At 46.0% G+C, this 71,091-nt stretch overlaps 3 protein-coding genes across 3 annotated transcripts; 1 reads left to right on the top strand and 2 right to left on the bottom strand.

Annotated features, from left to right (window-relative positions):
* Positions 1–976: 976 nt before the first annotated feature.
* On the bottom strand, positions 977–5,776 carry ttc22 (tetratricopeptide repeat domain 22). The gene is made up of 8 exons (XM_076015959.1): positions 5,452–5,776; positions 4,372–4,672; positions 3,996–4,051; positions 3,504–3,619; positions 3,297–3,415; positions 2,607–2,768; positions 2,088–2,240; positions 977–2,012 (listed from the first exon to the last, which is right to left on the bottom strand). The coding sequence occupies exons 1-8, from the start codon at positions 5,712–5,714 to the stop codon at positions 1,476–1,478; spliced, it is 1,707 nt and encodes a 568-aa protein (XP_075872074.1). The 5' UTR covers positions 5,715–5,776; the 3' UTR covers positions 977–1,475.
* Positions 5,777–10,947: 5,171 nt separating this feature from the next.
* Positions 10,948–22,268, top strand: lurap1 (leucine rich adaptor protein 1). The gene is made up of 2 exons (XM_076015960.1): positions 10,948–11,315; positions 21,389–22,268. Exons 1-2 carry the CDS (start codon positions 11,100–11,102, stop codon positions 22,178–22,180), a joined length of 1,008 nt encoding a protein of 335 aa, XP_075872075.1. The 5' UTR covers positions 10,948–11,099; the 3' UTR covers positions 22,181–22,268.
* Positions 22,269–37,892: 15,624 nt separating this feature from the next.
* lepr (leptin receptor) lies at positions 37,893–55,005 on the bottom strand. Its single transcript, XM_076015955.1, has 19 exons — positions 54,974–55,005; positions 53,882–54,076; positions 51,783–51,912; positions 51,229–51,425; positions 49,741–49,889; positions 48,614–48,755; positions 47,080–47,240; positions 46,902–47,001; positions 46,352–46,451; positions 45,018–45,250; positions 44,512–44,666; positions 43,885–44,038; positions 43,385–43,467; positions 43,066–43,279; positions 41,381–41,590; positions 41,217–41,300; positions 41,037–41,130; positions 40,641–40,716; positions 37,893–39,904 (listed from the first exon to the last, which is right to left on the bottom strand). Exons 1-19 carry the CDS (start codon positions 55,002–55,004, stop codon positions 39,116–39,118), a joined length of 3,297 nt encoding a protein of 1,098 aa, XP_075872070.1. The 5' UTR covers position 55,005; the 3' UTR covers positions 37,893–39,115.
* Positions 55,006–71,091: the final 16,086 nt, after the last annotated feature.

Below are 71,091 nucleotides of genomic sequence, written 5' to 3' on the forward strand. Positions count from 1 at the left end.
TTCATTCCTCCGGGGAAACGCTTCATTGTTCCTCATAGTCGCTGCAGCATGTGGAATGCACAAACTAAACAGTCTCTGCAGGTGTGTCCCTGACTGCTTGTACAGCAGAAACAACAGCATGAGGGACAGCGGCACAGTGTTCACCTCATGTCTACCGTCCAAGTCCTCATTTGAGCTGGTAATGGTAGACTTTATTTTCTTCATTTTCTTTTTACTTATTCCTCTTCTGAGAGACTGCACAGGCTGTCCCCCCCTTTGCTGTCCACTTTACCACTATCATGCTGTTGCTAATGCTAATGCTAATGCCGACACGTCCACACTGTGGGACGAATAAAGAAATATCTTATCTTATCTGGTCTTAAATTGGCCTCCAACCTGGACTTTTAAATAAAGAAATAAACACTTAAGCTAATACCCAACAGGAGACATGTTTTTACCTTTAGCTAACTATTAGTTAGCATTCAAACGAGCATATCAACTCTTTATTAGTCACTACTAAATACTCATTAATCCTAACCCTAACAGGAAACCCAGTCATATTCCACAGTCCTCACCCAACCCCAGCTTAATAGTTGGTTAATGGGTGAAGTATTGCGTTATCTAAAGTGTCACCATAAAAAATGCAAAAACATGCAAACCTCACAACACATTATCGGACATTAAAACAACGCAAGTATAACCAGTTGCTTGTGACTTTGCACAAATATGTCTGGTCTGATTCAACTGAAGGACTGGACACCAGAACAAGACATGAAATTAACTGCTTGAAGTGAATGTCCTGCCAACACTGCCAAAAGCCAGTTACTTTGAAAGGAAAATGTTTTTGTTTTTTTGCAAATATTTGACAACACAAATCTGGATTTATTTTTTTCATACAGTTGACTGCATAAGCAAGTGATTATTCAGACATATTAAATGCTTCATAATGTTTTGTAGGTCTTGAGGAACAGACTTCAATTAATAGGCAACGCTGCAATTTAAAGGACCACGTAGGGAGTTTTATTAGCATGCAGCGGTAATAATGCAGACTGAAAACAAATGAAGATGGTGCAATGTAACCTGTTATCTATTTTAAATATAAATATAGTTATTTATTGAAGAAGGAAACCACCCCTGTCCTTCACACATTCAGACGTACATTCGGTTAAATATTAGCAAACACTGCTCAAGTCTTTGACTTGTATTTTCCTCACAGCAAACCCAGACATGTGATTCATCCCAAGGTGTGATGTGAGGTGTGAGGAGGACGTTCATCTTGAAGTACTATTTAATTAAATACAACCGACCCAAAAGTGTTGCTTTGCTATTCACAGCTGCTCCAGGCAGCCACCACTCATACAGACACTGTCGTGGAGCGAAGTGAACTTCCTAACAACCGTCTTCATCTTGGACCAGGACGAGCCCTTCCTGTTCTTTCAGCTCAGTGCTCCTCCTCCGCCTGGAGCCGTGAAACACTGTCCACACCTCTGCCGGCCTCAGGTGTAGGAGAAGGATCTGGCCAGGGTTGGTTTCTTCTTGAGCAGCTGCTGCGGCACCACCGTGTCCAGCAGCCTCCTCACCAGCTCCAGTCTCCCCATCTGGATCAGAGCCCTGGACAACTCGGTCACTTCCGGGGTGTGAGTCCGGTACAGGCACCTCAGCTCCGCCTTCACCGCGTCCGCCGGGTACCTGTCCTCCGCCCGCTGCACCCAGCGCTCCATCTGGGAGACGGCCGAGCCGGGGTCGGGGCCTCGCACGAACAGAGCCAGGAGCGCCTGCAGGAGGCAGCGCAGGGCCGCGGCGTGCGTGGCGCCCGGCCTCTCCAGCTCCACGGCCCGCTTGAAGCAGTCGGCGGCGTTCTGCTCCTCCCCTTTCATCAGGAGGCAGCGCCCGCGCAGCAGGTGCAGGTCCGGCAGGCTGTCGGCCAGCTGGAACTGCAGCGCGTGGGACAGGCTGACCAGCGCGCTGTTCACCGACGCCTCGTCCACCAGCAGACTCTCCTGCAGCGCGTCCACGCCCGTGTAGTAGTGCAGCTTTGGGGAAAAGACGGCCCTGAGGATCTCTGTCCTTCATGGTTGATAGCATTGACAGTGTTTTCTCTTCTTTACCTGGGCCATCTCCAGGTGAGTCCGCAGGCACGGCCGCACTGCCAGGACCTTGTCCAAGTCTTTCCTGGCCTCAGTCAGTTGCTGCCTGTCCGGCACGCCTCCCTGGTCCAGTTTAGCCTTTTCCAGGTCCCTGACGTAGAGCATGGTGTTGATCTGTGGAGGAGATCTCGCGTCAGAGCATTGCAGTGTTACTCCCAGTGGGGGGGGTCTGCCATCCTACTTATTACTACTCAATACCAATGTAGATTTGCTGCACACGTAGGAGGCCTATGATAACCTTAGAGTGATCTGAAAGACATGTTCGTGACCACTAGTGACTCAAATGTATAATATCATTTTGAGATTAGAGACCCCCCCTAAATGTTGCTTCCAGGCTTTTAGGGGGTCTCATAGGCTCATCAGTATTTCGCACACTGGTTACTACCGTGTACATTTTTGCACAGATAAACTGGAAGATCCCACATTATAGCAATTTTCAGATTAAAAAAAAAAAAAAGGAATTGCGAGTGTCCTCAGCACCTTGGCCCGAGTGCAGTAGGCCTGCCAGTTGAGCTCCGGGTCTGGAAGGACATTTAGGGCCATGTTGCAGATCCCGGTGGCCATGTCGTGTTTGCCCAACAGAAAGAAGAGCTTGGCCAGGAGGTTCAGGGTGAACGCATCGTCACTGGCCAGGTTAATAGCCTGAGAAACACAGACATTTATGGTAAAAAAAAAAACTGAGGTGATTTTTTTTTCAGGCTAAAGTACAGAAACAGATCAGAGGAGACCTGTCAACATGTTGAATTCAGAGGAGACGCTGCAAGACCAAGCAAACCCGGCTCTCAAAGGCTGGAAGGACGCCTTTTATTTTGTGTAGGGGGGTGAAGGATTGCCTGTTTTCATGAGATAAGCCGACTTCCTGGAATAAAGTGGGGAGGAAGAGCTGGAAACCTGGCTTGTAATGTGAAAAGTTGCTTAAATAAACAGGACAGATCTGGTTTGAAAACTGGTGTGTGTTTGTGTTTTGGAAGCGGTGGAAACATTTTTGTGGCAGATCTGATGGTGTTTGTCCGGATGTTGGTAAGTAATAAAGATCAGCTGAAGGTTTGACTGAGAGTCTTTATCTACCCTCATACGGTGCCTTATGTAAGTGACATGCTTCCAAAGGCAGCGAGTTGAAAAGTCTCTGCTTGTCTTCAGTCCAAGAGTTAAATGTGTTCATTGACTCACAGTTCCGTAGCAGGACAGCGGGTCGGAGGCCGAGAAGCCACAGTCGTGTATGGACATGGGCACCGTGTCGAACTCATCCTTCCTCTCCAGCAAGATGCCGATGTAGCACCAGGCCAGAGCTGCAGGTAAACAACAATCCCAAACTGAACTCAAAGCGCTGAATCAGAAACCTGTGAATTACCGACGTCCTGTGAATCACGCGTTCACCTTTGTTCCGCTCTTTCTCCGACTCCAGTGATTCTTTCAGAAGCTTCAGACCCTTGTTGTAGTGAGACAGCCTGGAGTATTCAGAGTCCTCTTTGGTCTTCACTATTTCATCCAGCCTGGAAGGAAAGAAAATCAACTGTTGAGCACGAATCAATGCCGGCACATCGTTAATACTTTAAAGTGTAACATTTAAAAGGTCTACTGGCAGAAGTGAATATGAATGAAATCTGATGCATGCTTTTACTTAAAAATAAGCAACCTATGTAGGTGAGTTCCTCCTTCATTATTCATATCTATAATCACATAAAGAGCCAAGATCACTTCTCAGGAGCTGGTCGGGTCGTGCCGGGTTCTATCGATGGATTGCAACCCAGAACGTGGAACTGCTCGGGGTTCGGTGAAGACGTGGCATCCACGTTGTTTGCGCTCAGCTTTCCTTCCAATAGAGGTCGCTAAAGCGTACACACTGGGCCGTTAACATCGGTCGCATACCTGATATAGATTGTTGCCATTTTGAAATACCAGCTTCGTTTCTCCTCCGTGGGTATCTGGGTTGGAAAGAAGAAGAAGAACATCTGCTCTTATTCTGAGTCTGAGTAACGCTGTTGTTTGTTTGTGTTTATTCTGTTTGATAAGGAAATTGGAACAACACACAGACAATTGCTCTGGCAGACCAGCTGTGTATCGTGAGTGTGTGTTGCTGGAACGTTGACGTGAGCCAGGTCCTTCTGGCTCACCTTTGGCTCACCAAGTGAGCTACAAAAGAGGTGCACACCTTGAATAAACTGTCCAGTTATGAGTCACACTCTACACTCTCTCTCTCTCTCTCTCTCTCACACACAGCCTGTTTTGTGTCTCTCTGTCTCACCAGCTGACCGCCGTAGTCCAGGGCTCTGTTGTAGAGGCTCAGCGCCGCCGTCAGCCTCTCCCTCAGGTCGTCCTGGCTGTCCAGCTCCACGTCGTACGGATAAACGTAGGCCTGCTCGGCCAGGCAGCGAGCGGCCAGCAGCCTGGCCTCCTCCTGGGAGGCTTCCCCACCGTCTAAGCCCATCAGCTGGGACACTTTCTCCACACACTCAGCCGTGTCCAGCTCCCTCCCCAGCTTGTCGTACACGTAGCCCAGGTTGGCCCAGGCGTTCAGGTTACCAGGGTCTTCCTTACAGATGCTCCTGAGAGGCCAGGGGTCACACAGGGGTCACATAAACAGTGGGCAGTTTACAGTGTTCCAGAAACATTCCGTGATTTGCGTTACGTTGTGAATGAAATGTGTAACACGAAGAAGCCTGTTAACGGATTCCCCAAAAAACTGTCGACATGTTTTTGGTCACACGGGAACAACCTGGCTGCTTTGGCTGCTTTGGGCCACATAGTTTGGGCAGAAAAATTAAACCTGACAAATTTTCAATTTGGAAAAAATATACATTTGCAAAATATAGAGATGCTGAGGCAGGCTGACCTTGTTGTTATGTACAAAAAAAGCCTGCTGTTCTTTGGGTTCTGACCAAAATCCCTCTGTTCATTCAAATTGAGACTGAGATTAAACTGATATCACAAAGTGTAGACTTCCTTTCCTTTGTTTAAAATGTGTGCAGTTAAAACACACACAGGTAGGCCATGCAATCAGAAAGTCAGATTGCGAAACGCAGTGCAACGTGAAAGTGTAACTACGTTGTAATGAAGACGAGGCCGCGTGTGCGACAGGATACCAGGACCATCCTGCTGGAGCAGACATCATGGCGGCATGAGACCGCATCGTCCACAGTGTGAGTGAATGGAGAGTCTTGATCTGGCCAATGATTTACCGCAATCCGCCTTTCCCTTCTCTGTCTGCATCGTGTACTTCTAACATCGGCACATCCATATTGCCGTATCTGGTCTAGCGAAAGCCCGTACCCGCCCACTTTTCTTGAAAAAAAGAGAAACATCGGTCCAAGCGGACGTGATTAACCTGAACGCTTCCTCCGCTGCGTCCAGCTGGTCCAGGTGGAAAGCCAGCAGGCCCAGCAGATTCCGCACGGCGTACTGCAGGTAGCCGTCCTCGGCCTCCAGCTCCCCTCGCAGGCTCTCCTGCTTCAGGTGAGTGTCCCGCACCCTCAGCTTCACCGGCCCGGCCGGGTCACAGTTCAGGTTCAGCTCCAGGTGGAAGTGGCCGGGAATGTAGTCCATGTCCTCCAAGAGAAACTCTATGTCCTCCTCCATGTCTCCCTCCATGTGTCCCTCTTCCACCCGCCCACCTAGAACTGGACGCTGCGACCAAAAGGAATGTGGCTACTGAGCTTTTTTCCCACTGGAGTAACCCCCCCCCCCCTGCTAACCAACCTCCTGAGCCTGTGGTTCAGTCTGAGGCGGCAGAATTCCTCCACCCACTCTTGTCACCCTGATGCAGACAGGTTGGACAGGTTTGGGAGTGACAAGGGAGTGGAGTAGGTGTAGAGGGGTAAAAGGATTTTTGCACTGGATGTTACTCATCGCTCACTCTCAGTGTCCTCAGTGTCCAGAAATGAATCAAAATGTCCAACTTCATTTACTACATGCTGGCATTATCTTCTGAAAAAGGAGATTATTTATTTTCTAAGTTATTTCTTCTCATTCGAGCGTCAGCTTTTCACCCTCGAGGCTCTTTTTGACAGGTTGCTGTTATTTATGTCCTGTGGTTTTGGAAAAAAAAACTAAACTTCCTTCTGAAGCATTGTTTTGAACGAGGCTACCCCCCCCCCTCCCCCCTCACCCCCCACCCCTTACCCCCATGTGTTGTCAGCTGTGGAGAGCAGAAGAATGTGGACCAACTGGATCAATTTAAACCGAGAAAAATGAGAGAAATGCTGTTTGTGTTTTGCGGTGCTGCGTGAAAAGACCCTTTTAACCGAGGCGAACATCGTTCGGCAGAGATTTGCATGACGTGGCAACAGATAAATGATGCGCTGTGGGTAAATATTTGGCTAAAGAGCACACTGGGACGGTGACTCAGCTCTTATCCCGCACAACCATCGCTATCTCAAGATCAAATATGCAAATGATAAGCATGTTTCATGCTTCTGATGCCTCTGCACGCTCATCCAAACACTTCTGTTGCAGGGTAAATGTGCCTTGTCTCAGATCCCTCTGACCAGGGACCGGACTTTAGGGACGCCTGAGGCCCAGAGCCCATCATCAGGTCTGCGTAAATGCCATTTGAATGGAGGTCATTGGGGCCATTATCCGTCACCAGGGGGCAGTAGCAGCTGCAAGTCAAAAGCAAGATCAATAGAAAATGTAACCTTCGCAACAAGACCAATAGAGGGTTAAACTCTGAGACTGCAAGTGAAACCCATAGAAAGAACAAATATTGATTTAATGTCAGAAAAATAAGCATCTGAAGACTCACTGCGGAATACATTGGTGGATGCTTCTTACACACTGTTGTGGTGTCCTAATGATCACACAGTTTAAAAAGAAACAAACTTTTTCTAGTTTCTAGGATTGTGAAGTGACATCTTTAAAATAGCACGAGTCCAGTTTGGAAGTTTGCCACGATGTAAACAATCTCTGTAACAATTGATGAACCCTCAATGGTGCAAGCTCACGATCAGGGTGTGATATTCATTGGAAGAAGTGATTAAAGATGTGTGTTTGAAACCATGCAAATATGGCATTTATTGTGAGGGCCAATCAGCGAAATGAAAAAAGGTTCGCTCAGAATGTTTTAAATGTCTGATAGATTTGAATCGTGGGCCGTAAGGTTCTTGGTTAGATCACTTGACCCCTTCATCCAGGAGTCAGGATGATGTCCAAATGGATCCATGATGGAAACAGAGGAGCCTCAGGTTGTGTGACAGGAAGGAGGAAGGGGGGGGTGCCCCGTGCAGGAAGACGAGGCAGCTGTCTGCAGTGGACCATCAGATGTGTTCAGTCGTTTGAGGAGTAAATCTGCTCAACGCTCATCAGCTGGAGCAAACCAGCATCAGCATGAAGACAACACGCAGCTTCAAGGCTGAACTGACTGAGACTTCCTTGTTATTCCCTCTGTCAGAGCTGTGATGTCCATCTGGAGTGCACTGTAGCAGCCTCGTATGTCTCATTAGGGAAACCAGCTCATTTAGCCCTGTGTTTACAGCCTCCGGCAGAACACTTGATTTGAGCTTCCTGCTAAAACAGTTTTCCTTTGTGAATTCCATCTGTGTGGAAGGCGACGGACAAAGGTTTTACCACTGTCGGGCTTTAATGCGTCAGAATCAACACGGCTGATGATGTCATTACCCTAGGAGAGGTATTCGAGCCCTCTGTGACATCACAAGCAGCGTACTTCCTGTTTGTTTTAGCACGTACTTTCTGAACTGACTTGTAGCATTTCTGTGGAGTTTCGCCGACAATCTGGACACATGCAGAGTTTTTAAAGAACATTGGCGACGTGAACTTTGGACGATACAGGAGCTTTCAGCCGTTTGCTTGGAACCTCCATGGCTTCCCAGAAACACGTGGGCCGCCCACACTCGTCACGCCGTCGCTGACCCACCTTCCTCGTAGGCAGCGTTTCTCATCTGAACCACGTCGGCGGACAGAAATGTGAAAACCTACCGTTGCCATGGTGACCATTGTGGTTACCACGACGCTGATTGCTAGGTAACAATACAGATGCCTGTCGTTAAGGCTGCGCAACCCTGCAGCCCCCAGCGAGACAGGATAAACTGGATTTTGCTCGCAGATGCTCCGATTTAGGTGAAACAGTCCACAGCCCAGATGCTCAGAGAGAAAACAGAGGTTTTATCGGAAGGATGATGACCCCTGAAATTCCCTCTTAACAAGGATTAGGATGTGTGTCCTGCACAATGGGAGAGGTGTTTTTCCTCTCACCATAACTCCTTTGATGACCCACTTCATTGTTTTGTTGCCACAGAACCAAAAATGTCTCATTAATGAGGACGTTAAACCAACAAAAGTCAACGATGAGGATGGGATGAGTGAGACCACTGGTGGCTCGGGGCTTGTTTGTAACTCGTCGATTGGATGATGGTTGGACAATCGGGGGGGTACGTGTAAACACACAGGAAGCCTTTCTAATCCAGACCTTTCAATCCTCCACCTTACATGAGCTGCTTTCAGTTATTAATTCCTCTGTGAGACCTTCTTGCACTTGGAAGCATTAGATTAAACAAATCACTTTCTGTTCTACGGCATGTTCTCCATTTTGATCCAAAGAAGGGGCTTCACTCCGCTGTCAGCAGCTCTCCGACAGTGACACGGCCATAATCCGTGCACATTTCTAATCCATCTTTTTAATTCGTCGCTGTTCAATACAGACACCCATCCCTGCGTCTCCTATTCCTCCGAGACGCACTTGTTCATTTAATTAGTGCTCACGCTGTTGCCTAAAGTCTTCTTCCTCTCCAAGCTGCCTCATCACATTTTAACTGCACTGCCTCTCCGTGGCTCTCACAGCAGAAAGAAAATCTTTTCATCTCCAGAGGCCTTTTCTGTCTGCAGAGGATTGCAGTTATCTCCTTGTACTGATGTACTGGAGACTGCACTGCAATTTTATGAAGTCGTAGCATGACATGTTATTGGTTGGTCATGAAGGATTCGCTTTTTTTCCTTTTTTTTTTAATATTTCAATCGTGAGTATTGGATATCAGTAAACTCAATTATGCACCCTATGAAAATGTAGATTTTTTTTGTGTTGTGAGAAATTGGCCTGGTTTTCACGCTATATCCCACCGGTTTCACAGCTCTGAGTCTTCACTTTATGCACTCTGGCAGCTGAAGGACTCAGTTCCACATGTGGAGGTCCAATCCTGCCAGAGAGAAAAAGAAATGACCGGACCAGAGTGTGAGCAGGGTTTGTCATGTTGGGCCGCTGGGTGTTAGTATGTGTAACTGCACTGCGAGTAATGTGATCGTCCTAAGTAACACAGACATCTGTCACACTTCATTACACTGATTAGACTTCAGCCCCATCATGGGGGCTCGGCTGCATCCAAGCAGCTTCTCAGTGAAATCATCTGACATCAGATCAACACTTAGCGCAGCCCTTGTCCAACTTTGCCATTAGTTTGATTTATTACATTAAAAAAAAATATATATATAAAAAAAGACAAAAACTGTTGACAAGGCTTGCGTCAGCGAAGGGTCAAAGTGTAAAAATCAGAATTAATTTAAGTTTAAAGATGTGATGCTTAGATGACAAAATTCCACATGAATAAAGCAATACGCATTCTATACACGTTCTGTGCAGTTAAGTAATGATCTGTTTAAAAATACAAAAAGCAAGACATTATCGTTAGATTTTATGATGACATGTATTCTACATGAAGTTTAAAGGAGCAGACGTTGCATTTACAGTCTATTCAATAAAGGCAACTAAAGTGCAACAAATAGTCAGTGGAAAGCAATTGAAATGCTTACAAGACAAAGTTAAAGGTCCCACGATATACTTGTTTTCAGGTCATTTTTTATAAATTCTGATGAGTTCACTGACCAACTAGAGACAGATGATCATGGGAAAGCATGGGTAAAGGGAATTGTACATGACATTCAGGATCTTTTTCGATATTTTAACAAGCTTCTCGTGTCGAGGTTTAGAATTCCCCTGCATGAATCAGCATAGTTTACAGTGTTTTACAGCATAGTGGTAGAGCGTCAGCCCTCAGAGTGGGTGGCTGTTGGTTCAGTCCTTAAACCAAACAGTATAAAAAATGAATGAACCACTGGCTCTCCAAATTTCCCAGGTTGGCCTCGCTGTTGGCAGTTTTACTTTGATGCCTGAGGAACAATTTAAGCCTTTTTTTCAACAGCAGCAGCAGCAGCAGCAGCAGCAGCAGCAGCAGCAGTAGTAATGAAATGTATTTATTTTTATAGTGACTTATTTGTCGTCATCATCATCATCATCATCATCATCATCATCATCATCATCATCACCACCACCACCACGTCATTATTTAGGAGACAGTTTTATTTTGGTAGTCCGCCATACTCAATTGTGTTCCTCTCACCATGTTTTATTTTGGCAGGGCTACCGGAAGTGCTTCAGAGTCAGTGTGCTGTCTTGACGTCTGGGTTCTCCGCTCGCTCTGCGGCTGCTGCTGCTCGCTGTCATCATGCAGGTGGAATCTGCGCAATGTGTCTCAGCTGAAGGACCCCCAGAGAGCCGCAGCAGCCTCCAGCAGCCTCCGGCGGACACACACATGACCGCGGGCGACACGCCGCGGACCGCCCGGCTGGCAAACCGCAGGAAATAAAACCACAAAAGTCAGAAGATTTTGTCTTTATTCTCTTTCGGCAGCTTTTGAAAGGACCGACTCCATCACTGCTGACACCTGATGTCCTAACTGAGACACTGAAAGCAGCATGGATCCAGAGTGACGTCACGTTGTTTGTGTGTCTCATTTTTGTTGTTGTTGTTGTTTGTTTGTTGTCCTCGTCTGGCGCAGTCCAACTCAGCCGGGGGTGAGGGAGGGGGGGGGGGGGGGGGGCAGAGGATGCCTCACCGTCCTATGGGACGCAGCAGCTCTCGCCACGTTTTCCACGGAACGCAGAGGACGTAAAGGCTGACGTCAAGAAGTCCGAGTCGCCTCTCGGCTTTTTTTTTTTTTTTTTTTCTTCTTAATTTTTTTTGTCAGCGCGATGGACGAGGGCAACGGCGGCGACGGAATCCCGGATCTGAAAGACATAGAGGTGAAAATCGGCCGCAAGACTCCCGAGGGTCTGCTCAGGTGGATGCGGGAGGAGGCGGCCAGTGGCCGGGCCGACGCCAAGCAGAGCCCCGCACACGAACCCCCTCTCAGGGAGACGGGAAGGAAGAGTTTGGACGACAAGATCCGGAAACTGAAGGCGGAGATGGTGAGGGTGCTTTACATTACTCTGTCTGTGTGTGTGTGTGTGTGTGTGTGTGTGTGTGTGTGTGTGTGTGTGTGTGTGTGTGTGTGTGCGCCACACACACATCACAGCAGTTGTATTTTAACAAGAGGCTCAGTCATTGGACAGACAGACAGACAGACAGACAGACAGCATCATTGACTCGTCCTCCATTCACTTTTCTCCAAGGCTGATGTGCCATTGGAGAGTGAGTGTCTTCTCAACAGCTGAGTTCCCTTCAGTGTTTCCTCCTGCTGCTCCTGCACGTGGCCTTAAAGGGATATTACCTCACCAAAATTTGGAATTTTGCCCATTCGCTTTGTGAATTGGTTGTGGGTTCCGATCCCGGACGAGACGAGTCGGGCCAAAGACTGCATCCTTCTCTGCTTGGAAACCAGCGTCGATGCTCAGATGGGCCGAATGTGGAGGACAAATCTCTGCACCCTTTGTGATGTCAGTCAGTGGGACCTTCAGCCCGGTGGTCGCCTGCTGTAGCTGCAAAAGGAAACGCAACAGAAGAAAAACACAGCTGATTCTAAACCAGGCATGGGCAAACTAAGGTCCGGGGGCCATATGCGGCCCGTTAAGCTTTTTAATCCGGCACACCGAACTTGTGGAAATTATATTAATAGTAAGAAAGTCGTAAAATAGCCGTATTTCATCATTTTTGGGTGTTTTAAGATTCATTTCATTCGAGAGATGAATACTGTGGAGCTTCAGACATATTTTGTTTTCACGTGAAACATGTCAAGGTAGGACAAGCAGAACCCTTGTCTGAACAAAAGAAAGGCAAAAACCTAATAAACACAATCAAGCCACTCGTGATCCAGTTTGACAGGATAGTTCAAAGTCATCGACGTGTTTTATTTGGCCAAAAATCCAACTGTAACCTTCTCGCCTGGAGTGGCATTGGTGCGAGTGCGCACAAGACCAACAGGGACGTGACACAGCTGGCTGAGCAGATACGTTGTGTTGTGTTGTGTTGTGTTGTGTTGTGTTGTGTTGTGTTGTGCCCTTTTTACTCCAACTTCCAGAGGCTTGGGTGGCACGACATTCGTTTTGTGCATGGCTACATTAGATGTCATTAGCTGGGAAATCTGCAAACAGTTAATAGAGTTAAGAGTGTTCTTCAACGTTGGGCAGAGTAGAGTAGAAAATGATGCAATTAGTTTTGGGCGAACGCACCCTTATTGAGTTCACACTATCGCAACCTCTGACTGAGCCGTTTTGCCTGTTTGAAATTGATACTTACTTTATAAGCTACATGTGTACATGAATAGTAGTTGTTAGGTCTGTATTTCATGGATAAATATACTGAGCATAAAGTCTCTCGCTCATGTCTTTTCAGGACGAGTGCTAAAAATAGCCCACATGCTGAGCGTGACTCAATCTGCCAGGCTCTCGCCAACGTAAAAGTCTTTTTTTCGTGAATAACCACAAACCAAAGGGGTTCAGTTTTGTGCTCCAGTTTCTAAACACCTATTTTCCTACGCTCTAAAGCCGCAGTGCACTCAACTTCCCGCTTAAACAGCCCGCTTTGTAAATGCGACTTTTCTGGAGCAGTGGTACAAATATTCATGGAATTCTAAATCCCGCATTTCGGCTTTGTTCCCGAGACTTTGTTGTTTCCTGAAGAATGACTCAATGCCCTGACCCTGAAAAACTTCTTCCACAAGTCATTTCTCTGCATTGGTGCTAGTATGTAAATATGCGATGAGTCGTCAATCAATCGTTTGATTTGTGTAGGCCTGCAAAGACAAAGATATTCTGTACAGATGCAACACTCTTCACTGTTAGACAATCAATCCGGGCGAGGAAAAACACCATAAACAGGGAAAATCAAAACTGCAGGGAGAACCACGGAGCAGGGATCCTCTCCAGGATGGGTTGGGTGGGTGTCACATGAAAAGATCGGAACATCAGGACCGCCATCTGCAGTTCATAGAATGGGAAATATTGCTTCAAATAAGATCAGAATCTCCAGTTAAGAAGGAAATGACACAATTCCCTTTGCGTTATTTCTTTTCTTTATCTTCAGACGAGCCCACCTGAGGAAAGGCGATCTCTCGATATTTTAGCCGACAGTGTCAGTGGTGCAAAAACACAGTGAAGTTTTATTTGGCTAGCTGCTCTGTGTGCCGGACCAAACTCTGCGGCTGGGCAGAGACCTCAGAGGCCTGTCATCCCTGCAGCGTTACCAGGCAACCACAGACCGAGTGGCACAGGGTGGGAGCAATCTTCTTACACAACTATTGGCAAGAATGTGATAAATGATACTTTTCTTCTAACATTCACGTCCCAGTCCCAGTCCCAGTCCAACAAGGCAATATTAGACGGAACTGCGAGTATTTGATTACACCTTTTTTCTTGTGTACTTGCAGGCGAACGCTCACTTATATTTCAAAATGTCTTCATTTTGATGAGGTAATTCTGAAGGGAAATCAGCAGCAAATTAAGAAGTTTATTCGTTGCTAGTGCGTTCTCAAGTGAGCAACAATGAACATTACTAATACGTCTTGAGGTTTTTTCATTTAGTCCCTTCACGTGTTGACTTTTCAAAACGTAGGCGCTGGCGCATGCATTTAATTCAGTTCAAAACCCTCCAAAATTCAGATTTTATTACTGGTATACTATAAATGTATGCTTCTGTGATTACACGCTCAGCTTTTCTGGATTAGCAACCTTTTCTTTTTTTTTACAACCTTCATAGTTGTCTTGTGACTCTAAATACTGTATAAAAGTTAAGTTGTTTTTCACTTTGGACCGATGCTTGCCGATGAAAAAAACCCTTTTAAAGTCGGGCAAGATGGAGGTTCAGAACCTTTCCATCCATCCATTCATTTTCAATACCAGCTTGGTCCTGTAGAGTCACGGTGGTCCGCTGGAGCCGAGTCGGGTTCAGAACCTTCATCTGGTTTAGGGTGTGTTGTGCGCAGGGATCCTGTGGATCAGGAGCCACTGTGCACACCTGTGATGGAGCCCCAGCTGTTGGTGAGGTACCAGGCTGACGGCTGCTTTCATGGTCCTGATTCTGATTCTTCCCTGGACCCAGTAGTTTGCGTTGCAAGCATGGCTTTTTTTCTTGAGTCTTTAGTTTGTCGTAGAAGTAGAAATATCAAATGACCCTTCCGTGACCTTTGTCCATCTGCGTCCAGAATGACGGTGGCTGTCCGTCGCCGTAGTAACGCCTCGGCTTCTCTGTTGTTTTGACCCTTCCTCTGCGAACGTGCACGTGATCGTGCGTTCCTGTGGTTTTCGCAAATAAAAAAAGAAAAAGACGCCGGCTGGCCACCGGCAGCCAGACTGCTAAGGCGAGCGGCCTTCTGACCAACTTCCTCTGAAGCACATCAGCTATGTTCGAGGATCGAGAACACATTATCGGTTCGACCGCACGTTGGAAATAGAAGCGGCGTTTGGTCGTGACGCTGGCAGCCTGGGTGGACGGAGAGAGAGCCAGAGAGGAAGCAGGTCTGCGGCCGCTGGAACGGGAAACTTCCTGAAAACTTCCTGGTTCCGTGACGCTCTGTAGGTACACATTGCTGGGTGTCTTAAGTCTGGCATGTTGGTGGAGGTCACAGTTCATTTATTTGATCTGCATCGGTAAACAGAGTTCACGTCTTATTTTGAACATGAATATTAGTATTATTATCGTGACTGTGTTGACCTGTTAGATATCAAGCCTTTAGGCCAGAGGACATGTGACTATATGTCAGGCTGCACTACGATTGACCATTACATGACTGTCTCCAAATAGCAGCAAAGTGTGGTCCTCATTAGCCAAACAGCCCATTTAGCGGAGCGACTATGCAACACCGTAGCCGCCCAAAGCACCGAGCTCATATTCCCTGCACCTCCCCTGACATTCGGCAGGGATCTGTTGAGAGCAGATTCGAGCTGATTTATTGCCAGTTTTGTCCATTAATGACGTGTGCTGTGGGAGTGAGGTGATAAAGAGCCACTTCCTGGGCCGCAGCAGGCTGAAACTCCATCACACACCTCTGCGTGAGTCTGCGTGGGCGAGTCCTTCATGAGAGAGCCGTGCTTGCAATGGCGGAGGGAAAACTTGGCAGTGCGTCCGGTTAGGAACGATGGACAGTAACACCCACAGCTGACTGCTTTAGTTTTGGTCAAATGTTGAATTAACACAAATAACTAATCAGCCAATCACATGGCAGCTGCTCAGTGCATGTAAGAGATGTAGATGTGGTGAAGATGACTGGGCAGGCTGGTCCGAGTTGAGATGGCAGAATCTTCTCCAGGGATGACAGGAAATGGTCCCGACAAGGAGATAAAATCCTCTGAGCGTTATTTGTGAGGAGGAAAAAGCCTGGTTGGTGTCAGGGCTGGGTGGTCAAAAAGACGAGCAGCGGTGACTCCAATAACCTCAAACAAAAATGTTCCAACTTTGTCAGCTGTGAACTCAGTGGCTACTTTACAAGGTGCATCTTGCCAGTACCAGCAACCTAATAAAGTGGCCAGTGTGTTTGTGAGTCTGAACTTATAAATAGAAACTTCACCAGGCTTTTTCTGTCTCCCTGACCACCAGTCTGACTGCTTTGCACATAAACATGCAGCCCATTCTGCCGTCACTCTGTCTCGTGTTTTCTCCATATCACAGAATCAGAATGTTGTCAGAATGTCAAAGTTCAACGAAATTAAAAAAGCGCAATCCTTGCTGGTACGTTCAAGTTCTGTTGTGTTTGATGTTTTATCCTCCGGTACAAACATGTTAGATTGCACTCTTTGCTCAAGAGGCACCTGCCCACTGTAAGATCAAGAATGAAGTGTGCTGAAATGCTCACATAGTTCATGCGACCTGTCAGGGGAAATTGGGACCGACACCTCAAATGTTGGAACTCACTGTTAAAGTTCCTCCCCCGTCAACGAAACCCAGACTAACTCTACAACGATTGTTCATCAGTGAGAAAATGTAGAAAGCACTCATTGTCAAAGGCAGTTAAGACTTCTGATGGGTTCATCTATCGTAGCGTCTTGCTTTGCAGACAGATGATGAGCAATTCAAGAGTTTGCTAAACACAAAAAGTCAATCCTCAATTTAGAAGAAGTGGAAGCAGCAGTTTAGCAGCTTGGCCTTTCAACTGCCCATCAACAGGATTATGACACCAATGTCTCAGACAGCGAGGGCAAGACAGCTCTGAGCGTCAGAGGAAGTGTTGCGTAGTGACGCCGTCTTTGTGTCTCAGCACGATAAACGTTGTTCTTTGCGATGGGGGCAGGTGCTCTTATAAAACGTCTGCCTTTCGTCTCCTGCCGCTGCGTGGAAGGAACCCCGTGCACTGATCCAACGCTCGCCGGTCCGCAGACATTCCTCTCAAACCGCACGAGTCTGGCAACAGCCAAAACACACGTGCACCGAAGCCACGCTGGCTTTATTGGCTGCTTGGTGGGGGTTTTTCACTCACGGATCAGCACCGGGACTTTTGTTGCTTTTTTTTTTTCCTTTTAGTGTGAATTTTTGTTTTCTTCTGGCATCTTCCTGTTGCGGTCTGAAGCGACGGCTTTCTATTCGCTGTGAAGGACAGCGCAAAGTCGGCTGGAGGGAATCACCGTCTAGCATCAGTCTGCCGGCCGCGCTGGCTGTCTGAGGCAGCAGAGGCTCCTTGTCAGATTAAATCACCCTGTAGCGCCAGTGACCTGAGCCCTCGCTGCCTCTGCCGTAATGCTGTTTGTGTAACTTAATGTCGAGGGAAACACATTTGACGGCGGCACGTCTTCCGCTTTATCTCGATCGGTGCTCGTCAGGGAAGAAAAACGATGGAAAGTGCCGTAGAATTAACGCTTCAACGCTTACCTCAAAGTTCAGGGCGAGGAGAGAGCACATAAGGCACGGACGTTAGATTTGGAAGACTCGTTAGACTTTGAATTCAGAGATGAAGGTGTAGAAAGGGCGAATGGAGGGAAGCGAGACGAGAAGATTGAGCGTTGAAGGGGATTACGTGAGGACGACACCCAAGTGTGCCGAGAGAAAGCTGAGTTCTACAAAGTTGTCATAGATGGTTGCTTGCCATCTTGATTCCACCCCAACACACACACATGCACTCAAACACATGCACCTGTTAGAATAACTGCCGTAGCAGTTAAAGTAGCAGTGTAGCGGTTCATCGTTGCAGTTTGTTTCTTAGTTTTAATATGATTTAACTAACTTTATTTTTGTTGTGATCCTTAATGGAAGTAGATGAGCAAAAAGGAAAGTTAGACACACATGATTAAACCCTCAGTGGAGTCTTTCATTGAAGCTTTAGTGCAGAAAGTGTTCTATTTCTTTGTGATTCCAAGCTATTGTAGCACCATGAAGAAGGTAACACATTTAAAACTATTTAAATGCGTGTTAGGTATCGAGAGACAACACGTTCTTAACTCGTCTACTTGTTGTTCTAAATATAACAAAGCAAAAATGACGGTGAGTAAAATTTTAAAGGGGCGAAGATCAATGAACCAATGAATAAACAATCGGCACAAAAAGGAGCAAATTTAAGAATGGACGCCTGACAGGGACTCGGGAGGGGACCGTGGACAGCTGGAGCGGGCGCTGGTTCCGCAGTGAGACCGATCTGCTGCGCACCGAGGTGGGAGGGGCTCCCCGGCAAGGTCGCCGTGTGTCCGAGCGAGGGAGCAGTGAGGTGTAACGACAGAGAGTGACACCAGAGGACGTGAGACAGAGACGGAGGGACACCGAGCCGAGAGAGAGGCCTGTGTGTGTGTGTGTGTGTGCGTGTGTGTGTGTGTGTGTGTGTGTGTGTGTGTGTGTGTGTGTGTGTGTGTGTGTGTGAAGAGAGCGTGTGATTTGAAGCGTCCCCGCTGGCTGTGATTCAGCAGTCTGCTCTCGCCCACCATGTGACACTGAAAAGCTGCTGCCTCACAGGAGGGTTTGCAGACTGGGCTTCCGATGTTGCTGTGTTCTGATTCGCTGGCCGACTCATCTCAGACGTCGGGCTTCTATGTATAGTACCGAGGGTCGTGATTGCAGAGAAGGTGACAAGTCTGAAATGCTACAGGTCTGGCTTTAGAAAAAACAACAGTTTTAGTTGTGATTGAATTGACAGAAGAGAAAACAGGGCTGCTGTCAAACTCCCAACGTATCCCCTTGGTGTACATCCAGTGCCTCCTCCAGCACCAGTGAGCAAATGTGCCGTGCTAGCGCTATTTTTTTTATCGAAAGAAAATCTGAAAACTTGTTGGATTTCTGGGATGTCGTAGCAGCAGGCCAGGGCCGCCTGGGTGGAAGCTCCCGGGGCGACCGTTTCAAGAAAAGCCACAAAATGTCAAACAAAGTGTCCAAGTCCAACCCGACACCCAACCAAATGTTCTTAACGGCAAACTTTCCAACAATTATCCCCCACTGCGGAGGGAGGCTGTTAACAACTCTGATTCACTCTGGAGAAATGAGTCGGTCAAAATTTGAGAAGAGGGACGACTGCTCACAGAACGCTTCAGTCGAGGTTTGTTTTAGCCATGCGTCGCTTATTAGAGTTTCAGTTGAAGGGTTTTCTTTTCTTATCTTCAGACAGCGTGAGAGGGCTGATGGTGTACGCTGACTGAAAATAATGATTAAAAAAAAATTGTTTCAGTTGAATTTTGCATCAACTCAAATTTCAACTGGTTCTTTCATTGTTAAAATAACATTTTCTTGGTTTCTGGGTCTGCTTGAAACCACGATTGATGTTTTGAAGAACACTGTACACACAAACACACGGTTATAGAGCAGATATAAAAGGCAGGGCAAGCTCTCCAAGATCCTGCGGCTCAGCCAGGAGGTGTTTGGCTCAGAAAACTGAGCTCTGCTTGGCTGTGTGTTAATGGCACATATAGACAAAAGATGATTAATGGCGCTTCAGTCCCTGACAGGCTGCCTGGGCTCTGTCACCGTTAAGCCTCTGACTTCATGTGACCCCGTCCTTCAACATGGTTACATATTTATAAATCAAGGGGCTGTCCTTCTGCGTTGACATTTTTTATGTAGTTATTTTTAATTAGTGACAGTCACAGAAAAATGAGGTTTGCACTCAATATCTTTTCCCCCACATTTATGCCCCAAAAAACTCCTGGGAATTTTAGTTGATAAGCAGTATTTTGGCACATCTTCCTGTAGGCGTTGGCTCAACAGTGCTCTTGTATGCAAACTGTCAAAGTTGTAGTGAGAGGCTCGTCGTACAAATAGATGTGGTTTAGTCCGGACACGTATTCATCATGTGTTTCTCTTTTTAGACTATGAAATGTGACAACATCCCTGAATAGTGTTGGGGCCGTGGTGCGCTAAGCCCAGTTAGCATGTTGCTACCTCAGCGCTCGCTGCTTTTTTACTGCCGTCCTTATTAAGCATCCAGCGTCTGCCAGCAGAAAACCTCAAACCTCAAAGCTGAACCCCGCCCCAAATGGCTGCCTGTGCCCCCGAATGTCGGTGGTTTACACACACACACACACACACACACACACACACACACACACACACACGAGCATGCCGCGGTTGTTAATCTTCAGTCCTCGGTCTGGCTGCTCCTCCTTGCGAACCATGTGATCTCTGCTTTAATGTGTGTTTTGGCCTCTTGATATCTATTTATGTACCTCTTATTTCATGTTCGCCTTTCAATCTTGTTTTTTTTCCCCTCTTCATCTCATGCCTGTTTGAAATGTGCGCGCTAGCTAAGGCCGGGTGTCTTCTATCTGACCCGCACAGAAGCTTTTAGCCGACCTCAGCAGCGCACGCTGCTAAACATGTTGCTAAACGTTTCCAGTCGCAATGTGCAGCGGTGAGCTTTCATTGCAGACCACTTGCACCAATGTGCAGACTGTGAATTTGGAAAGCAGCTCACTGAGTTAGTGGGATTAAACAGCGAACAATTGATTGTCACTGTTGGAAATCCACTGCATGGATTTTCAAATTGTTTCCTCTGACTTTGGTCGTCTATATTTGGACTGAGACATGGCTTCTGGTAGAGATGTAAAGTCTTGCTTTGGTTAGGCGTTGGTCAAGGGCTGGGATAGTCATTGGATGGATTGACCATAACTCTCTTGGGGGGTCTTGAAGACCTTCAATGGATTTTAATCCAGGAGTCCATGCTACCAAATGAACCAGTGTTTTTACCCTACTACCCTCACTGCCAGAATTATTATTATTATTATCATAAAGGTACAGGTAAGCTAAACGCTTTAAAACGCATGAAAGCCTCCCATTGATTCCCTTCTGGCTTTACCTGTCTCCAGTGTAAAAAGATACTTACCTTCTACTTATTATACCTATTACCATTATGCAGATTAGTCAGTGAAAAACGGTAGCAACTGACATTTTCTTTTCGGCATTAGAAGACAATGGAGGAAGGGTGTTTAGATATTTACCCTTTCCAAAGTTGCTCCTCCTCTTTTCTAACACTTTCATTTTTCATCAGTAAAAGGATTCTATGAGCCCACTTTTACCATTTTTCACAGCCAAGATGGAAAACAGAACATTGTGTTTGGAGCGCACTGCAACAATATTGCTCAATGTTCAGAGAGCTATCGTAGAATCACTGTTGCCGTCTTCTTTGCCTCCTACGACTACGATGAAGAGTTTGAGTAATTTGCAACATTTAGAAATCTGTTTTGAATTTATTTTCCCTTTCAATTCAATAGTTTGCGTTCACTGACTCATCTCTGTTTTGGACTCTTATCACAATCGGCTTCATTAAAAATAATCCACTGGAATGCTCGAAGAACATTACTAGTGCAGGTAAAGCAGTCAGGATTTGCTGAACACGTTATGGGATGGCTTTGACAGTTGTTGCCTTGAATATCTAATTGAATGTGATTTCAGAGAATGAATTTCAAGTTTACAATATATGGCCATCATTCTAGAAGTTGAATTCTTTTAAATTGTTACAAAAAATACAAAAAGTAATGACAAAAGATTGTTGCATAAACCTGGTTAGAATGGACTTCAATACAAAAGCGAGTCAGTGACCCCAAACCTTTGAATGGTAGTGTAGTTGAAAAGAACAAATCAATGCACCTAAAACTGATGAAGTGACTCCATAACTTCAGTAACATTTCTTCACTTGTTACAGGCACACTTGCGTTCAGTGGACGTGAAGCTCTTGCAGCAGCTGCTGGCCGTCAACGAGGGCATTGAGGCGGTCAAGTGGCTGATGGAGGAGCGCAGCACCCTGACGAGTCGCTGCAGCAGCCTGACCAGCAGCCAGTACAGCCTGGGCGACACGTCCTGGCGGGGCTCCTGGAGCAGCCTGCAGGACCCCAACGACAAGCTGGACAACATCTCCATCGGCAGCTACCTGGACACGCTGGCCGACGACATGGACGAGTACTGCCCCTCCAGCTCCGAGTCGGTCATCTGCTCCTCCGTCACACCGCTGGCTTCCGAGGGCGCCGCCAAGAACCGGACTGGAGGGGGCGCCGGAACGGGGGTGAGGTCTTGTGTCAGGGTCGGAAGTCAAGAGAACGGGATTAGCGATGGAACTGAGGCCAAAGCGGCGAGAGAAGCAGGAAGTGGGGTCAACGGGACCGCGGGTGGGGAACCAGCGCCTCCTGTTGGCCGCCCCCAAACCAAGCAGGATGCCCCCGTCTGGTCCAAGGCTTCGGACACGGGTAAGGAGGGCCTCACTCCCGAGGGGAACTCCCAGACGCGAGCCGCTAAAGCTAACGGCGTTGCAGAGAAAGCGAGCGAGCAGACTGGCAGCCCGACTCGACTCGGCCTCGGCCAGAAGCAGAGTCCCAAACTCACGGCGTACAGGAACGGGAAGATCGAGCTGGACACCTGTAAGATGAAGGGCAAAATGCACCTGGAGTACGATGCCCACTGGCGGTGGGTGCAGTCCCAAGAAGACGTGACGTTTCTGTGAGTGGGATTGGACGGCAACAGAGGAGAGGTTCGAAAGAGACTTCTCAGCCCTCCCTCTGTCTCGTAACAGAGGGAGGGCTGAGTGAAGGACGGAGACGGAGGGGAAAGCAAACTGCTGCTGTCACATTCACACAACAGGAGGAGGATTTGTTTTTTTTGGTTACCAATCACTGGGATGAGGAGACACAGCGTCGATGTTTTTGTTCTTTTGGTCCCTCCGCTGACTGCACTAACTTTCTATCAAACACTGATGTCAAGTTTCAAGGTGGTTGCACATTGCAGGCCAGTCAGGGCTGCCTCAAACACTCAGTCTTATTATCCCGTGGCATAGACTTTTCTCAGGGTCTTTCGTGGCGTTCCCTGATTTACAAAACAATCTTTGCTTTCCCTTTTCGAAGCACAGCGAGACGATCAGACGGCGTGCGTTTCTGAATATGGGTTCTGTCGTGAAACAAACGTGTTCCTTTACTCACTTCCTTTACTAAACGTCGCCCATTGAAAAAGAGTCACACTCAGTCACTGACCTTCCTTAAATCTTCTCTTGGATAGCTCTCTTCAATTCCACTCCTGATCCTATTCCATACCTATTCAAAAAGTCATTCTTCTACTAACAGGAATTTAGAAAACTACTAGACTTCTCGAGTTCGCCAAAATCTGAAGATTATAGTATAATGTAATCTGATTAAAGTCTTAACCATAGTTGACAATAATCAAACATTCTGTGGTTGAGCTTCTAGGAGACAAAGTTAGAGTGTCTGAAAATAGGAGATGGAATATTAAGAGTGACACACTGTGCCTGCTGCTGTCACTCGTGTCTTTGTGGAACTAAATACTTTGAACGCTTAACCAGCCACCCCGCAATATTGTATATTGATTGAAACGCAACACAGCTACTCTGTGCATCAGGTACTAGTTGTGACTGGTTTTGTCGTGGTAAATGCTGACTGTTGCTCTTGCGTCTGTTTTGCAGCGAGCGGTTTTCCAAGCAAGTGTTGTGCCTGATCAGTGTAAACCTGTATGCCTGCCTTTTTTCTTCCTTTCTCTCTGTCTATTTATTTTTGTTTGCTCCGGGACGATTGCACTGTTGTTGTGATAATCTGAGTTTTCCTACTAAGTACTCGCTAATTTTGCGTCCTATTGGTCCCTGCTTGCAAATGGCTTGATAAACTGTCCGGGGGGGTGGGGGGGGTGGGGGGTCTCTCTGTGTTTGATGTTGACTGGTAAATGTGTCATATGGCTCGGACGGATACTGCATGCCTTTAGCTGGGAGCTTTCATCAGAAATGTGTGGAGGACCTTAACTTAACAAAGACTCCATCATTTTCACGATGCCTTTCCTCCGCAAGTGTAATCTATTATTGTCGGTTCTGTCAGGGTTTCCTTGACTACTGACAGGGTGATGATCTGTGTGTGTGTGTTTGCATGCATGCTTGTGTGACAAAGAGAGATATCAATTGGCTGCCCAAGCACAGTTGGCCTGGACGAGAACATGACGATGATTCACAATGGCTTTCAAGCCTTTCCACTTCATTCATCAGCAGTGCACAACAGCATACGTCTTTAGAGTGGTTTGTAATTTCGCTGCAGCTGGCACATTCCGGTGAAGTTGTTAAAAGGCTCAACGTGTTACTTAATCATTCCATAGAGTAGCAGTGAGCTTATTCTCCGACAGTAAAATACACAAAACAAAATAAACAGAACACATTTGGAGACCCTGTACATAATTGTCTGAAATCAGTGGTATTTTAATGGTGTCTTGTCCATTTTAGAACGGAAACAAATTCCCTTAAAAATTTAGCCAGCGTGGAAATGAGTTAATGTTAGCTTGACTCTGTTAGCAAGCATGGAATGCTACGCTGTAGCATGCTAGTCGTGCTCTACCCAGTCTGAGGGACAGCATGAAGTGTCATCTTCGGCTGGCTGAGTGTTCAGGAGCTCTTCCTGAAGAGTTCCTGAAGAGTTCCAATCCCCTAAGAGCAGGAAGCAAGTGCGCTCATGTTTGACCCTGTCCGAGCAAGAAGGTGGCTCTCAGAGCAACACTTAGAGACGTTACGTTATGGATTGATGGAATCTTAAAAGCTTTCCACTCAGTCTGTCTGCAAACTATGCACTATTCTGCCAAATAATTTCCTTAATCTCCCATACCGCAAGCTAGACAGACCAGGAAGTGACGATCCCGCTTAGCAAGGCGCTAACTCTCGCCCTTGCAAGCGGATCGGTAAGAGGAAAAATGTTCCAGATTGGCTTTAATTGTTTTATTAAGGAGAATTCTTAATAGTAACCAAATGCTGTGTGTGTACATCCAATCAAAGCAAAGTCTTAAGGCTTAGATCTTTATTTCATTTTTCTGGATGCCCCGCTGCTAAAAAGAACTGTGGAAAAATGATTACTGGAATTATCTTTTTTATATATCTACAGCCCTGACAGCACTGACTTGTAGACAGTCAGTCATTCTCAGTCTTCTCCCTTTCAGCTTAGTAGAAATTCAGGCATAGCTGGCAGTGAGGTGCTAAACTCAAATTCAGCCTCTCCATTAGTTTGAACCGCCCGAGTGTTCCCCCCCCCCCGCTGCTTTTCTTTCTTTCTTTTCAAATCTTCATTCTACTTTCCACAACCGCATTTGTTTGATGGAAACGTTCAGTTCATGCCAACACACACACACACACACACACACACACACACACACACACACACACACATGCACGCATAGACACATTTCAGTGCCCTCTGGCTGAAGACAGCACTGCGGGGGCAGTCCTGGAGACACAAAAGGAAAAGTGTTCAAATTTGACCCTGAAATCTCGGATGAGTTGGAACGAAATGGCTCCTCATTTTTTCCCCCCATCCATCTACATGCTTTTGAAACTGAAAAATAATATCCACCCCATCACTTCCACCACATTGTATCCTCAAACCACAGAGCAGACATTAAGTCATATTTAACCTACTTGAAACGTACCTGCTCAACGTAGAGTATGCCTTGGCTATGAAGCAGTGTTGCATGCCAAAGACCATGTCTGCCATGCTATTTTTTTATTTTTTTAAAATCCAAATGGGCTGAGGCATATGGTGAAAAGCTACATTTCAGTGCAAGGAAAGAACCTGTAAAAGACATTACAGCTGGCTATGTCGTGGCTCTCTGGGACTATAGTCTAGCCCAGCGTGCTGTAATGTGCTTTCCCTGGAAAACATCAGTTTAAAAACAGATCATGATTATAGTTTTTTAAAAGATTTAGTTAGTGGGTGGGTGGGGGGATGGGGGGGGGACAGACAGTCAGGCATTGTAAAGTAAACACCTTTTAGTGGTTCCCACCATCTAATTGGGGTAAACTCAACCTGACAGACTGCACATTTCATCTCCCACCCTTTCATCGTGCGTCTCGGATTTATCGGGTGCCCGCTCCGCTATGTGTGCGCTTTGGCTCCAGGTGCCAGGCCCCCTCGGGCTCTCCTGGCCGCTAGTCAAACAGCATGATTACTTATAGAGTGGACGTCCGCTTGGCTGCCATGGCGATGAGGCGAGCTGGCTGCGGCTTCCTCGCCATGTTTCAATCGCTGGGCACACGGCGCCACGGCACAATTGTGATGAACGTGATTTTGCATGATGGACGCCAAATTCTGGTTGTGTTTTAGGGTAACTCTTTGCAATGAGGATTTTAACACATTTTTTTGTGTGTATTTCTTGTTATAATTATTGGAAAAGCAAAAGTGAAATACCCTAAAGTGACAAATATAATGGAAAGGAGTATATACATATAATCTGGATATCAATTCATTATTTATTACCATTAAAGTACCCACTTCAGTAAACAGTATGTTTAGCTCTCTGTTTAAGGCCTCCCTTAAAAAAAAAAAACTACACACAGTTTAGAATACAAACTGAAACTGAATATTTTTGTTGTACCTTCCACAACAAAAGGAACTAAAAAAAAAAAAGAAAAGTGACCTGAGATGACATAGCAGAAACCTGGCTAGTGGATTTCTATCCTTTCTGGGAAGTTCAGACACTCAGATTGTATTGTTATTAGTAAATGGTATCATGAGACCCTAAGGACTGAAGAGAGTGCAAACATAAATTATGAGCAAAGGAAGTTCCATTCGGCTGCATCTCCAAGTGAGTCCAGGTCCCTCTTCAGCAGTCGTGCACCATCCAGACGTTGTCCTTGCAAGCACGAGGCCCAATCTCCTGCGGTCTGAGCGGAGCTAGAAGACAGACTGCTTGTGTCTCCCAGCAGGCAGTGCAGAGGGGTAAACAGCGAGCCGCGCAGCACTGCATGCTGCTGGGAGGAAGCTTCTATCCCCGGTGTCCTGCTGCTTCTCTTCCTTCCTTCTGGAGACACACACACACACACACACACACACACACACACACACACACACACACACACCGCACAAGCACAATTTAAGCAGGCACTGGCGGGGTCTCCGCTGGACAGACCCCCAGAGAGAGCCATGATGCATTTCGTATTTTTTTTGTGTTTTTATTTATTGTGCACGTGTGTGTTCCTGCTCGACCCTCGTAAAGACATGGACACACTGAGGTCAAGCAACACAAATAGTTCCAGAGCAGAAAGTTGAAGGCCACACAGAACGATGATCACTATCAAACGTGATTCAACGAAGTGGATTTGATGTTGATTTTTTTTTTTTTTTTTTTGTCTTAATTTGCCATCCAGTGTGTCCAGAGACGGTTTTGTTTGTTTTTTTCATTTGTAAGCTGGAAACATTGAAGAAATAACAAATGATGTTCAATGGGGAAAATATATATTACGCAGTACGTGAAATATGAGCTTATCCAACAATTAAAGATATTTTAAATGTTTGCCGCTTGTCTTTTCATTTCCTTACAGCTCACAGCGCAGTCAGCATTGAGCTAAGTGCTTCCTGTGCACCTCCCTTTACTAATCAATACCTGGAGCCGCCGTTGACGCAGACGTTAATGAGCACCGACCCATTAGTCCTCAAAGCACTCAATGGCCACTCCCAAAAAGACGAGATGTAAACATATACTGTATGAAAGCAATATTGACTGGAGGTTTGGGTACCCATGATATGTGCCAATGTTAGGGGAAGTGTTTGATTAGTCATGAAGTTCGGCTGAACCTGAGCCCGTTCTCTTGACAACATCAAGTAAGTAAACTACTTTGTATTTACTGTGAGATGATGTCTATCCTGGAATTTCTTCTGTCTTGATTTGTTTTATTTTGAATGACAATTTAGCCAGTCATCTCCGGTTCTACTCCGACTATTTGATGAGGAAAATCCTCCAGTCCTCCCATCAGATTGCAACAGAGCTCTCGTGACTGAACCGCAAAACTTTCCATTTCAAGAAGGTAAGAATAATCAATTTCTCTCTTTTGCTGGGTTGTTTTCTTGAAAAAGCCTTAGGCATTGTACATTTTAATATCCTGGAATGGCCTTGCATGGGGGTGGGAGGTGCGCTTACGGTCTGGACTCAGTAAGCGGTGAGCGAGATCAGTTTTCCTTTGTCTCAAAACTGCTTCCTTTTTTTGTGACTCGTCACTTCTCACATGATGTCAGTGTGAACAATTTATTATGTGTTGCTATCACTATTTTAGATGATTTTCCAGAATCCCAATAGTAATGCACTTGGTACAGTCAGTCATGGTGAAAAGGCTTCAGTCCAACAACACACAAAAAGAGCCCTAATATTCCCCTTAGTGGGTGATGTGTTGATGTACAAATCCCTTTATTTGTGTACCCTTCTGCCTATAGAACAGCATGCTACACTTTATCTGCTCAAATGGGGGCAGATTGTGACAGCTTTGCGTAATCTAACAAAGTCTTTGTTCTTCCCCTCAGCCTTTGGAAAACAGGGTGACGGGATCAAGGAGGAGAGGATTCCAACGTGATGCAGTTGTGTTTTTTTAAGCTCCACGCTTAAGCTGCTCCGCCAACCAGACTGAGGGGATGATGTTGGGATATTTAGATAAGAAGGTGTCTGTGGTTGGCGGGGAGGGTGCAACGATGACCTCTGGGTGGGTCGGAGCCAGAGGAACCAGCTGTTGAGGCTACAACGTAAATTAGTGAGGAAGCCAAAGAGTGGTGGAGGCCTCTGGAGCTCGTTCAGCAGGAAACAATAATGTTCTGTAAAATAAAATGGACATTTGTTCACTTTTTAACTACCCACTTTTCCAAAATCCCTTGAAATACACAGCCTAGCCTAAACAATACAATACTCCATGCTAAATGCTTCTTCCTACTCCTTTTCAAACATTGTATATTATTTTCTGTAGTTATTGACCGTTTTAAATGTGTTCATTTATTCCTTTGTTTTTGTTATTTATATTTATTACTCACACATGTTTGAAATAAGGCCTTCGTTCATTCCAATAAAAAGCCTGGGATGGATTTGTTAAGACGATGGACTCGGTGTCGCCCATTGATTCTTCTCCACCGAGGAGACAGCCCGTCTGTTTTGTCACACGTGGCTCTGCTAATTGAAGCAGTCCCAGTGTTTGCTGTATGCTGCTGCTGTCAGCACGGCGTTTTATTTTACAGCTGTCAGAGCTGCTGATGTTAAACACGCCTGCACATTTAAACGCGCCGCTCATCAGACGTCTACACAAATGCCACGAGCTCAACCTGTGTTTTATTTAGCTGCCTAGCCACATATTGTTTTTGTTACCCCCTCTGTTTTTTCACTGCCATGTGTTCTTTTTCCACAGTGAGTGGCAAGTGCGCGGAACGCATGCAAACAACATAAGTGGACCGTGAAAGCACAGTTGGGGGAGATGGTTTCCTGCTTACACGTCAGTTTAACGCTCCCTGGAGAGACACAAAACACAGAGGCATGATGGAGAAATGGGGGGGGGGGGACAGCGAGCAAATAAAGTCTTGGCGTCCTTTGGGAAATGGTAACAGATTATCCGGCCAGTTAAAACAGCTGCGATGGACGTCACCAAACACAGTGACCTCTTTCTTCTTCCTGAGGGTTCAAGTATTCCAAACAGACATTGACATCTCCTGGCTAATTGTCTCCTTATTCCTGCTTTTCATTTAGAAGACAAACAGAGTCTTTCTTCTTTTCATCAGGTGATAAAGGGGAGAGTTACATGAAAATGACCGTTTATTTAACTTCACTAAATATAAACTGTAAGCTGAAGCTGTTTAGCCTTATTGGACCGCCACTAAATGTTCTTGGATGTGACACTGAGGCAGTCCAACATGCCAATATGTGCAGTTACCAACATGCAATTTGATGACTATTTAAGCAACTCAACCTCACATGGCAAGTGGCATTTAAATGATTATGGAATTGGCTATGATTATTACTAATAACTGGTTTACTGCATGTACTATGTGGACAATGTAAACTCAAGAGGTAAACGTTACTATTTGAATGAATTTACTGAATCGAAATTCCACCTTCCCCCCAAAAAAACCACTGGCTCGATCATAAATTATCATGGTCATCTATCCAATCATGCTGATGCTAATGTTCCCAACACGCCACATAATTTGACTGAACTGAGTCAATGAGTGTTTCTTGATGCCAATCCAGCAGCCATTTCAAATCGGATGTGTCTCCAAAACTGGCGACACGGACTACAGTCCTCCTCAGAGTAGGGCAAGCATGAAACTGCAGGTCAGGACCTGTTTATTATTATGTGCTGTCACTTGACCGACTGAAAGAGGGATTAGCAAATATTTCAAGGAGCTAATCTGTCATGAACATTGGTGTTAGTTCTCATCTAGAAAAGGGCATGAGGTGAAAAAACGAAACATTTATAAAGAATAGACCAAATAAAAACCGATTCCATTATTCTGACCAATCCATCATTTTAAAACCATGACTAAAACAGTATCACTGCACACTCTCATACTGTGTTCTTGTGAAAATAACCCCCAGCGCTATGCCCATTTCTTCCTCGTCCTCGTGATCCAACCCGGATCATCAGGAACGTTCCCAAACACTTGGAATGTTAAAACGAGCGTCGCTACTGTTGGGTGTTTTTACTCCAGAGGTCCCAGCGCTGCGACGAGAGGCAAACAAACAAAGGGGCAGAACGAGGCCACGGCGTTCCCATCGAATGGCGTAACCCAACGTGGGTCGAGGTCAGCAGAGGCCAAACTTTTTCAGGGAGATGTTGATGGAGTTTCCAGTGGCTACCCAAAGATTATATGGTGAAGTGAGTTATAAGACGGTTGGGGTTGAAGCCATCTGTTCTGTGTTTCCATGGCCCAGCGTGCATGTGCTCGTCCGAGTGTTTTTGTTCTCGGCAACAGGGTTCCTCAGCCACAAGGTTTTTTTTTGTGTGCAGTATCATTCAGCCCTGTTGGTTGGTTGTCCCCAGTTTGCAGACATTTTTACTTCACGGTATAAGAGAGGGCACAACCTAACCCAAGGTTATACCATTTCTAATCCGTTCGAAGACTGAATGGACTATTGATCTGATAATCCCAGACCAATAAAACTCAGTCCTGATAGCTTCAGTCTTATTCACCGGGAACAATCCAAAGTCTGTGCAATGTCAGATCAAGCAGAAATTGAAGTATACACTGAGTTCTGCCAAAATCTGCCCTGGGAACAATGTCTATGAGACAACTTGTTGGCAATTTCTTATTTTAACGTCCACATATGACTGAAAATGTACCTTTTTAAATTAATAATTAGAAAATGTATGCTGGACCTTGCTGTAGTTAGCGCTTGAGTTCCTTTGTATGTTCTCCTCGATTAAAATCTGCAGCGCCTCAGCATTTTGTCCTGAATGCTCAAAGCCACCAATGTGTCATATGACACTGGGGGATTTAAAATGCAAGTCATGCATGCGTTTCCCTGTAATGGCAGGAGAGAGAATAGATTGGTTTTGGTGGGTTAAAAGAAATATTTTTCCATGCATGAATGCACCAAATTTGAACGGTCAATGAATCCTATCGTGACTGCAGTGACTTGTTGCGTAACAGTGCAGGGGTACTGCACTAAAAGAGCGTCGTAATGTGGTCCGCAATACTGCTGATACAGCTGATGGAAAGGCCGCAGACAACACAGTCATGTGCAACCTTGTGCGGCAGCTGGATCACTCACATTCCAATTTAGAAATCTTGCTCGTCCATTTTAGCAAGCTGTAATTTAAAATGATTTCATTCTGCTTAAGGATTCCTGTCAATATGAAAAGGGGTAAGAAAACAAAGGAAGAAATATGGGAAGAAAGTACTAGAAAGTGATGCCCAAGGCTTTCCTCAGTCAAAAATATGTTTTTGGCATGACTCCCGTGAATGATTCTCATACGGAAGACAGTTTTTCGGTCTCCACTTGTCATGAAGAGCTATTGGGTGCACCTTTGATTGTAATCCAAGGCCCTCAATGCTCTGTATGGTGTGATTTTATATGGCCAAGTCACCCCATCCCACCTTACCAGTGTCTTATTTTTATTCTGCAACTGAATTTATTACTAATGTGCTGTGAAGCTCAGGACAAATACAATTTTAGCAATTGTAAATGCAGTTGCCGACCCAAGAAAAGGTGCAGGGTGACTTAAAGAGCACTGCATTAAGCCAATTAACAAATAGCTTTATTTAGGTTGGAACAGTCCACTTATTCTACTTTTTTTTTTTTATCATGAAAATGAGATGGATGAGAGTTTTACACTCAAGAGTGGCCCACCTTGTGAAGTGGCCAGTGAAGTTCAGGCTATTGTTGTGTCAAAGCACATTGATGGGAAAGACACACAGTGTGGATCTTTGAGTGTTTGCCTAGCAGTGAATGAGGCCATTCTCTTACGAGTCGGTGCCATAAGCACTTAAGTAGCAGCACTGACAATAAAGAAGCATACGATTCAAACGGGTGGAGTTTTCAAGAGAGCCACAGGGCTCGTTATAGCCTTAATGTAAATAGCAGAGGTGGCTTAACATTTTGGTGACCTGCTCTCTTCCCCTTGAAGTAGTTCAAGCTCTGTGTTGATCAGAGTTGATTTATGTTTGTTCTGCTGGACAGCTTGCACGACTCGTTTCTATTTTGACACGTGCACACGTACCCCAGTCTCCTGCTTTTTTTACCAGCTGCGTTGGCTTTGTGACTATTGCTTTAAATCATGCTGTGGTTAAGCCCAATCTTCTTCTTCTTTTTTTTTTTTTAATGTTTTGATTCTTCAGTTTAACCTATTTTTTCTGACTTTGCCTTCTAAGGTTTCAAAAAAAATGTAATTACAGCCACAGATGCTTCTGGAAAATATTGTTGAAATTCCTCTCCTCCATCTCCTGATGCCAACTGCCATATTGTCAGTGTTGGTAGACATCACAGTGGCTGCTAATAAAGTGGACCCTACAGTCCTTCTACTGCCTGAAACATATTTACATCTGCGATACAGTGCTAACCTTGTATTTTAATCACTAGAAGCTTTCCTGGTGAACTTCTCCTCTTCAGGTGAGTTCTTTGTGAGGTGCCCCAAGGCTCAATTCTAGGTCCTAGAATGTTTTCTTACACATATCATTCAGAAAGCCAAGGGGTTTGTGGAAAGACTTCAAATCTTTTTGAAAGCCAAGCTTAGCGTAGTTCCAGGTTTGAGAGAGACTTCAGTTGTGTTTAAAACCAGGGAAGTTGTACAGGAGTCTTTCAGTTTCTATTTTTGGAAGTAAGGTTTTAAGGAGTCATGTTAAGTCAGGTTAAGTTTGTTAAAAGTGAAACTCAGGAACATGATTTAAGCTCCTTTTCAAAAGTTTCAATGGGCTTGTGAAATTGCTTAAGAGAACGATAGACGGAAATAAAGGTCTGGTTTGACCAAAAAAAATTGTTTTCCCACACACAAGGAAGGTCAAGTAGTTGCTTCACCACGGCCTCTTCGGACTGTTTAAAAAAAATAAAAAATCATTTCAATGCTTGTAACTTTTTTCTTTTTTTTAAGTGTTCGTACAGATAATTTGTTTCATATTTAGCCAACCATTGCTTTATTTCCTGTGGCTGAAACTGAGGTTCCTTACTTTTCCACCAGTCATTAGGAGTAATTGGATGCGCCTGTGACGATGACGCAGCTGCAACTGATGATGATGATGATGCTCAACCTGGCTGTGAAGGTTATATAAGGACCTTCGCTGCGCAGCCCACTGTGTGTGTGTGGGGGGGAGCCAGCACCTTCAGCTGTCTCACTATGGTGGACTGAGTGGTGTTGGTTGGAGTGTTTTTTTTTCTTCTTTTTTTTTGTAAGATTGGTTTAAGAAAGTTGTAGGAACTTGTGCTCTTATTTGACTGAGGCCAGTTCAGTTCCAGTCAATATGAGTTCTGTATTCCAGAATCGTTTTTACATTTGACATTAAATGGTGTTGCCACCAGTTACCAACCACATTGGCAAAATACATTCTTTTTTTTCCCCGAGAACTTTTGCCATTGTTTGTTGTAGTGATGTACCTGTTTAAGTTGTTTTTTTACAGAAACATGACACTCCTAACTACTTGGGCAAAGGTTCAATTCAACAGTGGCGTGTGTATTCTGGCTGTGTTTGACACATAATGCTGTCACTGCGCTACACTGAGATAGAAATTGAGGACAGGAAGTCTCAAGCAGTTGCCAACTGAAAAACGGTGATCCAGAGTTTGTCTAATCACCCTCTGAGTTTCCTGCACAAACCCTTTATTTATTGATTCTTCACCTCATTGGTTCATTATCACACAGATCTGACATGAATGCATCACGTTTTAGAAACGTTCCCTGTGGTTAGTGATGTTATGACCGTCTGCTCTCATGACTCCGTGTCTGCACTTAACCCTGCAACCGTGGCCTTCGTCCCTGCGTTACCCTGCAGCCAGATGAATCGTAAAAACACCTCAGTAATTGTCAAAGTGCCGCACTTGCTCAAAGAGGGGACGGACCTGAGAACTGCTATTTGGTTGTTCCACAGATCAAAGGAATATTTTTGCAGGTGGCGGGGGGCCTGGTTTGTAAAGAAAACTAGGGGGACGAGGGCACCGTGGAGCCTGGGGTGTCGCCCGGCCACATGCCTGTTGGGGACCTCAAAGCAATTAGGTCGTAATGGAGTGTTGCAGTGGAAGGGGGAGCCACTGGGCTGAGCCTCTTTCACCCTGTTAGCCAGAGACAAGCACGCTTTGTGACACACGCACAGACTGATCTGGAGGCATTTGGTCCGTCCGACCCACTTACCAAGAAGTCCGCCCCCAGGTTCCCATTTCAAAAGGCTCATGTGCATGTCACGTTTTTATTTAATTTTTTTGCCCCCCCCCCCATCCTCTCCTATATAAACAAGTCTCTAAATGGGCTTTCCATGCAAATGTTTGGGTCAATGGCTTGTGTAGCGTATCAGCTTGTGCCCCATAAATATGTAGGCTAATGGCCCCTGATGAAGACCAGCGTTCCATCAGCACCTCTCGTGAGCCACTGCTTAGATGTTGGTCGCCGTGTGGCTCACATGACCCACTTGCTCCATCTCAAACAATGGCAGCAAGGGAGGAATGTTGCTAGCTGATGTGATGGTCTGTGACTAACGGTGTGAACTGCATCTCTGTTGGGTGAATGTGCAGTCAGTCTGCGTAAATATAAGCATGAGGTTTTGAAAGAATTGCTTTTTATATGGAGCGAATGGGGACATAACATTTCTTCAACTTGACGCCACAAGTATGTGAGGTTTTACAAATTCTTGATGTCCAAGACATCACTGTTTACCAGCGGCAGGCCGGCTGCTTGAACCGTGTCGACAGAAAGTTGTTTGATCCCATTATTATTTTTTTTTAAATCATGTGGCGAAGCCACGCTAACGCTGCATTTATTTTGTTTTTGGGGGTGGTGCAGTAGGGGCCTGCTGTGTATTAATTTCTACTGTAGAATGCCAACGTTATGTCTTCCACAGTGGAGGAATTTCAATCCGTTGGCAGGTGCAAAGCAAAGACATTTTAGTCTGCATTTTTTTCCACTTTTTGTGGTTTTGAGCATTAAAAAGCAATTGAAGCATTTAATTGGCAAATTCTTTTTCTAGAATGAAATGTGGATGCGTGTCGGATGTAAATCACATGAGGGAGTATTTGCAACTGATAAATCTACCACCCTGTCTGAGGCCCTGATGTGTGTGGCTTTTCAAATTCTTGGAGTCCCACAGAACAGAGAGGGCCCCAGTAAAGGTCACTGGGGTCAACACCGCTTCCTTATTCATATTTCACCCCCTCGTCAATCCTCACCCTTGAACTTCCTGTCCCTTTTTCTTCTGGCTGTACAGCTGCACCTGCTCCAACAGGAGCCCAGTTACCTCATTCCTTCTTCTCCGTCTCTGTTGGCAAGCAAAGTTTCTTTAACTGTATTTTACAGCATTTCATTATTTATTTATTTATTTATTTATTTACCTCTTTATCCTCCTGCCTCCCCCTCATGAATGCTGATGACATTGATTTCCCCTGCAACTGAGCTGCACTCGAGCCAAGATTACAGATTACAGGGAGCACCAGAAGGCTTTACATTCCCAGAGAACCCAAATCTGTCCAACTTGAAACGCTGCTGAGATGCCTGGCAACACAACCTGGTTTTCAGCCACTTTTTCTTACTAAAAGGGGGAGCACAGCCAATGATGGCTGCTCACTTGTTTCTTTAAAGAAAAGAAAAGCGTCTCCATTTCCTTTCTGTATTCTGGTTGTGCGTTGAGCACCATCTGAAGCTTGCTACTGATAAGGCCTTCAAAGCCAGCGTGGATAAACATCAGTAGCTAAAGCCCTTCATTACTGCATGAGTTACTGCCAGGTGATCAGTCGCTAGTGGATTTCTAATGGCAGTGGCCTAATCTATCTGCTGACTCCTGTTCAAAGGCTTGACGGCAACAGCCTGAGCAAGAAAACTGATGGCAGGTCATAGAAACGACTCCAGTATTTCCAGTTCATTGCATCAGTTGTCAAACTTGTCCATTTGTGTGATTAAAATAACATCTGCAATGTCCCAATAGTATTTGATTTTTTTTTTTTTTTAAATAAGGCACAAGAAACATGAATCACTGATGTGAAATGTCTCCATCTTGGTAAACTCCAATCGTGTTTTCAGTCATCCTCACTCCAAGCAAAGACCAGGATGAAGAGACCGACCTTCGCTTGTCTTCGCTTGTCTACAGTCGCTGCAAACAAAGAGGCCATGGATGGTGCGGTGCTAGCTCTCCAGTCAGAACTGGACAACATGTCACTGAAGGATTTTATTAATGGAACAAAACTGCTTTGTATTGCTCCCAACTGGCTTTGGCAAGAATTTAAACACTATGGCACTTAGCTGCCAACCAGTGCCAATAAATGCGCTGCTAATGCCTGATGCACGATAACGAATCAGATGGGCATTTCACCCCATCACTTTGAAAGTTGCCTTCCAAATGCTTTGGGCGAGCTCTTTCCTAGACGGACGGAGATGATCTGAAACGCTCCGGAGTCAGAAAAATGTCTGAGTAGGTTTTGGCTTTTGGAAAATGATTCCAGTTGTGACAGATTAATTTGTTTCTTACACAGTTAAGTGGAAATAAGTGAGTCACATTGACTGCAACTTAATAACATCCCATTAAAAAAAAAAAACCAAGGATTTGTTTTGACATTTAACTGTTTATATTTACAAATGTAATTCCCTATGGCCTGGATAACAATCTCCTCGAAGTTTGTGAGGAGATCCACCGTCCACCCTCCTCCTCCCTCCCCCATAAATACTCAGAGGTGGTTTCAATTAGTAAAGAAGGGCAACACATGCACAGTATTGTCACCAGGTCCGCCTCTGATGCACTAAAGCTCAGTCTTAAGAATACGACAGGCACATTTCACAGCTACTTTACTTGTTGACAAGCTCATTGAAGTGTTGGATTGTGACTTCATTTGGAGGCCTGCAAACGTCGCATTTCTCTCTTTCCTTACTTTCTTTTTTTTTTTTTTTTTTTATTCAAAACAAAACAAACACTGGCATAAATAATAATAATAATAAAAACTCTACTACGTACGAGTTCGGCAGACGTCCAATGAACGTCGACGTGTCTGGCTTCCTGTCCTCGCACCACCTCGTGTTGCGCTGCTGGTTTCCAGACCAGAAGGCAGGAGAACTGGTGTGCAGTTGACATTTCTGTGGAAACTGGGTCGCTAGTCCAGACGTAACATCATGCCTGGATTTTTAATTGTTTGATTGAGCGGGACATAATTTTGTCTGCCTCTCGATCCAAAACAATCGTCTTCCAATCCTGCATGAGACGGTCCAGGTTGGAGACGACGTCTCTGTGCAGTTCGGCAAATGTCACTCTAAGCTCATAAATATCAACACGAGCGCTGCTATTTTCCGCACCGTTTCGCTGTCCGTGGAACCGTAACCAAGCCAAGCATGGCGTCGAGTCTCCGCCTGCAGCTCCTCGCGCCATCATGTCCTCACGGAGGGCCTGGAGGGATCCAGCTTCCTGCAGCGTTCTGCTCTCACTGAGTGGAGCCATTCTGCCCTCGTGTGGCCAGAACATGTAAACGCACTTGGATGATGACGAGAAATTATCTTACTCAATCAAACGCTTACGTGTAAAAAAAAAAATGTTTTCGTTTTTACTGTGCACTATAAACGGTATGGATTTATTGTGTATATATTTATGTTTGAATAAGAATATAATACATTGTGTGACATTACTTCCTATCCTTAGTTGTCCACATTAGCCGTCATATGCTACAACTCTTTAAACTTTTTCTTATTTTACCATTGCTGGTTAATGAAATATCAACGTTTTTGCTTGTTGCGGTCACACAGAGCGTACACAAACCAGACACTCTTGCAAGAAACACTTTATTTCAACATGAAAAATAGACAAAGAATCTGAATAATGGACAGTTTTCCTCAACTTTTTTTTTTTCAAGAGTTACTTTTTCTGTCCTTCACAGGAATAAAATATACATTCTTTTCTCTCTCTTTTTTCATTTAAACGCCTTACATGGCATTCATTGACTAAAACATATCACATTTGTCACAAACTGGTTGGTACGCCGGCGCAAATTCAACAAAGCTGTTTCTTACCGAACAAACACCACCTCAAGCGAAGCCGGTGCACAAATGCAAGTCGGAGCGCGTTTTCTTTTCCCACATTGCCGCTGGTTTCATAAACTTTGCTCAGCAGGTCTTCAGAATACGAAACAAAAATGTTTTCGGAAACGCACCCATTGCGGCTCTCGGTAACAAAGCACAAAACACAGCACGAGGGACAAAAGACGTTCTTCAGGCTGGTGGGCGAGGTCATCTGTGCAGATGTTGTACAAGCGAGCAATTAAAACACATCACCTGCAGTTACTCGCACGTTTTCTTCACAAACAACCGTTGCACAATCGGCTCCTGTGTGATATACAATGTTGGCATTTCTCTTCGAAGTCACGTGCTTGGAGGAAAACCTGAACGGTGCGGCTCTTGTGCTTTTTTTTCTTTCCTGTTGTCTTCTGTGCACCTTATTTGACGTTTCAAGCTTCTTTATTTTCAAGCCTCTGTGCAGAAACGCACAGTTTTTCACATGAACATAGCCACCGCTACATTTCGATGAAGGTAAAATGCTGCACATCTGGGATGTTTTGAAGTCACAGTTGAGTTTCCTCTGCTGCTGTCCCACTGCCCCTCTGATCATCCCTGGAATATTTTCTGAGGCCGAATGCAGAAGGAGTTGATCAGTCAATAGTTGCTGATTGCAGAGTAGGAAAGGCTGCACAGTACAATCTGGGGTGTGAAAGCCCCCAAAGAAAGCAAGAAAGAAAGAAAGAGGCCTGCCGATGAGGCTTGTTCCCACATGTGGGCTCTCTCCCCCCCCCCCAGAACAACAATAGCAGCACTGATGAGCATCATTTTGCAACGTACGCTGAGGTATTTTTTTTTTTTCCCCGTTTATTTTTTTTTACTTCACAATCTTCGAACTGGACCAACACCTGAGGGAACATTTCGCAAGTCTGCTTTGGTACACGACTAACGACTCGTCAAACGGTGCACATTGTCGTGACCCGTGAGGAGTCGAAGGTCACGGCTGGGGTTCGCCATCTTGCGTCCGAGTTGTGAACTGAGGCAGGTAAAACTGAGAGAAGCCGTACGCGGATGCCTGCGCCTGCGGTGCCGGCGGTGACTCGCTGGAGTTCTCCACCTGCAGCAAAGGGTGCGACTCGGCAGGACGTCCCTCCCTGCCCGGGACCTTTTTCAGCAGCTCGGCGTCCGTCTGATCCTCCTCCTCCTCCTCTTCCTCGCTCTCCACCCCCAGGTAGAACAAGCCCTTCTCCCCCCTGACTCCGCCCTCGTCCTCCTGCTCCGACAGCTGCTCCACGGAGTTGAAGGAGCATGAGCGCCGCGGGTCGTCCAGCTCCCACAGGCCGCCGGGGAACGACCCCGAGATGTCCGAGTTGTTGGCCGAGAAGTTTCCCTCGTCGCTGGAGCTGCTGCTGCCGCTGCCGTCCTTGTAGCGCTGCAGCAGCTGCAGCTGCTGCTGCTGCTGCGGATTGCGCGGCAGCACAGTGGCATAGGTGACCAAAGACTGGGCCGAGTTCTCCTCCGAGACTCCTGGATTGAAACTGGTCAAAGCGTCCAGGTCGAGCACAAACGGAGGCTCCGCACCAGGAAGTGGCTGAGGGCGGTCGGCCTCGGAGTCGGCCGGGTCTGCAGGGACGGGGTCTTGGACCACGTCTACGTTCGGCACTGACGGGTCCACCTTGACCACGATGACCAATTTGGAGATGTTTTCAGGCGGCGGCGGCGGCAGCAGCAGCGGCCAGGCTGGGAGGCCGTGGGCAGGACGGAACATGTGGTCAAGAGGGTCCACCTGGAAAAACGTATGGAAACATGTAATTGAATTTTTGGAACGAAAAAAAACAAGGGCGCATTCCGAGTGCGCATTTTGAGCGTCCTAAGGACCCTTGGGAAGTGGGAGGAGCCTTCGTGCAGTGCAATGACGCCACTTCCTTTCAAAATGCGCACTTCAAGGATGCAGAGCCTGAATTGAGACACAGCAATAGTGCTGTCTTTCCACAATGCATCCTGCTAACATTAGCATCTAGACCAGTCTACTGGGTCTGGATGCTAATGTTTTGAAAGGAATAATATAAAAAAATCAGGAAGGAAATCCCTGCTTTGTGTTCATTTGGTTCCCAATTAAGACACGCAAGAATTGCTTTACATGAGAGCTCCTCTTCAATGGACTGAATGGACATAAGAAGGAAAAATAACAGAATTCTGAACAGGTCAAAACGCGATTTATCGCAGTTAACTATGAAAATTCAGAGCGTAATAAAAAAGTAATGACTTTACAGCCCCAATAATGATGTGACATTATCACACATGAGACAAATACTCTAAACTGCTTTCTTGACGCTGATGAAAGAGGTTCCTGTATCTGCGTTTGGTCTTTAAAACTAAGAACTGCACCGGCCGGTGAAGATGTGAAGGGAAACCAGCACATCTCGCTTTTACCACAAAGAAAATAACTCATTTTCCTATTGCTGCTTTTACACCTTCTCTCACATATTGCGTTTTTCTTTTTTTTTTTTTTTTTTTTTTACCCTTCTGAAGTCCAGTTCTCTGGCCCAGGAGCACTTGTTGGGGTCGGGCACCTCCTTCCACACAAACTTCTTCATCCTGAGGAGAAATGCAGGATTTCTCAGGTTCCATCCCTCCAACTGACAGGTGTATTTCCTCCCTCCTGTCCTGCTCCCCTGCCATTGGCTGGTGTGATTACGCCCCGTCACCCTTTAAATGCCAAGCCTTTAATTGTTCACGCCCGGTGATTAGGAAGCGTCCTTGTGAATCTTTACTTGTCATTTCATGCGTGTGCTCGTGTGGGTGGAATCCAAAACCTGAGTATTGTGCAGTTATGATCTAAAGTAAATTTGTGTTTTTATAGACAAACATTGTTTGATTTTAAGTGCCGTGTTGCAGGATCATTTTTCTTCTCTTACTGGTGCTGCGAGATGATGAGGGTGACCAACAGGACGACGGAGAGGAAAAAGATGATCATCAGCATCTGGTAGACGGCAGCGTCTCCTCCTTTGGCTGCAATGATAGAAAACCACCTTTAAAAAAAAAAAAAATAAAAAAAAATAAATAAAAAACCTAGCCAAATGGCCTCCTGTGCCTACCTGTGGCGAACACGGGCTCGCCCTCTCCGTCTGCAAACACGGGGTACAGGTAGTAGTTGTAGTCGTCGGAAGCAAAGAAACCCCCTGCGGTGGCGAGACGCCGTCCTTCAGTCTCAGTTCGGGTACAAACGACAACAGGAAGTGCAGGGCGGAGGCGGCGTTACCTGTCAGGTAGGCGGGGCTGTCGGTGTAGGGCAGCCGGGCCCACGTGTCTCCGCCCTGGAGCCTGTGGTGGTGGCCGGAGCCCTGGTGCCTCCGCGGGGACCACTGGACCACCATGAACTGCGGCACGGAGCTGTTTTCCAACAGGGTCCAGGTCAGGGACACGCAGGTGCTGTTGACGACCCGCACGCTGAAGGAGCGCACGCAGCGGCCTGCAGCACCGCAGGGGGGCAAATGTATTCATATTCTGTACTTGGGTAAAAGTACAGGTGCTAGTGTGAAGAAAAAAATACTCTGGTAAAAGTACTGAACTCCTTTACTTGCATTTAATGAAAGCGTTCCTTTTTTTTTTTGGATCATTTTGCCAAAAAATAAAAGTTGTGACAGAATAATGTGAACTGAGCAGAGGTGTCGCATGATTATCAGGACAATTTTTCACAGCTTTGCGACTCTCAATACGATAGTTTTGTGTTTTTTTTCAACTGCAGCACAACCAAACTGTCATCAGTGGCAGTTACGACCATTATGGGATGTTTACGTGTCATTTCCTACATTTTTATTTTTCTCCGGTCTTGGATAATGTCTCTCTACAACATGATCCACTTCTGTAACAAAGTTACTTCCCCACCTCTGTGACACACAGGAGAAGATTGGCTCTGAATAAAAACACCTTACGTGAGCGACGTGGTTGTTTTTGGATCGTTTGTCCGGTCTCAGGTTCTCGGAACGCCAAAACACACAAACAAAAAACTACTGATCAAGTTCCAGTCACTGTTTTCCAGAAAGTTGCTTTTAAACAAGTATTACACGGCCTTTTCTCTGCTTTCATAACCCAAAATTGAATGCTGCCAAAAGTGTGCACTTGTCTGCGTGCGGGTAATGACGGCAGCGGCTCTGACGGGCCGCCGGTGTCCTCACCTAATGGACGACCATTAGCGTCCCCGGGTTGCAAGTACGCTCGGCTTTCGTGAAAACGCTTGCATTACAAAAAAAATTAAAAAAGAAGGCTTCCGGGAACATCTCCTTTTATACATGGTTGAAGAGAGATTGATGCATTTCGTTGTTTTTTGCAGAGGAAACGGGTTTCTGAAAAATGGTTAAAATCCAAGATCTTCTCATGCGGTTCTCGTCGTGTCGATGTGAGAAATGTATTTTCAGGAAACTTGTAGGTCACTTTTTAATTTGGGGCTTGGGTTCACTCCCCCAAACCCCTTCAGAAATGGAATCAACATTGAGGAAACGTCATCGGGCAGCTGTAGCTCACACTTGCTGCGTATTGAGTTCCGAGTGACTCGGGCTCTTCGAGGTTGTAACTGCGTTAAATAAGAGTTTATCCAAACTCTTTTTTTACTAAGATTTTTTCTGCAACTCATTGTAACTTGAGTCCAATAGAAGCACACACTAAAAACAATCCTTTAAGTTGTTCTTACAACTGTTATTTTTTTCCTCTTTGCAATGGGCTGAGAATTTAATTGTATCAGTAGGTGAACATCAAAATACAATTTTTACCTAAAAATAAATCTAATATATATTAGATATTATAATACAAAATCTTAAGGGAATAGTTCACCTGTTCAAGTGAATGATGCAATGGTGTCTGTTGATATGATTTCTATTAGTTTCCAAATGGCAAACATCTTAATGTCAAGGACGACTTGGTTTTTTTCTTTTTCTTTTTCTCACGCACGTTTGGGCTGCCTGTCCAGCACCATGTGGCTGTTGATGCTGGAGCTCCCCAAGCTGTTGTAGGCCTCCACAGTCACAGTCTGGGGCATCCGGTCCCAGTCAAAGCTGTAGGAGGAGGACGGCTCGATCCGCTTTGTTGTCACAGAGCCACTGGAGTTCCGGTGCTGGATTAGAAATCCATCCAGACAGTACGAGAGCCCTGAGATGTGAAGTTGCTGTCAGGGGGGTTGTAGAAGAGTGGGTGGGGGGAGGAGAGACACGTTTTTAACAGCAGAACCATTATAAACTGAAGAGTTTTGATTTGGGTGGATGGTTTGTACCTTAAACAGCAGGGTGACCTTGGTCTGAGGTCCGTTTGGATCGTCTTGGAGAATCCTCCAGAAGTCAGGGCCGCGTTCAGGAGCTGCGTGAGGGACCGAGAGCCTCGTCAGCTGACAGCTTCAACCGCCGTCAGTTGGTTGACGGCACGAATGTAGAATGTACTAAACTCTTAACAAATGAGAAACGTGTGTGCTCGAAAACGCACAGCCCTAGAAATTGTCTCTTTGTGATGTCACAAAGGGCAGTGACACCTCTGCCAGGATTGTGATAGGCCCCCCCACAGCCACTGTTCCTCTTCCTCAGACCACCCCACTTCCAAACATGTGGAAGCTACAGCGTGAGGCTGTAAACAGAGGGCTAACTGTGGAGGTTGTTTTTCTTAAAGGCGGCACCACTGGAGTACAACAAAAAGTAAATCAATCGGAAATATGGAAAATGTTCGGATATTGGATTTCTTTCCTGCGGAGTTCACCAGAAACGATTGGGTGTGTTTCCGTACTTCTGCTGTTGTGCGGGCTGGAGTACACGGAGTCGCTCCACTCGCTCCTGTAGCCGACGCCCTCCGTGTGCGTGCAGCTCACCTGCACCACGTACACTCCGCACATGGCCGGGATGGCCACCTGCGCCCGGGACTCCCGCACAGGACTCTGGACCTGCGGGCACGACATTCTGTCTCAGCAACCACAACTTATCATAGAAAATGAGAAATATTTCCCATCGCTTCCATGAATCCACTCAACCAAGCGGGTATTTTCTTTCTACGTGGCTTTTTTTTTCCATCATCCAATTTCCCCGTTTTTTTGGGTTGTTTTTTTTTTTCCAAGCCGAGAGCAGAAATGACATCGGGTCATGGCAACATCCCAGCAGACATGATTACCAAACAGGCCTGAACGCTTTTATATTTGTTCCTGTGAGTCCACATGAAGGAACCTCTTAAAAGCAGAACACTCTTTTCATTAAACTCATGGTGCTTTTTTTGGAACTGAAAAACATTGTGGTCCTGGTGATTGTTTGTGTGTCTATTGCTTTGAAAAAATTAATAATAATAAAAATCTTTTGCTGGCATGATCCAGTTTGTTTTTTGCTTCTTTTTTCTTTCCTAATGACAGCAGTGTAACAGGCTCACCGTCCAGTCGGGCTGAGCTCTCACAGTGGTGGGTGAGTGGTAGCGAAACTGGCACTGGAGCCCCTTGTCGGGCAGCGATGGAGGCTTCCATGTGACCTCCAGGACGCCGCTGCTGTGGCTGACCGCCGTCACATTGGTGGGTGGGTGGGGCTTCACTGCAACGCACAGATGGAGGAATTAACGAGACAACAGGACACGAGTTCATGCTGTCCGCACCTTTGCCCGTCCGAATCATCAAAACAACTCCCAGCACAATGTTAAGGTAACTCTCTACTCCTGTTGACCATTGAAACTCCATTGCGTTGTGTAGGACTGATTGTTGAATATGCCTAAAAAGGTCCGACTTCTACATCTTTAGTCAGGATTTTTCTTTTCAACGTCAATGACAAAATGATGCTAAAAGACACTTTTATGATTCATATGAAACTTTACAGGACTTATGATCACGAAAAGCATCTCCTGTTCTGTGTTTCATTGGACTGCAGCCAGACCAGGCTGATCCTCACCTTGGTCTCTGGGCATCAGGTAGATGGGCTTGGACAGGATGGGGCCCAGTGGCGACGGCACCTCCAGCCACAGCTTGTAGCAGTTCATGCTCAGGTTCTTTATGGTGCACGTCTTCCTGAAGCCGACCTGGTGGCAGGACCGTTTGTCCTCGGGTTTGTCCTCCTGCACCTTCCCCCCCGGCCGTCCCCTCTGCTCCTCCTCTTGCATCTCATCGCACTGTACGTTAGCCCACCTGCCGGCAGAAGCAAACAGTCATCACACGTGTTGACGGGATGTTGCTGGATGGCAGAGGACGTTATTTGAGAAATATTATTCCACGAGTGTCACTGCCAGATTTGGTACCACCTGATTACATTTTGATGCAAATGCTTTTTTCTGAAATATGGCCTCAAACTGAGTGTCTGACAGTTTGAAGCAGGCCCAGCTTGGCTGTGAACAACACTTTGGAATGCACGTCCAGGCCTATTATAGTCCTGCACCTTCCGTCTTGACCCTTGACCCTTAGCCACAAGCCTCAGCAGTATAGATGGTCTCTGCAAAATGAGACTTCCTTTCAAGTCAAGTTGCATCACAAGCAGCCTTCATTGCTGCAGCTGTACCATCAGTTGTGAGGATGGGGAAACGGCGACGACATACAAAAGCTTCATAGGACAAGCATTTTTTTTCCCAGTTTGATTTTGTGAAGAAAATAATCTTTATCTGTGAAAACACTGAAGATGGTTCTTTACTTGAATCCATCCAAAGAACGTAGGGAATGCTAAGCGGTCGGGACAGTGCCGGTGGTAAAATAGGAAAGTCTTGGAAATACTGGGATGTCAGTCGGGTTACGACACACAAACTGCAATGACTCATTGGAAAAACAGGTGTAGGCTTACCAATGAGTGACGAGGCCGATTCAAAACCAGAGACTAAGAAAAAAAATTCTTACTCTTAAACAGGGTTTTCTTTTCTACGTCTGCATTTTGCTCTGAGTGACGTGGCCTCAGACTGGTCTGGACACTGTTGTTGCAGCCAACGGTGACTAACGCCACCAAACTAAATCCAAACGAGCCGTTTAATCTCTTTTTGTAAGCGAAGAAGGGAAGGGAAAGCAGGTTAACGTGGGCTGGTAGTGCAGCTCAACTCAGGTCACAATATACATACAATTGTTCAGTGATTCAAAGGAAAGACATCTGGACAGGATCTTTGGTATTGTTCTAGGATCAGAAGCAGCAGTCAGCAGCTCGTTCAACCATTTCCTGGGCGTGTCGACTGGAGGTGCGGTCCGCTCCAGACCTCAGTAACACAACACAACACATCTGACAGTGTCGTTAAAAGCAAACGGATTGTTCACCTGTATCTGAAATTGGTCTCAGTCCACCGTGTGTTATTCCAGCTGCAGTCCATAGCGTCTATATTGCCATTGGTTTTACATTCTATGTCGACGAAAGCTCCTGCAGCAGCAGCAGCAGCAGCAACACGAGAGGGAGAGAAAAGAAAAGTTGTCCTCACAAATGTTTGTGTGTTGCTTTGCCACAACGACGCCGTCGTTCTGCCATTGTGCAAAGAAAAATCACTCCTAGCAGAGGTGGGAAGTAACAAAGTACAAATACTTCTTACTGTACTCGAGTAGATTCTTCAGGTATCTGTACTTCACTTGAACTTTTTTTTACTTTTACTCTCTACATTTATACACAGATATCTGCACTTTCTACTTCTGGCATTGGAAAAACATGCTGTACTTTCTCACTTTTACCTGAGCCAAGGAGGTGAATCAGTGCTTTTATTTTTAGTACAGAATGTGAAGACTTTTCCCACCTCTGACTCATCACTTTCAGACTTCTTTCTCGCACATGAATTACGTCGGCAGATGTGCATGAGTCCCAACCGCTGCAGGTACTCACCGTCCACGTAGATGTGGCTGTAAGGGTGGCGCCAATCCTGCGTGCACTGCAGCATGTCCTCCAGCTGGGTCTCGGAGGGACGCACCGTGATCTGGCTCACCTGTTCCAGACATACAGCTCAGCACAACACGTTTGGACACGGAGCGGATCACGCTTGCAGCTGCGGTCGGCGCCTCACCCGCCGGTTGATGGACCGGTACTGGCTGCGGTGGATGGTCTGCTCGATGTTGAGCTTCCACACGGCCGCGCTGGCGTTGAGCTCGTGGTCGTTGAACACGCAGTAGACGGTGACGTTCTCGCCGGGCCGCACCACCACCTTCTCCGGGACGTAGCTGACGGCTGCGGGGCGACAGTTTGACGCATGCAGTGTTTGACTCTTTGTGGGGAAACGCGTCTTTCCTGCCTGAGAACTGGGTGGCGTCAGCCAGCAAGTCGGCACAAACAACGGCTCAACAGAAGAGGGAATGGAAAGCTTTAAGAAACCTTCAGTACCTAACCCTAACCCTTCAGTACCTCCCCCTAACCCTTCAGTACCTCCCCCTAACCCTTCAGTACCTTCCCCTAACCCTTCAGTACCTCCCCCTAACCCTTCAGTACCTCCCCCTAACCCTTCAGTACCCTACCCTAACCCTTCAGTACCTCCCCTAACCCTTCAGTACCTCCCCTAACCCTTCAGTACCTCCCCCTAACCCTTCAGTACCCTACCCTAACCCTTCAGTACCCTACCCTAACCCTGCAGTACCTTCCCCCTAACCCTTCAGTACCTCCCCCTAACCCTTCAGTACCTCCCCTAACCCTTCAGTACCTAACCCTAACCCTTCAGTACCTAACCCTTACCCTTCAGTACCCAACCCTAACCCTTCAGTACATACCCCTAACCCTTCAGTACCTAACCCTAACCCTTCAGTACCATCATGTGGCTCTGCACTTGTGAACTACACAACAACACGAAATGAAATCCAAACAATCAGCTGCTGTGTTGTTAACATTCACGACTGACTCAATTACAGTCTGATGCTGCAGAGAAAACACTGCAAACATACGTGTGTATATTCTCCAGAACTGTGTTATAGCATCAAATGGATTCTGTTCAGATTGTGTTCAGATTGTGACCCTGTGTCTCAAACGGCCGTTGTTACGTTCAGCTCCTGGAAGAGACTTCCCATCAACTGTTTCTCACTGTGATTTGTAGCTTTGCATTAACCTTGAGGACGACCTTCTTACCGGTGTCTATTGTCAGTGACACAAGCTCCTCCTTAAAACGACTCGGGCTAATTAGCTGGCGGTGTGTTAATAGTGCAGCATCAGCATAAATCTCAGCTGCAGATAATTGAAATGGGATTTCATGCGTGGAGAATAACGGCTGAGCTGCGACCACGAGGAGAGGTTCTCTATTAAGAGTCAAACACCCCCACCTGTGCTCAGTCCACAGGCTTTGTCCATGCTGCAGCTCAGCACTGCATTGAGACTTTGGCATTTTCTTATTGAAGGATTTCCTTCACCACAGTCAACATTGGCTGAATGGCGCTGACGCTCCGGGAACGTTCATACGTACAAAAGGCTGAATGGTGAATGTCAGTTTTCTGACATTCTTGCTTATTGATCAAATTCATTTCTAAAGACCTGAGGGATTGATTAAACCTGATAAATATAATCACCTAAAACTGAATGTATGTACATGTATGTAAGAGTAGTGCCGGCGGTTTCCTCACCGTACAGCTTGATGTGGTAACTCTCACTCCAGTCGCTCCACAGCGGCCGAGCGCCCAGGGTGGAGCAGCGAACCTGGATGCTGTAGTCCAATTCAGGCTTCAGATCCAGAACCAACCGTGCCTCTGTGAGTGAAGACGCCACCTGCAGACAGCAGAGAGGGAATCAGTGCACAGCCACGTGCACTCAGGAGCAAAGCAAAGCAGGAGCAGCAAAAATTTCCTTCTGGGATTTCCCATCAGCCTGGAGTGTGTGTGTGTGTGTGTGTGTGTGTGTGTGTGTGTGTGTGTGTGTGTGTGTGTGTGTGTGTGTGTGTGTGTGTGTGTGTGTGTGTGTGTGTGTGTGTGGGGACACTGAGTGCACTGTGCAGGATACCTTCACTGTATGAGGCCTTTCAAAGCCCAAATGTCTGCATGGTGACTGAATAAACACTGCATCACCTCTCTGGAAGTGTGTGTGGATGTCTGGGTTTAGCACACGCCTTGTGTTATAAATCAAATGCGCATTCCCCAGGTCAAATAAGTCATGACTTGCTTTATTTTAATTTTGAGGTGCCCTTTGCAGCTTGAATGTGAAGGCAAGGTACCAATAACGGGTTTCTGTTCTCCTAGAAAACTGAAAAAGTCTTTGAAAAGAAGCCCAACTGCAGAGGATTCATGAAATTGACATAATGGACTTTTGGTGGTTTTGACAAGATGCTTTTCTTATAAATTTGAAAGTTCAAATTTTCAGTTGACTTTTACCTTCTAATAGTTTCTATATGCAGTCCGATAAATGTGTTTTTCTTTAAAGTTGCCATTTTCGGATCATTGTTCTTCACTCTGAACTCCACCACAGCAGCCTTGAACCATTAATGATCATTTCTTTCAGTTTTTGTGGACCTTTGCACGTGATTAGTAGGAGGCAAAAAAACACCTGAACGTTGGTACCGTCAACAACCTGGACCGAGCATTTGTGACGTCACAAAGGGGCTCGCTCCCAAACCAGAGTGAGGTCTCGTTTCCAAGGAGATGGAAATTGTGTTACGCCGTGGAGGCAAACTTTCTGAATGATCGGGTATCAGCATCAGTGCGGGCTTGTAGTGCAGCGATGCTGTGGACAGAGGTTCCCCACCACTGCTCGGTTTTACCTGCCAGCTCGGATGCGTGGCGTTGGCAGAATAGCGGAGCTCGTATCTCAGCGGGCCGATGTTGGAGTGCGGTGGGCTGTGCCACTGTAAAATGAGCTCGGCGTCGACGGTCTGGACGTGTGACAGGTTGACCGGAGGACTCGGCTTGACTGTCGAGAGGAAAGGCAACATCTCAATCAACAGGGAGGCAAACGATACAACAGGTGGAGGCCGTCTAACTCCAGATCACATTAACATTAACAAGCAGACCCAACCTGCGAGGATCCGAGGATCATTCTTTGGTTTGTAGCCGATTGTTTACATCTGCGGGAGATGAACTTTGCCTCAACAGCGCCTATGGATCTGTGTTTTATTATATACGATCTATAAAATGCTAAAATATATGAAGGTGGCATTAGCAGCCACTGCTTTTAACTCCATTTCAGATAATCATTATTGTAGAGCATATTGCGAGCTTGAAGCTAATGAAAAACAAAGACTTACAAGTGTTTTTTTTATTTTACTCCAGCCAGCTACGCATCATTCAGCTCAATGCGTTTACCTTGGTTATAAGAATATTGTGGGTTTTATTCTCAGTAAAAGTTTATCCAACTATACATATTTTATTTCTACATGCAGTTTCTGTCTTTCACCAGAACGGAGCAGAAAAATGTTGAAAGAAGAAGACAAAGAAGAAAAGAAGGTCTACTGAAGAATGAATGAACTGTTTGTCCATCACTGTGTGAAACACACGACACACACCGAGCGTGAGAGTCACGGCTGCCAGTTGCAGTTGAATAAAAGTCTGTCTGCTGATCCGCCTGCCTCATCACTTTGAAGCCAAAGATTGGAAACGGCTGTTGTGTCGCACGCTGAGGAGCTGCCAGCGCCACGCCAGCGCCACGCCAGCCCGAAATTACTGTAAAACCTGCCGGTAATGCAGAGACTTTGAAAAAGGACGAGGCTGGGAAGACTCACTGTAACACACTTGGAAGAGTTACCATAAGGAAGTATAATCAACAATGCATTCTTACAGTATTCATGCCAATGGTTGACAGTTGGAGTGACTCCATCCAGGGAAAATGGTTTACTTTTGTTTATGTTTTCGAATTTTTCGAAGTACATAACAAACATTGCGAGGACATTATCTTCACGTTGCTTCTTTGTTTTGGGGGAGTTAAGACGACATGAAAATAAAAGCCTTTTATATTGTGGACCTGAAATCCATTGGCTGTGATTAGTTTAGTTTGTTGGCTCATACGTGTACAATACAGAAACACTTGGAATCACACAATCTTTGATGGAAATATAGTTTGCTGACGCTATGAAGCTTATATTTGCCGACCCGTTCAGATGCTGCCAAAACAAAATATCAAATGCATAGTGTGATGTATAATTAATCATTAACCCTCCAGAAAAAGCAAAAATAAATAAGTTGTCAGGTCACCTGACCTCTCAGTAACGGAGAGAACCTTCACAAACGAGGGTAAAGTGAGTCCTGCCACTCACCGGGCCGGGCAGGAATTGTGAGCAGGACGGGCGGAACCACGGAGCCAGAGATGCTGACCGCGACCGTCGTGGCGGAACCCGCGGGGTCGTCGAGGGCGACGCTGCACGTGAAGGAATCCTCGAGCTCGCAGACCACAGGATTGTCCGGTGCGGCGCTCCCGGCGCTCCCGGCCCCCTGTGAGTTCTCATCCTGGGACCTGCAATAAAACAGAACAAAGACCACTGAAGACGGGTCCAACGGCACCAGTCCTGTGTTGGCGTGGCGCTGCATCGTAGATTGGAAACTCCTCCCAGCTGCAGAACTTTGTCAGATTAGCGGAAGCCTGCAGGCCGCCGGCCTTCACTGCACATTTGAAATCCTAGCAGCACCAGCAGCAGAGCAGCCAGACACCTGGCAGCTCTTATCAAGGGCCCGTTAGATCAGCTTCCCTTCTGATGGTCAAAGTGAACACGAGCAGCGTGCTTAAATACCCCCCCCCCACACACACTTCCTAGCAGTGAGGAATGTCTGGGATCAGAGTGAACACAACTCATTGACGCGGCTCCACACTCACGGCAGACGCTGCAGGCTGACGGCCACGAGTCCGACCTCGGGCCCGGCTGCCGGTGGACGGCGGGTCTGAAGGTCGCACATTAAATTCTGCCACTCTTCGTCCACTGTGCACAGAATGTCCAAACAGGTGCCTGGTGAGAAATCACATTTGCATGTTAGCGTTCCGGCTTCCTGCGAGTGACCTCCTCGGGGGGGCTTCTGAGAAGGCAGCGCCGCTCTGTATTCTGAGAACCGAGTCTCTGATCTGCACCCGAACCGGGAGACGTTGCGGCCGCAAGCGGAAGTGTGATGACGGAGCCTGCGTTTGACTGCAACTCTACGGAGGAGTAATCAGTTACATTCAAATGACTTCTTTTATTTTTTCAGTGGCCTCAAATCAAGCTAAATTGACTCTCCTCAACGTCTCGGGTCCAACAGTGGGTTGAACCAGAAGCTTGTGAGGCTGCTCAACTGGAGTCTAGTATGCATAATAGCAACATATTCATATAGACATACAGTAGATGTACATATGTGGAAAACCACAGTGATAAAATGTAGCTAAATCCAAAACATCCCACACACAACACATGCAGGTCAATGTGAGGGAATGTGATGCCATCAGCTCGATGATCCAGGAAGTCTTTCTCTGATCTTTCAGGGCCTCCGCTGGCGTGAAGGTTTCCTTTGCACTACACTGTGTTTTCATATCAATATCTACTGCTTTTTAGTTTCCTTTGACCTCAAACGACGGCATTTGTTTTTGGTATTTGCGTGTGTGTTGCTGAACAGAGTCCTTGCTTACAGGTAGTGACCATTGTTTTGTAGAAAAATGACATGGATTTAATGTGCGGATGATAATAACAAACACCTGAACCTGTCATTCTATGGGAACTCGTGATGAGCGAGCGGTCCGTCACCTGATTAAACACACATTCTCTTATTTTTTTGTTCTTTTGTTGGCAAATAGACGTTAAGACAGAAAGGCGTGACTGACGAACAGAGTCACTGGGATGCGATGACGGCCGCTGTGGGTGAATCGTGACGAGAGGAGCAACCTGTTTGATTACGGCCCCTCGGACACAAATCTGCAAAGGCTTCGTCTAATCACTATTGATCCGGATCTGTCACGGTGATCCATGCAGGGCAAACAAATCCTCCTCACCTCCCCATGACGCCTCTGCGACGCCACGCAGGAAATGTGGCTGGCGTGAGGAAGCACCACGGAGTGACTTTTCCCTGTATTTTAAACTAAACGACCTTCACGCCAGCTCGCTGCTGTCTTGCTAGGAATCGGTGATGGGCTGGAAGTGCGGAAGCAGCATGATCCTCAGGCTCGGCCCGCTCGGCCATCACAGTGTAATGAGCCAGCCGCCCACCGCCGGGGGCGACTCCATCAGTGAGGAGTCCACGCCGACGGTGGCTGCCGGTTAATGCGGTTATTCCGCTCGTGTTCTCTGATGCCGTCCTGCTCATTGTTTAAACGACAACGAACTGCGTGAACTCGGCGGCGCTGCACAGCCTGACCGGCTGCTGCACCGTCGGACTTTTCAAAAGCAACAATCTGCAGCACAGCGAATGCAGCCCAAACCTGAAAACTACAAATAAATAAATAAATAAATGATGAGATGCAACGCTTTTACAAAAGTGATTGTACTGTCATCCGGAGAGGGCGAGGGAGCTGTTGATATGCACCTGGACGTTGTTTCTAAAGCTCCCACTGCCGCAGTTTTCATCCTGCGATGGTTTCACACATTATCAGGCGATGCAAAACAACCATGTTTATTGTTCATCAAGAAGGAGATTTTCATTTGGGACTAAATACCAATTATGTGTGACTAAGTCCTTGTCAATACTGTCTTTCAACACAGGCTGGTGGGCAAACACTTCAGCAACATGGGACCCCCTTCTATTTTCATGACCATGGACTGACAATGCAGCAACCTATTTTTAGTATCAGTTAATGTCATTTGTTTTTTGTGATTTCTCGAAATCAAAATACACAAGATCGGGTTTATATCCTCGGATCGCATTTCTGCAGCGGAGAAAGGCAAGAGTTTCACCAGGACAAGGCGGGAGCGGGAGGAGTGTCACACACCCAGCAGTGCACCTGCAAACTCTCACCAGCAGAGGCTTCCTCTGGCCACGGGCTGCTCGGGGAGTTCCTGTAGCTGCAGCGAGGTGGGACGCTTGGCGCGGAGCCGTTCCCCTCGGCCACGTGCACGTCGCGCTCGCCCTCCGCAGCGCGGTGGGCTGGCGGTGACTCGCAGCACAGCTGATCCTGCCACGGAAGGTCCGCGGCGGCCAAGCACAGAACACCTGGTGGCAGAAAATCAGAGAAATTGTATTGCAAGGTTTTTTTTTCTGTTGTCGTTTCTCCTGAATGGCCAACGACGATCATCTTCCACCACGCTTCCTGGTTCTAAATTCTGATCCGCACAAATGTAATCTTGGAGAATGTGATGAACTGGACCGCCGAGAACCTCCACGTTCTTATGACTCGCACCGTGCTCATAAATGTTTACTACAATCGAGCCTTCTTTTATAAATACACTGAATAAAATCTGTTTTTGTTCAAAAATACTTGTTAAACATGGGTTTGATACATATTGTGCTCCAGTTATTGAACATGTGTAGTCGCAGGAATTTAGAAGGAATGTACAAAATGCATTTCTTCTTGCTGCCTGTAGGGGTTTGATTTCCACAAACAGTTCTGCGACATTCGTGGCTGCTGCCTGAATATGTTTGTATTTATCAGCAGCAGCAGCAGCGCTGTCCCGAAACATACGATGCTTCTGAAGCGGGACTGTGTTTGCGGAGCGGCGGAGCGGCTTGACAACTGACGCTCGAGGAGAATGGAAGGTTTTCATTTACAGTTCTGCCAACATGAGCCACACAGGGGAAATACAGTCCAACACAATGAATCTGAGGGACGCCTGTGTCGTACAGTACACGGGATTCCTCGTCATCCACTTTTTCTATCGCACGGTGATCCCCGCTCGCTTGTTGCCTCTGAGATTAAGAAAAGGCGGAAAATGAAGCCAAATATGAAGTCCGTCCTGAAGAGCCAGTTAACTCTTCAAAACGCAGCGTGGCCGGGGATTCAGAGGTGATGCTGATCGACTCGGCAGAGACTCGGGTGGACGGCAACCCCGAAGAGCTCGTGCACTCGCAACAACTGAGCCAGGGGCCACGTGTGTCAGGTTGGGGGCTCACCGTGAGAGAGCAGCAGCAGCAGAGTCAACATCGTGGACCGATCCCTGCAGAGAGACGAGAGGAGGGGGGGGCGAAAGATAAACACGGCGACCGCAGCTGAGGCGTCGATGTGAGAGGGCGGAGCCACAGGAGGAGGAGAATGTGAATTTATCAGATGGGACAGGAAGCAGCTCATCTGTGGCGGATTTAGAAAAGGATCATTATCACAGAAGATTTAGAGACGCAGAGTGAGAACCAGCACTGCGTAGATAACTACACGTGTCACTCAACACATTGAGCTCATGGCAATGGTGGACCCACTCCGTCTGTTTAGGACTCTGAAGTTATGCTTGCTTCAGAGCAGCGGTTCGTGTCGCAATCACAATCTCTCGTTTGTCAAACCGTTCTAACGATGGTGTGAATCAAAGTCTGTGAGGTGTGACTCCTGACTGAAACACTCTCACCAATCAGGACAGGAATAAAGATGAGTTGATGGAAGCAGCTTTAAAAGTCGCTGCTGCATCTTGGCTGAGGCTGGCCGTGCTGCTCACTCACATCTTGCTGGTCAGGGCGCTGACATGGCCTGGCTGGGCTTCGGCAGGATGAGTCTCACTGAAGGGGGCAAAGAGAGAAAAACATTTCCAAGATCTATGAGGCGTTTGACTTCTCAGGAAGAATGCATGAATCATCAACTGAACTCCAACGTTAGTCCAAATTTAAGGAACCATGTTCAAAGCGTTTTGCAATAAATGCCGATCCGGATGTGCTGCCCGAGCATTTCCCGTTAACAGCGGCCTTCGTGATTACTGAGGCAGCCTTTATTTCAGGGAGGGCAGGGAACCTCCTGCTAAACCCTCCTCACTCTCCACCACCTGGCTGTAATGAGAGAATACCCTTCAACTGCTGCTCATTCATGAGAGAAGCTAATCAGGCTGACGGCACAGAGCGGTCCGGCAGCCAAAAAAAGAAGCAAAGAAGGAAAAAGTCGCTGGTGAAAGGTCAACACATGGCAAGAGTTGAAAGCTAAATGCCGCAGTAGCTGTACAACCCTGGTGTTCTCTCTTTGGAGTGTAAAGATCTCAGGTGTGTGTGTGTGTGTGTGTGTGTGTGTGTGTGTGTGTGTGTGTGTGTGTGTGTGTGTGTGTGTGTGTGTGTGTGTGTGTGTCAGGGGCTCACTGTGAGAGAGCAGCAGCAGCATCAGAGTCAACATCGCCGACCGATCCGCGCAGAGAGACGAGATGAGAGGGGTTGGGGGGGGGGGGGCGAAAGATAAACACCGCGACCGCAGCTGAGGCGTCGGATGTGAGAGGGCGGAGCCACAGGAGGAGGAGAATCTATATGTACCTCTATCGATAGATATAGAGTTATATCTGTATCTAGAGGGATAGAGAAACCAAACCATGTAAAAAACCACACGGCTCCAAATGTCACTGGAACTTACTTCTGCTTCAACTACAACAATGTTATTGTCTCTAAATTACGCTCGTCTCATTTCCTGCCTTCTTGTCCTGAGAGTGCTGAAAGCTCTGGAGTGGAACATGAACTTCCCACAGGTGGACAGGTTTGGTTTCTCACTATTCTCGAGGGCTGAAATAATAATTTAAAAAAGAAAAAGAAGAAGAAGAATATTTGCCTGAGGTCTTGCTGTCCGCTTTAATTTGTTTATTAGATGAAAAGAAGTGGCACCCTGACCTCCTCTTTAGCATAAAGACATGTTTTCAGTCTGAACCAGTAGTTGGCAGGATGTATTTAATCCTCCATTAGTTACAGTCCACAGGTTTAGACAGCTATGGTTTGATGAAAATGCAAAATATATTTTTCAAGGCTTAATTTCAGCAGCAGATTGTTAATCTCATCAGATAATATTAAAACGCTGCCACAGTGCAAACAGGATCACCAAACTGGCTGTTGCATCATTGCGGTGTCTCATACATTTGTTATGAACCAATTAAAAATCTCTGTTTTTTTCTGGCAGCTGGCAAATGTTCAGTCTATTTCTTGACAGTTTCATTTCCCGTGATGTTATGAAACTCAGCGCTGCCGGCCGGCTCAGACGAAACTGGGAGAGAAGCGGCAATCATGTCATTCATATCTGTCCCAGCTGGAATTGCATTATCAATATGAAGAACTGGTAATTACGCAGACATTTGGGGAAATGAATTGAGTTTATGTAATCATATAGTCCTGACTCATCTGCTGAAACAGCCCACAGTGGAGCTACACAGAGAGACAACAAAAAAAATGAAAATGTAATATTTTCGTTTGAACCTCCAATGCGTTGACGTATGTTGGAGGAGTGAACCTGAGGGAAAGAGCTGAAGCGGGAGTTGTCTTTCACTTGACTGGGAGTTTAGCAAAACAACACTTTTTAGACCAGGAAGAAGCACACTGCCTAAAACTTGGTTCTGAGGTGGATCAGGGTCGTGTTGTAGCTGCGTCTGCAGGGGTTTAAAAGACTGAGTGTTTGCCAGTGAGGAGAGCCAGCTGGTTTTAAACTGGAAGTACATGCTGCCCAGTTCAGGATGCAGATGGTGTTGGGTTTCAGTACAGACCCGGCTGCCGTCAGCGTCACAGTTGAAGCTGTTGTTGTTGTTATGCTGTTTAAGGACGTGTCCAAGTGGTAGCTGGTAAATGAATACATGAAGTGTGGACCAGACCAAAGCACCTAAACCCTGCGGTGGGACACCCAGTGATGCTGTGGGATCATCACTTCTGGAGGTTTGGGAGGAGGAGAGGGACAACCACTTCTGGCCAGTTCCTGCCACCACAGCGCGGAGGAAGGAGTGGCGGTCACCTGCACACTTTCAAAAGATGCCTTCAGGCGGCGTAGGAGCACGGCGCTGGGCGACCCAGTCGGCGGGAATCAGCGGGTCTTAAAGGACCTGGGACGGAGATGCTTCTGTGCCGTGTGGGCGGGTCTTTCCACCTCCAGGTTTGGTGTTCTCAGGAGTGGCGACAGGACGGATCCAACTCGCAGGGGGGTTTGTTGGGTTTGGTTCAGGTGAGCGCCGGCGCCGAGGTCAAAACCTCTGAGAGGGAACCGGTGAAAGCAGCCGACACAAAGGAGCAACCGAGAACCTGACAATGACTGGGGAAGCTCACAGTCTCCTGCTCTGCCACCTCTTCCCCCCCCCCCAAAGCTCCTCTGACTCACCCCTCCTACACGGAGGCGCGCTGGGGCTTGTTTCCTTTCACCTCCATGCAAGGAGCGGCGGCGGCACCAGCAGATCCCGACAAGTTCAACATCCTCAGAACAAACTGCAGCTTGTGCCTGACAAGGAATCATTTAAGTTATCATCTGCCTAGAATGATGGGGGGGTGGGGGGTGGCAAAGTTCTGTCTGTCTGTCTAAGGCAGGGGTGTGCAAACCTTTTGATTGGTATGGCCACAATAATTCTTAATATTCGCCATAGGAGCAGGAGCAGATGGTTGCAGTGTTTCGGTGACCCACGTCATCGGAGGAAAACCCACTTGATGAATAATAAATAGAAAACATGTTTTCACCCGGTTTAATGTCGGTTGAAAATGATCAAAAGCCTCAACAAAACATGTCTTTGAAGTCGCACTGTATTAAAGCTCCAATTACTCTTACACGCTGGGGGGGGGGGAATGAAATACTGCTATTTTATGACTTGCTTACTATTATATTAATATAATTTCTTCAAGTTCGGCTGGCCGGATTAAAAAGATTAACGGGTCGTTGATAGTCCCCGGGCCGTAGTTTGCCCATACCTGATCTCAGCCCACCGCTACTGTAAAGAGTGACGGCAGAGACTTCATCGGCTCACGGCTCAACAATTTAAACTACAGCGGTAACAACAAATCAATTCCCTTACGTCTTTGCTGGAAGAGCTTCGTGGCGTCCCTGTTCGGTTCGGTTCGGTCCAGTCCACACTTTGCCCTCGGTGTCCCCGCCCCTTGCAGCAGCCTGTCAGGAGTCCCGGTCCAGGTTCGGACGCGGCTCCGGGTGTGTGTGTCTCACGAGCAGCTGAGCCTCCCGCCACAAAGAGCGCAGTCTGGAGCGGAGGGGGGGGGGGGGGGTCGACGCTGCCATAAACACAGCCCTGCCCACCGCGATGCGTTCACGGACGCCTCGGGATTCCCATCGATTCAAGGGAGGAGCTGCGTCGGTGGCAACATCTGTCTGTCTGTCTGTCTGTCTGTCTGTCTGTGTGTCTGTCACTAATGGCGTGGTGTTTGGTCGATAACACCACGCCATATGATTTATATGATTGCCATTTATTAGTAATCCCTGTAGTTGTTTATGTCCTTGCTTAACTGACTTTTACGGTGTTTATGCCTTAAACATTTCAAAAATCAATTTAGTTTACTGAACATGCCGTGTTGCACAAGGACCGGTTTGACATTTTATAAGACAAAAATAATGTTGCCACAAAGAATATATCTGAAACAAAAACAAATAATGACCTCATCCAAACAAATGAGTTATTTTACTTATGAGTGTCGATGGACATCAATTCTTTCAGGTTTTGCAGCCATTTGGACCATTTGATATTCCCACCAAACAAATCACATCAAATGATGATTGAGTGGAGCACGTCCTCAGGTCACCCAACTCAGAACTCGACTTGCAGCGACTCCTTCGATCAAGCAGGCTTCTGTGGAACCACACAAGCACCCCCTCGCCACAGAGATAACTCGGCAGTGCTGAAACAAGGATACAAAGGGAAAAGCTTCTTTTTCTGTCGCCTTGAAAAAAATGTTCAGTCCAGATGTGGACCTTTGGCTACATGCACCATTAAGTCAACCTGGCTTTTCCGAATGCAAATGGGCAGAGCAGCTGGTAACCCCTTCGTTGGAATGGAAAGAGACGCTGCACTGCTGTGAACCATCCTGGAGCTCGACGTATGAATGGTGAATGACTTTGTTGTGCGGTGTCCTTGTATCGTATTCACAGTAAAAGAGGCCCTGACTTGTCCACAATTACAGCTGAAATCACACATGGTGTGCCAGAGTCCACTTCTAAGAGAGCAGACCAATGAAAACTGGCAATGCTGGAGCTGTCAGAGTGGGAAAGAAGGCCAAGACAATCCACTTCGTACTCAGATTTACTAGTATCCAGAACTAAAATCTATCAATGACCGCAGCACATGTCAACAGGGTCAACGGGCTACCGGGGAGATCAGAGGAAAATACATTTCCGTGTTATTGGAAAGGAATGAATATGCGTTGACAAACCGTTCATCTCTCAGTAGGTGTGACTTGTAATCACATCCAGGTGCTCATTTATGTGATCACACATTGCTCCTTTAATTGTGAGATTGAGATTGCATGTGGCAGGGAGGGTTTATGTTCTTCCTCTCATTTTCAGAAGCCAGACAGCGTTGTGTTTTGCACCGTCATCATTTTGGCTTGCACTTCATGGTCGGATGATATTTCAACAGCTCTCCTGGTCTAAGCAAACAGTTGTTTTTTTCCACATGCCTCGCATTAATTTTTCCCCTCCTCAGGCTTGGAAAGGGAGTTTCAGTCATCTCATGCTCCAACAGTTTGGGGGCTGAATTGTAGTTCTGAGAGAAGTTCAGCAGCAATCCAAGCAAGAAATGTGGGGAACGCCCTAAAAAGATACCCAATCCAAACTGGCCAGATCAACACACACACACACACACACACAGCAGAAACGAAGTACACAAGGATAAATACCCTAGTTTGAAAGGAAAGAACACACTAGTTTGGCAGACATGAAACAAGGAACTTCTCCCTGGATTGTAGCAGCCAGATTGTAGCAGCTACTATGCCTGGGTGTTACACGGGTTGACACGACTGCACCAGAGAAAAAAGGATGGAGCCGTTAAACTTCAGAGGCTCCTTCAGGGAATCTTTACGATCCTCGCTGTGACGTAGAGAGGGTGCGTCATCGTGAGCGTGCCTTCATTTTCGTGGCTCATTTGCAAAAAGCCACCTCGGTTTACATCAGGACGGAAGCCCATTTCACAGGCTGCTTGTCTTTATAGAGACGGACTTTAATCATTATAGTGTAAGCAGCCTGGCAATTCAACAGTGTCAGACAGCGTCACGATGCTCTCGGGGGATTCACAGCATCTGCTTTCATACACGTCCAGCTCTCTTTAAAGGGACCAAGAGCATTCGTGAGGGAGTGATGTTGGAGTGTCTTACTAGAGGCTGGAGCAAATGCCTTCAGGTAGATGTACACAGAAGAAATGGTTTCATCCTAATGATAATAATGATAATATGCTAAATGTGCTAAATATGTAAACCTTGTGAAGCCATTCAAAAAAAATGCTCTTCCAGCAAACCATATCTGCAAGTGGAAAATATGCAAACATTACTCACAAAGTCAATATTTTTGCAAAATGCAAAACGAGTAGAATTCCAAAAGCTAATATTTGATTAAATATTTTTAGTTTTTTTTCCATTGGCTCTGAATTCCCAGTCCTCCCCCACCCCCACCCCCACCCCGCACTTCCTTAACTCGGTCGTTGAATGGGGTGTTAGAATATCCGACCCACTGATCAGACATGGCCCACGCTCGACCACACTGAAGCTGCAGCCCCACCTACAGTATGCAATGCATGTGAAATGGTGACATCATTCCCATCCAATGACATCATCCCAACCTGTGTGCAACAGTGAGGTCATCCCGTGGCTTTGTGATCCTCAGTGCAAAACAAAGTGAACACAGGTCAGATGTAATAATGTAATGTGTCACCTTTCATGTTATTGGATTGAAAGGTGTCTTTAATCCTTGTTGTTCTGTTTTCATTATGCATACATGCTATAGCACAAAGCCAAACTAAATGGAAGGTGATGCTGCTGTATCTTTTTTTTTTTAAATCAACTTTCAGCCACAACAGCTGTATTTTTAAATAACATATTTTACCTTCAGTATTCATCAGAGCAGTGACCGGATGCAGTCACATTTCTTTATTTATTAACAGTTTATTGCTCTCGTGTCATCACCCTTCTCGGGGGGCGGGGGTGGGGGTGGGGAGGGTGTAATTACACAGCAGATGACGATGGATGACTGACCACTGCGGTGGATGAGCTGTGTGTTTTCTGCTGCCTGCGCCTCACAGGAGAAAAGCCGCTCATGAATAATTCACCTGATTCTGCGCGGGGAGGGGGAGGGGAGTGGGGAGAAAACCCCTTCTGTGTTGGAGATGACATACCAAGTGGATGATGTCATGCCTAGAGAAGGATGCCGATGATGTCACCTCCTAATCTGATATACGATTGTGAAATGGTTGGTGTGATTGTTCTACCACAATCTATTTTTCTCACACTTTGTTTTCTTTTTGACGGAGAAAGAAAATGTTATTCTAAATCCTGAAATAAAGTCAGTTGACTAAAGTAGAAGAGATGCATGTGCAGAGTTTAGTGTGCCCACACATGTGGTTGCCTGATTAACTATTCTGTTAACAAGCAATTTCTTTCGGCTTTGTGAGGGAGAAAAAAAAAAATCTAGATTACATTGGTACTTTAGACCTTAACACCAGTCTTGTATTTGCTGGCCGGATACAATAAGAAAACAGGACAAGTTACTGTTCATTATTTTTTGCCAATGGTGAATCACATTATTTGTAATGCATTTGCAAAAAATATCCATGTGGGTCAAAAGTCTGATTTTAGACAGTAACACGGCCCAATCTGCAACTAGTGTCAGTTTCCAGCTGTATCAATGTTATATGCCGTCTGAATAGATGTTCACAGTGTATTTACATAAGCTACAGAAGTCCTCGGCGCAGATGCTAGTTAATGAATTGATCATCCAGCTCATGGTTAGTCTCTTAGTTATCCACAGAAAATGCATACGTGTGCGAGTGGTGTACAAACATCAAACTCAAGGGGGATGAGTAAACCTAACTAGAGGTGTGACACTGTGGTCGTAGCAGCGGTAATAGTGTGTATCCAGTACATTACTGACTAACGAGGTCAAACGTTGTCTTTCTCACTCATCCCTGGAATGAATCAAACTGCGAGTGTGTTTACTGTTGCGGAGAAATTCATATGCTGCGCACCCTGATTTCCACAGGCAGGGTCACTCTATGAATATCCACTTCACAACCACAGTAACCTGAGAACATTATATACGCGTTGACCTGAAGTACACATGGACCTGGGCCCAACAAACACCTCTGCTTGTTTTCCACAGCAGCAACAATGATAATAGAGACCTTAAAGCGAGAGCCTGGACGAGCTTCACTCGTTCGCACTCAACTTCGCATTTCAGTTTGGAAATTGCACACATCCATCTCATCGAGCTCCGGTCCAAAGCCTTTCCGGCTCGTCTGTTAGTCTCCCTTCATGAATGTGACAGCAGTGGTCCCTTCTGTTGGCTTCGCAGGTCCATTCTATTAAACCAAGAAACCGAACAAGGATAACTGTGGTGCTTTCTGATGTCAGTGGCTGAAACTTCCAGCAGCCTGCCAAGCATCACACCCTGCCAGAGAGGAGGCAGCTGGAAAAAGTATCGGTGAAGAAGAGGAAAAAGCGACAGACAAGACTGCACATGCATTAACCTCATGGAACAAAAGGAGAGATCATATCTATCCAGGTCCGGGACCTACTGACATACAGGCAGGCTTTTGGAGGGATTGGCCATACTGGACAAACTGGTTCATAATACACAAGAAAAACTCCTCAACAGTTGCATAGGATAAGCAAAGGTTGCTGCTGTCTGCATCAACTCTGCATTACGCATAATGAGTGAAGCATCATTTCGAGGTGGACGGTCCCTTTACACTTTCATTTTAGAAAACATGTTTGGAATAATTCCAACTTTTAAGATGATCAAATGAATTTACATCTTTTAATTTCATTTAATCTGGCGAAAACAGCCGTTCTCAACGACAGATTAAATAGCTTAGTAACAGTAGGTTGGGCCAGTTTCTTTTTCTACTGCTTTTTTTGGTTTGTTTTTTCTCCCTCCCAATAGGTGTGCCTGTAAATTGCAACACAGTGCAATTAATGCCACGTGTATTACGCAATACAACTGACCCACCCCGACGGCTGCATGGGATTTCAGCAGCCATTCTCACAACACCTCAGTCACAGCAAAGTGAGTTCTCTTTATTGGTGATACTTATATATGTATAATAATGATGATAATAATGATGATGATAATAATAATAATAATAATAATAATAATAATAATAATAATAACAATAACAACACAACTCTACTGCACAACGTGTGAGCGACAAGGTGATGAAATGACAACTCTCAAACCATGACGGAGTCAAAACCACAGTTGGAGCCTCTCCCTGGGACACAGTCTCCACATTGTTTCTGCACAGTGTGTGTGTCTCTCTCTCTCACACTCACACACACACACACACGCATGCGCTGTCAGTTGTTCCACACCAAGTTGATTATGTACCCGTCGGACTCACACGGCTTGACTCACACTTTGTCCTCAGGAGGGGGGAATGTCAAATTGTTGGGGAGTACCTCCGGTCTTTCCTGCCTCCCAGGGGGAAGAAGAAACAAATATGGAACAAATTAGTGTTGGAGAAAAAGAAAAGAGCTGAAGGGGAGAAGTTTAGAGAAGTCCCCGAGTGAAGCGTTTGCGTCATCAGACGTTGTTATGGGAGACAGAGTGAGCAATCCTCTCCCAACCGGCATGTACATAAAGCACCAGGTCGTAGAGAGAGGTTTTTCCTTAAGCAGGCTGGGTGTCCTGTCAGCTTGACAGAAGAAGGTGTGGAAATATCATCCAATTTAACAAAGATGTAGTTTTCACCTCCTTGAGTGAAGCGAAGCCACGCGTCCCAGAACCAAGACGAAGTCTTAAACACTACTTTCAATCTTCGCTTCAAGATTAAAAATGTAATTTTTTTGTAAGATTTATGCACTTTTAGTACAATATCCTATCATTCAGCGTGTATATCAGTTATTATACATATATCATATATTATTAATACATGTATACAACAGCTTGTAGAAAACTTGCACAAACTCTGGTCAAGGCTACTTCATCAACAGAACATTATGACGATGACTTGACCGCTGCGAACACAAACAGCTGTGCAAATGGACTTAAACCTCCACGTCACACCGCGGCTCCCGTTGGGTTCAGCACGTGAGGCGCTGCTGCGATGCTCCACACCCGCATTCGCGGAACACCTCTCGTCCAATTAAAACTGATTGGGGAGAACTAGCTGTTGTGTAATCACGGGTGACACACAGTCACCCCAGTGGGGGTCTCGCTGGTCCTCATCACCTGCCGCCTCCTGCCCACCCACCTCTGTCTCTCTGAGTAATCCCTCTCCTCGTTCCTTCAGAACTCTCTCCGTCCTCTCGGCACTTGAGGGAGCAGTCGGACCATCAGTCTGCTTCCTCTGAATGAGGATACGATCCCTAAAGTGTGAAATGATTGCACAGTAGCAAGTGAGTGTGTCTCCTTGATGGAGACGGCTCTCCATCTGCCCTCACTGAGTCACACACTCCTGACTGGGGCCTTAAAAGCACCCACTGCCTTGTTTATCTTCCATTCAAATGTGAAATTTTGTGCTTTCAAGGTTTTTTCTTTAAAAAAAAAAAAGAAAAGGTACGAGTCCTTAATGACAAACAGTACTTTACACTAAACATGTTTGTCCACTTTGGTGCCTGCTCCATTAATTCAGCTTGACCACATAATTGCACAGATACGACGACAATGGAAGAGCGCTCTGCACAATATTGCCGTGGTTCTTAATAAAACAGGTTAGCATGAAATTGCAAAGTGCACTACCCAAGTAAACAGAAAAATATGGTAAGAGACAGGGGTGGTGCTTGTGATTACAACCCTAATGAAGAGTAGCAGTATGAGGAAGACAACATGGAAAAGGTTCTAAATTACATCTTATGTTTTTTATGCATTTCGACTTCCACAGTCATCTGGAAAAATCTATGGATCAAAGCGTAGTTGGTATATCAGGATATAAGCTGTCGGTTGCTGTCGCCTGTCATCTCCAACCGCTCTTTTTGGGACCATTCGCTGTGAATAAAGGGTCTAAATCCCAGAACCAGATCCCAGTAGACCAGCAGTTTGTAAAACACTCGGTCCAGCCCGTCTGACAACAACAATCTGCTGTCATGTGATTGGCTGATCAGCTATTTATGCAATCAAAGTGTTGCATGAAACCTGATGAAAGTGGTTTTCGAGTTAACATGCTGAGGATTCTACACCCTGCATGTTTCTCTTCAGCGACTGAGACGGAGTCAAGGCAGACGGCTAAGCTGCGGAACATTCGGCTAAAACGTGATTATTCAGGGTCGTGAACAGTGAGGATCCAAGCTGGTGATTCACAACAGATTTGCCAACAGGTGGGTTGCTTGAAAAAAATAATCAACACACTTCAAAAACAGCAACAGCAAAAATATTTGTGAACAGATCTTCATTTGGTCTGCAGAGGCCTGTGTTTGCCCAAGGTCATGCTTGGTATTTACTGAAATCTGTTGGTGAACAGTGCAGCTATCTAACTTTGAAATGCAACAAGTATGCAGGCATTGGGATGCTTTATTGAAAAACCCATAGAAACGTGCCCTTTTTTTCTGTGTCACATTGTTTTCGCGTTGCTTTTTATTCCGCTGGGCTTGTTGGCCCCTTAAAAAAGAGATGAAGAGACTAGATATCAAGAGACAGGATATCTGCAATCTAGAGGCTGATCTCTGCATTTGCTGGGTTTTTTTGTTGTTGTTGTTTTCGTGGTTTGTAAGTGCAACATGTGCCTACATATGTCACTGGAATATTCTGATAACTGTCATTCAATATCATTCAATACTGAGCATAGGTCACAGCCAAGAAAGAGGCAATTTCATTTTAGGACCAAAAGTTGAGAGGGCGGAACATACCAAACTACGTACGAAACGTACGAAACTAACCCTATCTTTAATTGCTCAGGAATTGCGATGTCGTTTTCGTGCAGCGTTTAATTTTGAGACTGACCCGATCTGAAAGCAGCGGAACGGATCTTTCCCCACTAGCCTAGAAAACAGACAGTGAGGCTCTCTCATGAAAGCTTTGAAACTGTATTGTGACTATTATTTGTTGCCATGAAACGTACTGCAGTCTCAGTCTCAGCCTGAGCTGATATGAATCAAGCAGCTACATGAATACACGCGTTCAGCCTATGAAGTCAACCGCAATCAGAAAGCTCAACCCTGCGCCACTTGAAGTGCGACCAATGCAAGGAGGCACTTTGGATCTCCATGTGCACGAGAAGCGACCTGGCCGGCATGACCAAGACGAGAAGGCAATGGGTGAACACAGGGTTGGACAATAGTTTACTCTTTAAGCTCCTCTGTAAATTCAGCCCTGAGGCTTTGACTGTGCAAACAGTGCCGAAGCCCCTCGTCACCATGGAGATCTGTGCCGTCCCGATCGCACCGGTTGCACTTAAACGGACCTGATGGTCTGACGGGCAGCGGAATGGCTCGTGCTAAATAAGAAACCTTAGACAAACTCAGAGAGCAAGCTCTGATCATCCAGCCCGTTCTGTCCAGTTGGATGACGGTAGCCAGTCTTACTCTGAGTCGTGTGAACGCCGCAACATCGAATAAATACCCCCACTGGGGGGCGCTATTCTCTTCCTTGTTCCTGCATTTGTAGCAGTTTGAAAAACATACTTCAGCTTATGGCCTCTTCACTCACGAGCCTCGTGCGTCTACTTGCTACTTTCTGGCATTGTTGTGTGACGTTGAGCGTGTCGAAGAGCGCAAGTGTGGTTCGTCATCAATCTGCATCGCTAAAGAGCCAACGAAAATAATGTAAGACAACACTAAAGTTAGAGGAATTAAATTCCCCCGATGGGAGTGAAGATTTTTGCTGGTAGAAAACGACAAGAGAGCAACACGTTTGTTCACCCACGTCACAACGCAACCAAAAGCGCACGTCAGTGCCGCCTTATTCAAAATACAGCGATCAACACGGAAATGGGATTATCTCTGGAGCTGCTGTGCATGTAAACATTGTCATGGAGCTTGTTGCTCCGAACTAATCACATTGTGGCATGCGTTCACATTTTCACAACAAGGTGTTCTGAGTTGAATGGGAATTAGAGGGCAAGGGTCTAAACAGTCATCGATATTTCTTACTTTCTTCACGCTAGCAAGGCTATAGACTTTGAAATCATCTTTTCTCGAGTGGGTTTTATATTTCCTCTTTTAACGAGTTAATAGAGGAGCCATGTCACATAAACAATCAACCTCCAGCACACAAACCCTTGACTTTTCCCTTCTGGAAAGACGCACGCAGAGCTGAAACCTGTCGCCGGCGCCTTATTGAAATGCAATGAGCTCATGTGGAAGTGGAGGAACAACAGTGAGGCAGAAATAGCAGCTAATAGTCTCTTCATCATGACAGCACAAAAAGTTCAAGGTTATCTGGAAGGGCGGTTGTATAAGGGCAACACAATAGACTGAAACACAAGGGGAAGCTTGTGTTTGCCTATAGTCAAAACACTGAGGTGTCACATGTCCACCAGCTGAGTGGCTGTTGCTGTTTTTCAGAGGTTTCCCTCCCTATGGCATGAGGTATTACTCACCAGCGGGTCTCTGGCAGAGTGAAGTTTGCCCTACACCTGGAATCCTGGACATTAGTGTCTGCGGAGTGGGAATTGACATGTTGTAGTTTCCCAGACGCGGAGCTTTATGTGGCGCGCAGTGTCTCTGGGAGTGAGGGCCTATTTCTGATGCACGGTGTCGGAATACGCTCGGCTCGCTCGCTCGAGACGCCATGCACAGGCTGTGTGTGTGTGTGTGTGTGTGTGTGTGTGTGTGTGTGTGTGTGTGTGTGTGTGTGTGTGTGTGTGTGTGTGTGTGTGTGAACTAAACTTAATCCACAGTTTGATTTCATTGGACAGAGGCCACATCAGTTTCTATGCACACGAACATGGGCTGGATATTCATAGCTAGCTGAGGAGACAAAGGGATTTCCCAGTTAAAACATCAAGGTGCCGACGTCCACCTCAAACTTTCCCCTCTTTCTCACGGGTGTGTGTGTGTGTGTGTGTGTGTGTGTGTGTGTGTGTAATGAAAGATATTTGATCCCATAATTCCTCTGACGCACTCTAGCCAGGGGCTGCCTCATAATTTGCACCTCTGAGAACAGCACTGACCACTGACACACTTTTAGGTGTAACAGTCAGCTTTTTTTGGCATTGGAAGGCATAAAACCATTGATTTAATTTTTTAACAAGCAACAGCCGCAAGGACTAGAATAGCAGTGTTGTTGTCGTGACACAGACATGTTGATGGCTGGAACTCAATGCCGCTTCTGTAGATATTAAAGTTGAACATTGAAGTTTATTGGCACTGACTTACCCTTTACAAGTGGTAGTTTAACTGCTCCTTTCTTGCTCTCTTAAGCAAGAAAGTTGTGCTGCAGGTGAATATATACTGAAGGAAAATGACATTAATTATAGGGATCTGTCAGTCAGTCAGTCATTTTATTTTATTTTATTGGCGTAATAACCTTATTACTTTTGACAAAAGTTGGTTATAATCATAAAATTGGCATATTCACCAGTAATTGTTTGACAATAAATCAGTTTTCATTGTATGACTGCACAGCAACCATCAACGTATGTTTTGATATTAACAGTTTAATTTAGTGCTGTGAAATTAGAACTTTGTGTAATTATCTTTGTTGACATGTAGAAATGTAAAATGTAAAATCCTACTAAGATTTACAGTTGTCATCATTAAATATAAAAGAATAAGGGTTTTTATAAGATTATTCCTCCATAATGAAAATACTCTGTACTCCTAAATGGACACCACTCAGCAGTTGAGTTGTAATCCACCAAAGTCTTAACACAGAGGCCCCCCAACAACAGTCCTATGCTTGTATACATGGCTTAGATACGGCTGTAAATGTATTATTGTGGCCCGGCCACAGTTACAGAATTAGTGGGTTCTCGGGGGCGGGGCTATATTTAAACTGCCGGTAAGTTGTCTAAATTTTGCTGACCGCTGCAAAGCGGTTCTGTGACACCCGAACCTTCGATAAGCTGTGGCGTGTTCAACCCTCGGCCTTCCAAACACCTGCTGGTTATGCAATGCTTACCGGATTGGAAAATTAAAATGTTCCGCTTGCCAATGATGAACCTGTGTTTGAAAGATATATACTCTACATGTGTACATACACATTTTCCTCTTTTCTTTGTAAACATTCTAACAGGGTATATGCATATTTCAAATGGCATAAAATGTATTGTATGCATAGAAGAATAATCTTTGGTCTTTTGACCCCAAGCCAAGGCTTCATGAATCAGGGAAGTGACTTGATCAAAGTGATGCTTTTGATTTGGCGCACACACAGGAGGTTCTGTAGAGACATGTGCAGGAGGAGGAGGATACTATGAAGGAGGAAGTAGAGAGCTTGGGTTAGGGCTGGAGGTGGGGCGGGGGTTGGGTTAGGGTTTCGGGGTTCCTCAACTGTATTCGGGTGAGATTGCCTACGTTTCCAGGTAAATTATTCTTCCTCAGGCATACGGCAATATAGTGACAAGTACAACCAGTTGTGGAGCAAGCTTACCGAATCAGTCTAGTCAGTGTGGCGGTGTTGCCAGAATGATCAGAGATTTTTTCTCTCTCTTACTCAGCGTATTTGGACAAACATGCATTGCATGATGGGAAATGGAGTGCTGAGGCTGCTCACTGTATAAGGGTGCCTCAAAATGGCGGAGTAAAGAATGTTAGAGCTCCCTCTGGTGGATAAAACTAACTATACACTGACACTAGAAATCACAGCAAGCCCAAAATTGTGGAATAATACAAACTAAAATATTGAAAAAATGAACATATGAACAATTGTTGTGGCTCCCAAGAATTTAAGAAAATTATATATTATTATTTCTAATTTTAATTAAAACTAAAGTTTAAGTCCAGGTGAGTTTAGCAAGTTATTGATTAAGATTAATGTTAAGTTTAGGTAAATAAAACCAGAAGGTTAAGGTTAGGAACAGGATATAGTGATGTTTAAATCAATTGAATTATCAAAGTCAAAATTAAAGTGATGGTTCTGTTAAAGCAAGAGTTCAGGTTAGAATAGGATGATGATTGTGTGAAAAGAAGTCCACAGGGAGGTGCAGAAGGCAGTGAACGCAGCACAAAGCCTCCACCGCAGATGGAGCGAGCTGCTGCTGGAAGGGGGCGGAGCCTCCAAAGAGGAA

Source organism: Nelusetta ayraudi, unplaced genomic scaffold, assembly GCF_046127955.1.
Source record: "Nelusetta ayraudi isolate G7.1 ecotype Tasmania unplaced genomic scaffold, CSIRO-AGI_Nayr_v1 ptg000204l, whole genome shotgun sequence".
NCBI classification, from domain to species: domain Eukaryota; kingdom Metazoa; phylum Chordata; class Actinopteri; order Tetraodontiformes; family Monacanthidae; genus Nelusetta; species Nelusetta ayraudi.

Bases quoted from the DNA above. Each gene is read 5' to 3' on its own strand.
- ttc22 (XM_076015959.1), bottom strand. From the start codon at position 5,714: ATGGAGGGAGACATGGAGGAGGACATAGAGTTTCTCTTGGAGGACATG. The intron at 4,052-4,371 runs GTGAGACAGAGA...TTTCCAACCCAG, and splicing joins TGGACTACGGCGGTCAGCTG to ATACCCACGGAGGAGAAACG. The intron at 2,013-2,087 runs GTAAAGAAGAGA...TTTTCCCCAAAG, and splicing joins CTCACCTGGAGATGGCCCAG to CTGCACTACTACACGGGCGT.
- lurap1 (XM_076015960.1), top strand. From the start codon at position 11,100: ATGGACGAGGGCAACGGCGGCGACGGAATCCCGGATCTGAAAGACATA. The intron at 11,316-21,388 runs GTGAGGGTGCTT...CACTTGTTACAG, and splicing joins GGAAACTGAAGGCGGAGATG to GCACACTTGCGTTCAGTGGA.
- lepr (XM_076015955.1), bottom strand. From the start codon at position 55,004: ATGTTGACTCTGCTGCTGCTGCTCTCTCACG. The intron at 51,426-51,782 runs GTGAGTGTGGAG...GTTTTATTGCAG, and splicing joins GTCAGCCTGCAGCGTCTGCC to GTCCCAGGATGAGAACTCAC. The intron at 43,280-43,384 runs GTACAAACCATC...CCCCCCTGACAG, and splicing joins AGGTCACCCTGCTGTTTAAG to CAACTTCACATCTCAGGGCT.